Consider the following 72,089-nt stretch of genomic DNA (forward strand, 5'->3'; position numbering starts at 1 on the left):
AGAGAGAAAGCAAAACAGAGGGTGGGGAGAGAGAGCAAAAGAGAGGGGGGAGAGAGAGAGCAAAAGAGAGGGGGGGAGAGAGAGAGCAAAAGAGAGAGGGGGAGAGATAGAGCAAAAGAGAGGGGGAGAGATAGAGCAAAAGAGAGGGGGAGAGATAGAGCAAAAGAGAGGGGGGGAGAGAGAGCAAAAGAGAGGGGGGGAGAGAGAGCAAAAGAGAGGGGGGGAGAGAGAGCAAAAGAGAGGGGGGAGAGAGAGCAAAAGAGAGGGGGGGAGAGAGAGCAAAAGAGAGGGGGGGGAGAGAGAGCAAAAGAGAGGGGGGGGAGAGAGAGCAAAAGAGAGGGGGGGAGAGAGAGCAAAAGAAGGGGGGAGAGAGCGCAAAAGAGAGGGGAGAGAGCACAAAAGAGAGGGGGGAGGGGGGAGAGAGCACAAAAGAGAGGGGGAGAGAGCACAAAAGAGAGGGGGGAGAGAGCGCAAAAGAGAGGGGGGAGAGAGCGCAAAAGAGAGGGGGAGAGAGCGCAAAAGAGAGGGGCAGAGAGCGCAAAAGAGAGGGGGAGAGAGCGCAAAAGAGAGGGGGAGAGAGCGCAAAAGAGAGGAGGAGAGAGCGCAAAAGAGAGGGGGAGAGAGCGCAAAAGAGAGGGGGAGAGAGCACAAAAGAGAGGGGGTAGAGAGTGCAAAAGAAAGGGGGGAGAGAGCACAAAAGAGAGGGGGGAGGGGGGAGAGAGCACAAAAGAGAGGGGGAGAGAGCACAAAAGAGAGGGGGGAGAGAGCGCAAAAGAGAGGGGGGAGAGAGCGCAAAAGAGAGGGGGAGAGAGTGCAAAAGAGAGGGGCAGAGAGTGCAAAAGAGAGGGGCAGAGAGTGCAAAAGAGAGGGGGAGAGAGTGCAAAAGAGAGAGGGAGAGAGCGCAAAAGAGAGGGGGGGAGAGCGCAAAAGAGAGAGGGAGAGAGCGCAAAAGAGAGAGGGAGAGAGCATAAAAGAGAGGGGGTAGAGAGTGCAAAAGAAAGGGGGGAGAGAGCACAAAAGAGAGGGGGAGAGAGCGCAAAAGAGAGGGGGAGAGAGCGCAAAAGAGAGGGGGAGAGAGCACAAAAGAGAGGGGGAGAGAGTGCAAAAGAGTGGGGGAGAGAGCGCAAAAGAGAGGGGGAGAGAGCGCAAAAGGGAGGGGGAGAGAGCGCAAAAGAGAAGGTGAGAGAGCACAAAAGAGAGAAGGAAAGTTTGCAAAAGAGAGGGAGAGAGACAGCAAAAGAGAGGCGAGAGCACAAACGAGAGGAGAGAGAGAGAGGGCAAACGAGAGGAGAGAGAGAGCAAATAAGAGGGGGGAAGAGAGAGAGCAAAAGAGAGGGAGAGAGACAGCAAAAGAGGGGGAGAGAGAGCAAAATAGAGGTGGGAGAGACAGAGTAAAAGAGAGGGGGAGAGAGAGAGCAAAAGAGAGGGGGAGAGAGAGAGAGAGCAAAAGAGAGGGGGAAGAGAGAGAGAGCAAAAGAGAGGGGGAAGAGAGAGAGCAAAAGAGAGGGGGGACAGAGAGAGTAAAAGAGAGGGGAGAAAGAGAGAGCAAAAGAGAGGGGGGAGAGAGAGAGTAAAAGAGAGGAGAGAAAGAGAGAGCAAAAGAGAGGGGGGAGAGAGAGAGTAAAAGAGAGGAGAGAAAGAGAGAGCAAAAGAGAGGGGGGAGAGGGAGAGAGTAAAAGAGAGGGGAGAAAGAGAGGGGGGAGAGATAGTAAAATAGAGGGGAGAAAGAGAGAGCAAAGAGAGGAGAGAAAGAGAGAGCAAAAGAGAGGGGAGAAAGAGAGAGCAAAAGAGAGGGGGGGATAGAGAGAGAGCAAGGGGTGGGACCACTGTACTGCAAAAAATGGCCCGTGTACACGGGATTTAGGACTAGTTACTTGAATAATGCAATTTCAAGTCTCTGTGGTTTTAAATGTACACACATATACACACACATTCAGTGGTTTCATAAAAGTAATTCAACAATAAAAGTTATGTTTTAATGTATAATTCCATTTTTTTATTTTTTTGTTTTCTCCTCAAGAATGATGTCTTTCATTTAAGGGGTGTTAGAAGTGCTATACAAGTGCATTCTTTCTAGTCAAAATCCCTTTGGTTTCTGACTTAACTTTGTAAAACGTCATTGAGGTTGCTGGAGCTTTGCTCGGGAAAACCTTATTTGTGGTTGAAATGTCCTTGAAGAAATATGCCAGTTAACAGGAAATCAGCTGGTTTAGTAACATTGCAGTCCATAAGATTGAACATATTAACTATCAAGAAGGTAATAACAAATACACATAATTTTAAACATATTCTGATATTTCTGCCGAAATGGAGTAAAAGAAAAGTATTTTTATGCTTGTGTTATGACACATCAGACAGCTTAATGGTATTATTTTTTTACATATTATATTGTCTGTGTGATAATGGGGAGAAGGACAGAAAAATTTGAGGGTGAAAGAGAAACAATTATCTCTTTTTTATAGTATGATTCCCAGTAAAAAAATCATGTCATGGAACATGCCCAATTGATCCATCTTGAAGTAATTGAATTTTTCATAAAGAAGGGTAGTATTAACTCTTTCTTTCCAGTCTAGGATGGGTGTGGCATTAGGGCTTTTCCATGATTTAGGGAATAGTTATGTTAGTAAGAGTATTGGTTCTAAATTTCTTTTAATTTTATATGTAAGGCCCAGTGGAACATTGAATAGAAAGAGTGTGAGTACATGTGTGAGATTACTACTTAAAATTATATTTACCTCCTTCACGTTAGCTTTCCAATATTCACTAATTTTAGGACACTCTCACAAAATATGAAACTTATGTCCTTTAGTTAGGCATCCCCGCCAGTATTTATCAGAGGCATTACAAATATTTAATTTTGAATGGAGTATGGTATTAAAATTAGTTTCCAACACTGAGACTGAGTGGGCAGATTTAGCTTGGAATTTACATATAGTTATCCATTGTTCAGTACTGATTAAATCTGGGAAAACATTTGGGGAAGAGCAGATGTTTGTAGCAAAATGTACAACAGGAAAATCAACCCTCATTGGATAAGAGGCCTCCGGAAATATATTCTAATTTTGTGTGCCATGATGTAATGTAGTTATTTTAATGTATCCAGCACAAAACACATCAAAATTATATTTAAACATACAGTTACAATCATATTAGCAATATCTAATAAAAAAATATTTTTTAAAAAATGCATAAATAATTTATATGGGATCAAAGATATGAGGTCTCAGGTGTTAGTAAAAAAAGGACTGCAAAGTGCTTTAAGATAGTGATGCATACATTTATTTATTGCAATCAGCTGAATATTCTGGCCTATAAATTTAACACTGCTAAGTGGAAGCAATGCAGGGTTAGCAATGCGGGTTTAGATAGTAGTATTGAAAGATTAGTGATGTCGCGAACATAAAAATTTGGGTTCGCGAACGGGCGAACCGGGCGAACCGCCATAGACTTCAATAGGCAGGCGAATTTTAAAACCCACAGGGACGCTTTCTGGCCACAATAGTGATGGAAAAGTTGTTTCAAGGGGACTAACACCTGGACTGTGGCACGCCGGAGGGGGATCCATGGCAAAACTCCCATGGAAAATTACATAGTTGATGCAGAGTCTGGTTTTAATCCATAAAGGGCATAAATCACCTAACATTATAAAATATGAGGGAAAAAATTGAAAAAAAACACACTTTTTCTAACTTTGACCCCCAAAATCTGTTACACATCTACAACCACCAAAAAACAACCATGCTAAATAGTTTCTAAATTTTGTCCTGAGTTTAGAAATACCCAATGTTAACATGTTCTTTGCTTTTTTTGCAAGTTATAGGGAAATAAATACAAGAAGCACTTTGCTATTTCAAAACCACTTTTTTCAAAATGAGCGCTAGTTACATTGGAACCCTGATATCTGTCAGGAATACCTGAATATCCCATTGACATGTATATATTTTTGTTTAGAAGACATCCCAAAGTATTGATCTAGGCCCATTTTGGTATATTTCATGCCACCATTTCACTGCCAAATGCGATCAAATAAAAAAAAATTGTTCACTTTTTCACAAACTTTAGGTTTCTCACAGAAATTATTTACAAACAACTTATGCAATTATGGCATAAATGGTTGTAAATGCTTCTCTGGGATCCCCTTTGCTCAGAAATAGCAGACTTATATGACTTTGGCGTTGCTTTCTGGTAATTAGAAGGCCGCTAAATGCTGCTGCGCATCACACGTTTATTATGGCTAGCAGTGAAGGGGTTAATTAGGTAGTTTGTAGGGAGCTTGCAGGGTTAATTTTAGCTTTAGTGTAGAGATCAGCCTCCCACCTGACACATCAGACCCCCTGATCCCTCCCAAACAGCTCCCTTCCCTCCCCCACCCCACAATTGTCCCCGCCATCTTAAGTACTGGCAGAAAGTCTGCCAGTACTAAAATAAAAGGTTTTTATTTATTTTTTTAGCATATTTACATATGCTGTGGTGTAGCATCCCCCCTTAGCCCCCAACATCCCTGATCCCCCCCCAAAACAGCTCTCTAACCCTCCCCATCTGCCTTATTGGTGGCCATCTTGGGTACTGGCAGCTGTCTGCTATTATTTCACAGTCAAAAAAGTGTTGTTGTTTTTTAAATGTACACTACTGTTACACCAGATATGAGTGGTGGCACTGGGCAAGTGGGCACAGTATATGCTGTGAGCCTGACACACACGCTGGCAGGCAGGCAACTGCAATTCGATTACACAGGAAAAAAAAAAAAGCAGACTGATGTTCTAGCCCTAAAAATGGCTTTTGGGGTGCTGTCCTTACAGCAGAGATCAGATGAGTCCTTCAGGACTGTAGTGGACACTGAATACACTAGTCTAGCTATCGATTTCCCTATTAAATCAGCAGCAGCTACACTGTCCCTCCTCTCACTAAGAATGCAGCTTCCGAATTAATCTAAAATGGATGCTGTCCAGGAGGTAGGAGGGTCTGGGAGGGAGGGTCTGCTGCTGATTGGCTGGAATGTGCCTGCTGACTGTGAGGTACAGGGTCAAAGTTTTACTCAATGATGATGAATAGGGGGCGGATCGACCATCGCATATGTTCGCCCGCCACAGCGAACACGAACATGCTATGTTTGCAGGGAACTATTCGCGGGTGAACTATTCGCGACATCACTATGAAAGATCATCTGTTCACATCTCTTAAGTGAACATTTATAAGTGAGGCACAAAGAATTATACAAGAATTGAACTTTGACTTTTTTGGAAAAATTCCCGATATCTTTATATTCATCTTTGCCACCTTTTGTCTCTTTAACAAACTACTTTACTCTATTACTCCTTCCCCCTCCCTACCTGCACTGTTCATTAGCCCATGTCTCTTAACCTCACCTTGCTTTTGTATTCATGAACTTCACACATTCCGAAAGACTCTCTCTCCCCCTTTCACCTCATCACAAAAGCATTACTGCAAATCTGCATCTTATCTCATGTCACTCTCCCTCTTGCTCATACTAGCTGCTGGTGACATCTCCCCTAATCCTGATCCCCCACAACTTCCTTGTCCTTCACACCCATGTGTGCCCTTCAATCGACTTCAAAAACAAAAGTCTGATAATCTTAATCTTATTCCTCTTGCATCTAAAGCCACCACCTCTTCACTTGTGCACTATGGAACTCTCGCTCTGTTTGCAACAAACTTACTTCTATCCATGACCTCTTTATCTCCCACTCTCTCAATCTTCTGGCTCTCACAGAAACATGGCTCTCTCCTTCAGACACAGCTTCCTCTGTTGCACTGTCACATGGGGTTCTCTATTGCAGCCACTCTCCTTGGTCTAATAATAGACAATGCGGTGTTGTTGGTATTTTACTTACTTTTCATTGCACCTTTTAACAAATACAGCCCATTTCTTCCCTCACATTTTCTTCTTATTCTCTCCCCTCTCTATACATGTTGCAGTCATATACCGCCCCCCACCTGGCTCCTCAACTCTATTTCTAGATCACTTTGCCACATAGCTACCTTATTTCCTTTCCTCATATACCCCTGCCCTCATTCTTGGTGACTTCAACCTCCCTGTTGATAATCCCACTGCCTCCTCTGCATAACAGCTTCTGCAACTCACTTCCTCTTTCAGCCTGTCACAGTGGACTGACTCTCCCACTCACAAAGATGGTCACTCCCTTGATCTGATTTTCAGCTATTGATGCACTATCACAAACCTCACAACCTACCATTTTTCTCTTTCTGACCATCACCTCCTCACTTGTAACATCACTTCCATCCCTACAACTATCCCTCCTTCTACCCCTTAACACCAAACTTCACAGAAGAATCAAGTCATTAGATCAGCAACAGCTCGCTAGCTCTCTCAAACCTCTCCTCTCTTCCATCCCCTCCTTTTTCTGCCCTAATGAATCTATCTGCCACTACAACTCCACCCTTACATCGGTCCTTAACAATATGGCCCCACATTCCATAGCTTGGAAATCATACACTCATCCTCAGCCCTGGTATACTCCTCTGACACGGTACCTATGCAGATGTTCCCCTACTTCTGAGCGAAACTGGAGGAAATCTTGGCGTTCAGCTGACTTTCTTCACTATAAGTTCATCTTGAACTCATACTATTCTGCCCTTAATCTAGATAAACAATATTACTTCTCTACTCTTATCTCTACTATTTCTTCAAAACCAAAACGTCTGTTCTCCACATTCAATACTCTTCTCCGCCCACCCCACCTCCCACTACAACTTCTCTCTCAGCTCAAGATTTTGCCAGCTACTTCAACAACAAAATCGACTACATCAGAAATGAAATTGTCTTGCAAAATACAGTTTCCCACCCCCCTTAAAGCTCACAATCATCCAAAACCCACATAGCCAAACATTTAACTCTTTTGCCCCTGTTACAGAGGAAGAAGTTTCTTCCCTTTATACTATCCTCTCACTTCACTACCTGTCCCCTCGATCCCATCCTCTCACAGCTATTCCCCTACCTCTCTTCTACCCTTACCCCTATACTCACACACATCTTCAACCTCTCCATCAGCACTGGTATATTTCCTTCATCTCCTAAACATGCACTGGTCACACCTATCCTCAAAAAACCTTCTCTCGATCCAACCGCCCCATCCAACTACCGCCCTATTTCCCTACTCCCTCTTGCCTCAAAGCTTCTTGAAAAGCTAATATATGCACGTCTATCCCATTTCCTTACATTAAACTCCCTCCTTGACTCACTGCAATCTGGATTTCACCTTCTACACTCCACAGAGACAGCAATTGTTGAGGTTACCAACGCCCTACTTACAGCAAAATCCAAAGGCCACTTCTCTCTGCTTATCCTCCGCGATCTGTCTGCAGCCTTTGATACTGTTGACCACCCTCTTTTGCTCCAAACCCTCCATTCCTTCGGCATCTGTTACACAGCTCTCGTGGTTCTCTTCCTGTCTAACCGTACATTTAGTGTAGCCTTCTCTGGGGCATCCTCTGCCCTGTTACCTCTTTCTGTTGGTGTACCGCAAGTCTCTGTCCTCGGTCTCAACATAGAAGATAATACACATCACTAAAGTTAAAACTACACAAGCTCCTCCTGTAAGCAAGATCTCTCAACCAGATCTTAACAGAAGATAACAGAATAATGCAATATGAGGAGCGCTAAAAAAAAAGCTAAAAGAAGCTGAAGAGTAGAAGATATAAAGGATTTAAAAGATTTATTTTCTTGACAAAAAGCGCCAAAACTGGCTAAAATTATTAAAAGATAATAAGAAAATTATTATAAAATAGCCTTCGTATTACTAATAACAGCTTTCCTATTATTAATAGCAGCTCTATAAAATAAATGCCCAAAAATACACAAAAATACGTTGCTGTTTCTGAAATCTGAAATAAGTCATATAGTGTTAGACAAATGAAATATGTGCAATTACAATATGTAAGTGGAAATAAACATGTATCCTCAAGTGTCCAAAGAGTGTGTGTCCTTCTTATGATAAAGCAATTTGATTCCTAGAAAAGTAACCAAATACAAGTGTCCAAAGGATACATACGTCCAGAAAAAAAATTGTCCAAAAATAAAAATATATATGTCCAAAAAAGTGTTCAAAAATTAGTGAAGCATCGAATAAAGGTGTACACCAAAAATATTTTTACAAGAATCCAAACTTAATGTAAAAAATGTGAGGCGATATATGTGCAAAATAATGTGAATAAAATGTGAGTAAAAAATAAATTTGAGCCAAATTCTTCTAATGGGATAGGTGAAATCTTCAAAGCAATGTATCAGTTATCCTCAATGCAGTGTAAGTCGATCTCCCTATAAGAGATAAAAGTACATGGTGCAATACTGCTAAAAAATCCTGCAAATATAAGTATTATGCTTACCGATCAAAGATGAACCTGAGCCGTTAAACCGTTGGAGTGTCTACGCATTTCGGCCTTTAGCAAGATCTTTTTCAAGACTGAAAACGGCTATTATGTGAGGCTTTCTTAAAAAGGATAGGCTGTCCAATCAATGGGGTGAAATTTTGCACCAAAAAACAAATGTTTTCTAAGGTGTAGCGTCATATCCGGTTGATATAATGAGAACTACAAAATCACTGATTGATTTGTACAAACACTTGTTGAATCCATATGCGGCACTTACCTCATAAGATTGAGGTGAAATCTTGTAAGTAGGACATCTATATGTGAATATCATTTTGTATACACTATTAATTTATTAATTGTTTTCAGGCTCACTTTTTTCCTCTGACTTATGTGGGACTGATTCTGTAGTTCTCATTATATTAAGTGGTTCTAATACCCATTTTATACATTATTATATTAGGATAATATTTAATTAGATACATATGGGATCAATTTACTGCTCATACCCCAGTTTATTGGTTTATTTATATTTATAATTTTACTTTTAATTGTGGACATTCTGCCCTTTGTCTTCTATATATATGAACTGTGATTTTTATGCTTTGCTGGATGTTTATCATTTTATACAATTCTATACATATCTTTTTAACCACATTCAATAGATGATAATTATTTGCTAATGTATTAACTTTTTAATAGATACATTCTATACAGATACATTTTGTGATTATACCCATTGAGTGTTTTTTGGATATAGGAATTTGACTAATTATTATTCTTTTTCATTTTTCTTTTTTTTTGAATAAACAACTTTATTGAAAATTATATATAGGGATACATGTATTAGGAGGCACAGCTCCTTTGTGTTACAATTCCAATAGTTGTCATTTTTAAATAATCACAAGAGTGGTTCGAAAAATTTTAGCTTAACATATTGAGTAAACTCGACTTCCTTGTAAACCTCGTCTGAGATTCACAACTGTATCCAATACTCCTTAGGGAGTTTTTCTAACAATTCTAACAAATCAATTGGAAAGAAAAAACATCTAAAAAGGGAAAAAAAAAAAAACTTAGAAAATGGGGAAGGAAAAGAGGAGGTTAAGAATAGGTTTGTCCTGCCCCGCCTGTTGCCCCCAGCCAGTTTAACTTTCTTTCGTGTGCTTTTCTTTTAACGATTGAATATATGCGTCCCAAGTATGGGATATCACAGCATAAATATCCATTTTCTAATTTTTAAGGTAATAATATTCTTCCAGCATAATTAAATCTGTAACCTTCTGAACCCACATATCTATAGGGGGAGCTCCACTATATCTCCAGTTTTTGGCTATCAATTGTTTTGCCCCATTGGTCATTATCCTAAATAAACGGAGAGAGGATTTGTACTTAATATTAGGGCGTAGAGGGAATACTGTTTCCATTATAAGTTCTGCTTCATTAATTACCTGTCTCCAGAAGTTTTGAATGGCATTACACCACCACCACATGTGTGCGGCATTACTATTCACATGTCCGCATCTCCAACATTTGTTAGATTGTGAGCGGAATAATCAGTGTAATTTCTGTGGGGTAAAATACCACCTATGTAATAATTTAAAATTAGTCTACAAAATGGAGGATGAGATAGAAGATTTTATGGTGTTTTGGAGTATCGAGGTACTCGTCTGAGGAGTTATAACGACCCCTAAATCGGTTTCCCATTTCTCTAAGTATGGAGGTATATATCCTGGCGGTTTCTGGATCAGCAATTTATATATTCTTGATAGTGTATGTCGGAGTGGGGGGGATTGTACACATAGGGATTCAAAGTTAGTCATTGTTCTTGTCATATTGTTGTGATCTCTATGTTTGATATAAAGTTTCTGGCTTGTCTGTATGTAAACCAATTAGTGAAGCATTCATGCCCTTCTGCTATTAGGTCGGTCTGTGTGCTTATTGCCTCATTTGTAACCATCTTTCGTACTGTAAAGTCTCTGTTTGTCGATTCTATAGTTGAGTTGTCTGTAAAAGGAAGCAGAGTAAATTCTCCATTTTCCAAAAGGGATGTCAGTGGGGATGGTATAGAAGAGATAAATAGAGATGTGTTCATAGTCTTTGTCCAGACCTGAAAAGTCTCTCTCGTCACAGGGTTGTCATCGATTCTAAGTCTGGATTTGTTAGAGTCGCACCAACATAGCCGCCCAAGATGAGGCCTCTGTGATATTAAATGTTCTAGGGGAACCCATCTCTTATGGTGAAAGTGAATATTCCAATCTACGATCCTTTGTAAGAAAATGGCCTGCCTGTATAAATCTAAATTTGGTACTCCCATTCCTCCCTGCGATCTGGGGGATTGCATTGTGTGCTGGTTAATTCTTGGTGGTTTTCTGTTCCATATGTAATCTTTAAATGCTTTTTGTAAAGAAGGTAGATATTGTTTAGGGAGTGGGATAGGTAATGTTTGTAGATAGTATAATATTCTTGGGAAAATGTTCATTTTAATTACTTCTATACGTCCTAACCAAGATATTTGCTTGGACCTCCATGAAGAGAGATCATTAATAATTGTACGTTTAAGCGGTATAAAGTTCAGTTTAAACATATTGTCAAATGTAGGGGCAAGCTTAATTCCTAAATATTTTAGTGCTAAGGAACACCAGGTGAATGTGGTAAGTTTTTTGATGGCTTGCAGTTCAGTATCGTTTATATTTATGTTTAAGATTTTGGATTTGGTCTTATTGATTGAGAAGTTGGACAGAGTGTGAAATGTCTCAAATTCTTTAATCAAGTGTGGGATAGACACCTCAGGCTTTGTAAGAGAGAAGAGCATATCATCTGCAAAAAGAGAAACCGTATATTTTTGGGAACTAATATCAATGCCGTGTATCTGAGGGTTGTGTCTAATACTTGTGACTAACGTTTCTATAACGCAAGAAAATAGGAGAGGTGACAGGGGACATCCCTGGCGCGTCCCATTTTTAATAGGGAAAGGATCGGAAAGGGAGCCATTTATCAAAATACGTGCGCTAGGTTGAGAATAAAGAGAGAAGATCCGAGCTAATATTTGAGGGCCTAGGCCTATATGTGACAAGGTGGCTTTCAAGAAATCCCAAGCAACATGGTCAAAAGCCTTTTCGGCATCGGTTGACAAGAATTAAGTAGGTATATTATTTTTCTTCACATAATGTATTACATGAAGGGCTCTGACCGTGTGGTCTTTGGCCTCTCGACCTGGAATGAAGCCAACTTGGTCTTGGTGGATAATACTGGCGAGAATTCTGTTTAATCTATGGGCTAGTATTTTCGCAAAAATTTTGGTGTCTGTGTTTAATAGTGAAATAGGACGACAATTTGCGGGAAGGGTGGGAGATTTATTCGGTTTTGGTAATAGTATAATATGGGCTTCTAATGCCCTTACATAGAAGGCTTGTGAGGAATCAATAGATTGGAAATAGTTTAGAATGTGTGGAGATAGTGTTTCCTGGAAGGTGGTATAATATTTGTGACCAAAACCGTCTGGGCCTGGTGTTTTTCCAGATGGCAAGTTTTTGATGACTAAACTTACCTCTTCTAAAGTTAGAGGGTTCTCTAGTTCCTCTCTTTGTTCGGGTGTAACGTTAGGTATTTTCAGATGACTGAAATAGGTGTCTATCATTTGCGAGCGTATCTGTGTATCCATTGTGCACTTGGTATACTCATCTCTGATATTGTATAGTTTTTGAAAGAATTTTTGGAATGTGTGAACTATATTACGTGTGGAGTATTGTGGTCGTCCTTTTTCATCAGTAATATGTAGTATGTATTTCTTATGTGCTTTATGCTTCAGATATCTCGCTAAGAGGCGTCCAAATATGTTGTGTCCCTCGTAATGTTTCTGTTGGTTATGTAGGGCTTTTCTTTTATGTTCTTTTGATAAATGAGAGGCAAGTTTTTGTCTCTCCAATGTAAGTTCCCCTAAGGTATCTTTATCCGATGGAAAGTTTTTATGTCTAGCTTCGAGTTGTTGTATTCTAAATAGATAGGATTTGACTGTTTCTCTTTTAGTTTTGGTAATGTATGCCTTCATGGCTAACAATTCGCCCCTGACTACACTCTTATGTACCTCCCACAATATTTGTGCGGATGTCTCTGGGTTTGCATTGATCTGAAAATATTCTGTAAGAACCTTTTCGATCTTAATAACATTCATGGGATCTGTTAATAAAGCGTTGTCTAATTTCCATATAAAATCTTTAATTGGTTTAGTTGGCCAAGAAAAGGAACTAACCAGTGAGGAGTGATTGGACCATGTTATCGGACATATCTTTGCTGATTTGTATAAAGCTAAGCCCCCCACGTCCGTAAATATATAGTCAATCCTAGTGTATATTTCATGTGGAAATGAATAAAAGGAGTAATCTCTAAGTTGTGGGTGTAAAATTCTCCACACATCTTGGGCTACAATGCTTTTGAGGTACGCTTTTATCTTATTTAGGTGGGAGGTCGGAACAGAGGAGTGTCCTGATGAACAGTCCATACTAGGATTCAAAGTTATGTTGAAGTGCCCGCACATAATAAGAACTCCTTTCTGATTATCTAATATTAGGTTAAACAATTTTCTAAAAACTGAGTGTTGCCCAGAATTAGGAGCATATAAAGAGACTAAGGTAACCGGTCTGTTATATAACATACCAATTAAAATGATGTAACGACCCTCTTTATCTCTAAGAGTTTGCAGTTCAGTAAAGGGTATACCTTTTTTAATAATAATGCCTACACCGTGTTTTTTAAATTTGTTGTGTGAAGCCCAGAAGCATGTGCCATATAGGCGAGCAAAGGTGGAGGGTTCTCTTCCCTTTCTAAAATGGGTTTCTTGGAGAAACATCAAATCAGCCCCCTGACTGCGACTCTCTCTCAAAACCGCTGATCTTTTGTTAGGTATATACATTATATACATTTTGTGCAACCAAACAACAACTTTCAAAAACTGGTTCCTTCTCTGATTTAGGATATTCAAACCAAAACTTTCGCATCTAATGCCCAACACCCCTTGTATTATCTGTAGCAGATTAAATTTAACCATAGATATAACTTTTCTAATCAGTTTCTAAATTAGTAACCTACTGGGTTAGATAGTGATAACCATATATCTACAGGGCCCTTTGCATATTAATCAAAAATTGAGCAGATGACCGTAACATTTGATATACTTATCAGTTCTTGTAATGTCCGTGTAAATGGTCCTTCTGTAGAGGGTATCTGAAAGAATCACCATCTTTGTTGTTTAATGAATGTTCATGTAGCTTTTGGGGGTTCTTCCACTCTTTTCTTCTTGTGTTGGACAGTCATCCATTGTGCCCTCTGGGGTAGAGATTTTTCTGATCTCTGTGTTGATGAAGCTTGTAAGCTATCTTGTGGAAAGTGAATGTTCAAACTTTTAGAGAATGAGTCCAAGTCTGTTGTGTCTTTATATATGTGTGTTTTCCCTTCTTGCTGAACTATAAGGCTGAAGGAGAATCCCCATCGATATTTCACTTTTCTTTCCTGCAGGCGTTGGGTAATGAAGCGAATTTCCCTTCTTCTTTCAATAGTAGCAGGACTGATGTCTTGGAAAATCTGAATGCTGTAGGTTTGGAATTTGATTTCTCTTTGTAGCCTGACTTGTTTCCAAATAGTTTCTTTGTCTAAATAGCTGGCAAATTTTATAATAATGTCCCTTGGTGGTTTAGGAGGAACTTGGATGGGCTTCAGGGCTCTGTGGGCCCTTTCCATGGATGTTTCTGTGAGTTTGAGACTAGGTATGATATATTCAAACAGTTGCAGGAGATAAGAAGTCAACAACTCTCTAGTAGCCTGTTCTGGTACTCCTCGAATCCTTAAATTACTTCTCCTGTTTCGGTTATCCAGGTCCTCCATTTTTAATTGGAGAGTCTGGACAATAGATTCATGTCTTGTCAGTTGGTGATTGACATCAGACATCATATTGTTTAACGTGTCCTGGCCTTCCTCTAGGTATTCTAGTCTGGCCCCCATTTCACTAATATCTTTCCTGAGGGAGGACATTTCCATTTTTATAAAGGATTTTAAATCTGCTAAATCTGATTTGGAAGGGAGTAGTGAGATGTTAGATTGGATTTGAGACAGTTGCTCCATGTGTGAAATTGGAGTGGTTGGCCTTGCTTCTATCTGTACGTTGTCGTTGTTAGTGAGTGTTGGTGGATGTTCCAGCCCTTCTGTATCTTGTTTGGGGAAGAAAGAGTTCATAGTTGTTGTGTGTATTTGTTTTTTATCTGATTTATTGTTTCTTTTAGAGGCCATTGGTATTTGTACAGTTCCGGTATTTAAAGCCCAATGCAATATACAGGAAGTGCAGAATTATTAGGCAAGTTGTATTTTTGAGGATTAATTTTATTATTGAACAACAACCATGTTCTCAATGAACCCAAAAAACTCATTAATATCAAAGCTGAATAGTTTTGGAAGTAGTTTTTAGTTTGTTTTTAGTTATAGCTATTTTAGGGGGATATCTGTGTGTGCAGGTGACTATTACTGTGCATAATTATTAGGCAACTTAACAAAAAACAAATATATACCCATTTCAATTATTTATTTTTAACAGTGAAACCAATTTAACATCTCAACATTCACAAATATACATTTCTGACATTCAAAAACAAAACAAAAACAAATCAGTGACCAATATAGCCACCTTTCTTTGCAAGGACACTCAAAAGCCTGCCATCCATGGATTCTGTCAGTGTTTTGATCTGTTCACCATCAACATTGCGTGCAGCAGCAACCACAGCCTCCCAGACACTGTTCAGAGAGGTGTACTGTTTTCCCTCCTTGTAAATCTCACATTTGATGATGGACCACAGGTTCTCCATGGGGTTCAGATCAGGTAAACAAGGAGGCCATGTCATTAGATTTTCTTCTTTTATACCCTTTCTTGCCAGCCACGCTGTGGAGTACTTGGACGCATGTGATGGAGCATTGTCCTGCATGAAAATCATGTTTTTCTTGAAGGATACAGACTTCTTCCTGTACCACTGCTTGAAGAAGGTGTCTTCCAGAAACTGGCAGTAGGACTGGGAGTTGAGCTTGACTCCATCCTCAACCCGAAAAGGCCCCACAAGCTCATCTTTGATGATACCAGCCCAAACCAGTACTCCACCTCCACCTTGCTGGCGTCTGAGTCGGACTGGAGCTCTCTGCCCTTTACCAATCCAACCACGGGCCCATCCATCTGGCCCATCAAGACTCACTCTCATTTCATCAGTCCATAAAACCTTAGAAAAATCAGTCTTGAGATATTTCTTGGCCCAGTCTTGACGTTTCAGCTTGTGTGTCTTGTTCAGTGGTGGTCGCCTTTCAGCCTTTCTTACCTTGGCCATGTCTCTGAGTATTGCACACCTTGTGATTTTGGGCACTCCAGTGATGTTGCAGCTCTGAAATATGGCCAAACTGGTGGAAAAGTGGCATCTTGGCAGCTGCACGCTTGACTTTTCTCAGTTCATGGGCAGTTATTTTGCGCCTTGGTTTTTCCACACGCTTCTTGCGACCCTGTTGACTATTTTGAATGAAACGCTTGATTGTTCGATGATCACACTTCAGAAGCTTTGCAATTTTAAGAGTGCTGCATCCCTCTGCAAGATATCTCACTATGTTTGACTTTTCTGAGCCTGTCAAGTCCTTCTTTTGACCCATTTTGCCAAAGGAAAGGAAGTTGCCTAATAATTATGCACAAGTACAAAAAAGGGGTGTGTATGCTGTGATCAAGCTAAACCAGAAATGCCTTTCTCCTAATTGCACTTCTCACAATTAGTGCAATAATATCTGAAAAGAAAAGAAAAGGGGGTTGGAGAAGGCGCCACAGGCTATCTGGTGTTAAACCTAAATTATAAATTTCTCCAAAATTGAAGTGCAATAAGCGTATAATACTAGCAGACTTCTATAGGGGTATATGTAAAATGACTTGAACAAATAATCCAACACTGTTGTGACAATAAGGCAATTCACTGATTACAATTTGAAAAATAACATTTAATGAAAACAAACAAATTATTATAAAACATTTAATACATTTCTCTGATTTAGTAGAACAGTTAATAAGCTTCACTTCAGCATAAAAACTATATGGCAATACTAATCCACACTAAAAAATAGCACTCATTCTAAGTTAACCTAATAATAGCAGGCTTTCTAAGTGTACCTAATATTAACAGTAAATACTAGAATGATACAAAGTTAAAACCAATAAGCAGAGCTAGATATAGGGCTAATCGTTTCTACTAGCTAGTTTAGAACCGGATATTGTAAACCTGAACGCTGTCTGTAAATGTTATTGGTGACTAAATTTTGACAGGCACAGTCTCTCAAGTAACAGTTAATAGGACTCCAGATAGATCGTTTTCTGTTTATGAAGAAGGTAAAATACACAGTAGTTCTTAAAGTGCAATATAACCATAAGACTTCGAATCTTCACCCTCACTTCTAAGGGTCTTTGTAAAAGGAAAGTCAGTAGTAAGCACTTACCCGGTGCTCCGGTGCTATGGGCGGGGCTTTTTCTTCCGCTCACCTGTAACGCACCTTGTATATCTTTTCGTCGGTGATAATCTTACAATTATTCAGTAGGTAGATTGTAACTTCAAAGTGTGCACACTTTCGATCCTCCTTAGATTGATGCTCCTACCGTCTTCGCTCAGTAGGTAAATCCACTTGGTTCTGGCATTACGGTCCTGGGAGCTTCTTGATTACAAGTCTTTTTCAAAAGAGGGTGAAGATTCGAAGTCTTATGGTTATATTGCACTTTAAGAACTACTGTGTATTTTACCTTCTTCATAAACAGAAAACGATCTATCTGGAGTTTACAATATCCGGTTCTAAACTAGCTAGTAGAAACGATTAGCCCTATATCTATCTCTGCTTATTGGTTTTAACTTTGTATCATTCTAGTATTTACTGTTAATATTAGGTACACTTAGAAAGCCTGCTATTATTAGGTTAACTTAGAATGAGTGCTATTTTTTAGTGTGGATTAGTATTGCCATATGGTTTTTATGCTGAAGTGAAGCTTATTAACTGTTCTACTAAATCAGAGAAATGTATTAAATGTTTTATAATAATTTGTTTGTTTTCATTAAATGTTATTTTTCAAATTGTAATCAGTGAATTGCCTTATTGTCACAACAGTGTTGGATTATTTGTTCAAGTCATTTTACATATACCCCTATAGAAGTCTGCTAGTATTATACGCTTATTGCACTTCAATTTTGGAGAAATTTATAATTTAGGTTTAACACCAGATAGCCTGTGGCGCCTTCTCCAACCCCCTTTTCTTTTCTAATAATTATGCACACCTGATATAGGGTGTTGATGTCATTAGACCACACCCCTTCTCATTACAGAGATGCAAATCCCCTAATATGCTTAATTGGTAGTAGGCTTTCAAGCCTATACAGCTTGGAGTAAGACAACATGCATAAAGAGGATGATGTGGTCAAAATACTAATTTGCCTAATAATTCTGCACTCCCTGTAATGTTATTTTAATAAATGGTATTTCAGCTGGTATAGTTAAGGCAAACGTCTTTCATAACTTTTCTTCCTGTATACCCAGTTGAAAATGTATTATTTTTGTTCTGCAGCTTAGAAAATAATGGCTTTTTATTTACTTATTTAATGATGCGCTCAATTTTTCAGGGTACTAGGCTCTGATGACGCACTGCGGCCTTGGGGCAAATACAACTCAATCTGTATGGAGCAAAATCCTAAATGCACCCTTCGTTTTGTAAGGTGTGGATTCAGGGAGATAACACTAACAGGATCTCAGGAGTAAGCATCTACACCTCTCTCTTGTGGCTGCTCGGTTAACTCACCACGTGGGTCAAGGCAATGGCGGCGGTAATCTCGTTGATCGCCCGACAGTGCCGGGACACTTCTGTCAGTCAATCCTCTGTTTCTGCTGCGTGTCTAGGTAAAGTAGAGCTCCCTAGTTGTTAAAGAGTTTGTTATTATGTCTGCCTTTCTTGGTTACTTCTGGTGATTACCTCCGGTGGTGTTTCAGTCGACCAAAAGGTGACCGGGAGTATCCAACTATTCTCAGTAGTCATTCTATAAGTTGTTCCCCCTCAAATGCAGATTTTGGGAAATCTTCCTCTATTCAGTTTTTAACATTTGAGCCGGAGACCTAGGACATGCCACGGAGCTTGTTTAGAATGTGGCCATGTCCCTGCACGGCTACGCCCCGCCTCCCTTTGACTAATTATTATTCTATTTATTTATTCTTTGAGCTTTTAGGCTGATATTTTCTCAGTAGATTTTTTCTACATCTTTTTCCAGCCTTTGTACTTATATATATACAGTGTATATAAAAACACAGGAATGGACCACATTCACAGACTGGACTGGGTACACATCTTAAGCCACAGCAAACTCCACAGCCCTGAACACTGACAGACATCTGCAAAGTTCCCAGCAACCCAGGCAGCTAACCCCAGAGCAACCTGTGTGACAGGCCCGCAGGAAAGCATTACAAACATTTTTAACACAACACACAGAAAACTTGGCACTCGCCACAGATTCACAGTAATGTTTAAAAGCAAAACTGGGGGAAGTCAGTTACATTTGGCACCAAAGGATCAAGCCCAGGACCACAACAAGGTCTCCCCCTTCCTGGGACCCTACACCAGCACCCACACATTGCATACTTCCAAACAAACCAATTGGGAACTTCCCAGGGTGACACAGGCTTTTGTAACCTCCCCTATGTAAATAAAAAACACAGGAATGGACCGCACTCACACACTTGAATGGGTACACATCCTAAGCCACAGCAAACTCCACAGCCCTGAACACTGACAGACAGCTGCAAAGTTCCCAGCAACCCAGGCAGTTAACCCCAGAGCAACCTAGGTGACAGGCCCGAAGGGAAGCATTACAAACATTTTTATGACAACACACAGAAAACCTTGCACTCACCAGCAGATTCACAGTAATGTGTAAAAGAAAAACTGGGTGGGGGGGCGCGCGTCTGGGCAGAAGCCTTATCTGGTCGCAAAAGAGAACCTCCTGCTATATCCCAGACAATTCATTTATTGTCATTACTAAGAATATGGGAGTTTACTCTATAGATTCCACATTATGAAACTTTCTTAAACAGTTTGAAACTAAGCTCGGGACTATTACTTCTTTATTCTCTCTTTGGGGCACTATCCTGGATTGTTAGTCAGGTGAGGCGGCATCACAACATCTACCCCAAACCCCTGGGTCGTTGGGTGCAGGCTGTGCAGCAGATCTCTCCAATTGCCGACATTACCTAAGATGATGGAGGAATTTCAAGAATCTATATGTGCCCTGCTGGTTGAATTTGAGCGGAAGATGATCTCTTGTACGTAGTCAAATATCCCCACGTGGAAGAAGGAGACGGACAACTACTAAACCTTGAGACAGACTCTCCTAAACTAACTGAGGACCAATTTGCAGACTGGACCCTAACACTTTCAGTGAAAGAGCCCAGGGCAATCACAGATTACAGTGTCCCAAAGTACGCTGATACCTACGTAGAGATATACACTTCAGAACCCCTGACCGTTCCCATGACGCCCATCCTGGAACCTAGGAGGATGATCACTATCCCGGTAGCGATTACAGAGTGATTTTCAGACATAGACTACCGGCCACACAGGCAAACACCCACTCTAACCCCATACCTGGCGGAAGATCTGAAAATTAGTTCCTCATCGGAGGCTTCTGGCTGGGGAGATGCAGCCAATTCTCATAGCCAAGACTCTGATCCACCTATAACCATAAGGCATAAGATGGCGGAGTTGATCGTAAATATAAAAGAGAGAGAGATGCACTCAGCTGAGACAGAACAAAAGCTGGAAAAACTTCCGTGCCTGTTCATTTTTGGGTGCCACTCAGGGTGCATACTCTTTTAGCACACTATGCCCCTTCACAGAGAAAAAATATCCTGTAGCATATCAGTCTGACCCTGCCCAATGACAGTCTAGCACCAAAATACCAGGCAATTCTACTCTGAACAAGAGAAACAACAACCCCAGACGATCGTTTCGACCTTCTGTGGGCCTCGTCAGTGGGGTGCAGTCGCATCTCTCTAAGGGCATGTGTGCAAGGAGTCCACGTCTGGTTTCCCCTTTTACTCTTAGGGAGACCCAAGAGCAATTTGCATAAATATAAAAAGAGAGAGAGATGCACTCAGCTGAGACAGAACAAAAGCTGGAAAAACTTCCATGCCTGTTCATTTTTGGGTGCCACTCAAGGCGCATACTCTTTTAGCACACTATTGATCGTAATCACACTATTTACACCAGGAAGCAGTCTTGCTGGCGGAGTCTCGCAAGTTCTATGAGCCTGTTCATTCTTCGGATCAACGTGGACTCTTATTTGTAGTATTTGTAGCATTCTTTTACAGCCTCCACATGACAAAGCTTAAGCCAGAATCTCCCTCTGAGTGTGTTGAATATTGATCCTTAAGACATACCCCAGGTACTTTAAATGGTAATGGAACCTTATACAGAGACATGCTATTGGGGTAACCAGATCATGCCCTTCTTTCAACATATGTAATTCAGTGGATTCATCTGTAATGGTATCCTGTTTATATTCATTTTAATGTTCAGTTCCTTATATGTACTTTAATTTATTTTTCTTATTGTAGCTCATTATTATGACCCCACAGCATCAGCCTAACCTGTCCACTGTAAGGTAACTTTTCTATATTACATCTGCGAAAAGACATAGGCACAATCAGCGAGAGAGTTGAGGCCCTGGAGCAAAAACAAGAGGATCTGGCGGTAGAACAGGCACATCTCTCTAACCATTCCCATGTAGTGGTTGATATGCTAGACACAGTGGAAGCAAAGATGGCTGACATTGAGGATCGCTCCCACCGCAACAACCTTAGAATCTTTCATAGCCGAATTCTGCGGCCATCTCAAAGCACCACAACTACCTAATGAAAATTTGCTTGACAGAGTCCACAGGCTACCTAGAGGGTGAAATATTCCATCTGAAAAGCCCAGAGATGTGATAGCCCGCTTCCATTTTTTCACATATAAAGATCAGATTGCCAAAGTGATGTTTTCCAACCCTGCTTTACCCGAAAAATTCAGGGACATTCAAGTCTTTCCAGACCTCTCTCAGTTTACCATCCAAAAGAGAGCCACATTTAGAGAGGTTACTAAAATCCTTCAACAGCAGGGAATTAAATACAGATGGGGGTATCCAACAAAGCTCTTCATCCACAAAGATAACCACCTTCTGGCTGCTAACACCCCGGATAGAGCTCGTCAATATCTCAAAGACTGGGATTTACTCCACACACCAGGGCCTAGACTGCTCACCTAAAGTCCCAGTCTACACTTATTAGACCTGCTTCTGAGTGGCAACCTCTTCCACATAGATCACCTAACCATAAGACACCATCTTTTGCCTTCAGTTTTCCTTCAGACCCTACTTCATCCTCCACTGCTGGTTTACTCCGGCCGGAGTCTCCTGTTCCAGATTCTGATTGACTGATTAACCCAGGACGATAAGTATCCTAGTTGGTGAAGGGGGGACTGTATCTTCTTGTGCTATGTTTTTGCTTGAGGACTGTATTTTCTTGTGCTATGTTTTTGCTTGGATCCATGTTTTTTTCTCCTGACAGGGTGGCTGGCAACCCCATAGACTGTTTCTCCTTGGCTGTAGAAAACCCCCTGATATTATTATTTGGGACCCTGTCCAGCTTCCCAACAGTCTATAGGCCATAATGACTCTCCAGGACCTGAGGTCCACCAGGTTATGGAGAGAGAGGGGTGGAGGGAACGATGGAGGGGAAGAGAAATGTATCGAGAAATGTAAAAGTTCCCTTTTTTTGTTGTTGTGAAGTGACGTATTTCATTCTCTGACTTAAATACCGAGGTTTGAATTTCACTCAATGATTTTTTTTTTCTTCCTCCCCTCTCTCTCCTCCTCCCCCCCAATATTGAATTATTGACCACACCTTTAAGCCTCCTCACAATTTGATGCATATATAGGATAAGCTAATACCCCACAATTGACAAAGATTCTAATATCATAAATGATACTCCCAGAGAATAGCCCTTCCACACCCCTTCCCCCCTCCCCCCCACTTTTTTTTTTTTTCTTCTAGGTTGTAATGCATTGATTTGTATATGTTTTTACTCCTATGCGGGTTCCAAAGTTATATGTTTTATCTGTTTATCTTCTTGGACACCATTTTGTAAGTGTTTAGGCTGGTATTATGACTTTTTGGTCCATTTAGATATAGATCACGACCTTCTCACTCCCCCCTAAAGCCTCTACAAATGGTGATTACCTACCCCAATAAATCTCCACATACATCAAGTTAGGTCCCACAGGTTGAGTCCCGCCATAACCATGGGTCCAAGCATATTATTACATATGGACTGTCACCCCATATACCCCTAATTTAACTAGTTAATTGTTTCTAGTTTCTTAGTAATGTTTTTGTCAGGAAGTTTTAGAATTCATCTATGTTAAGTACCCCGTAGCTGTTGGCTACCACGACTATCTACTTAAAAACTTAAGTAACCCTACCCAACGGGTTCTCGCCCCCCCCACAGAATTGTAGTTTACATTGTAAACACGTGAACACAGATTCTAAATTTATCCCTTATTTCCCTACATTATTAGCTAGAATCCAGACCTGATTTCATACTTGATTAGTACTCCATTGGCTGGCCCCTAACTCCTTGCAGGTGTCTAGCTCTTGGATAACACATCTTCCTCTGTATTTCAGTATCTTATCTCTCTACCCCTATTCTTCCTTCTTACCCCTTTCTCTTCCCACCCCCCCTTTTTTTTTCTCTCTCTCTCTTCCTCCCCTTCTCCCCCTTCCCTTCCTGAACAGTGCAAAACAGAAATGAGCCTACTATGGCACTAACCTTCCTCACTTTGAATGTGAAGGGTCTGAACTCCCCTAACAAACGTAGTCTGCTGAGGAACTTTCTTAAATCTCGTAACCCGGATGTAGTTTATTTGCAAGAGACCCATTGGTCGACTGCCAGTATGCCTACACTCAAGTTCTCAGATTACTCTGAAATATTCCATTCCACCTATAAAGACAAAACGAGAGGCGTTTCTATCCTGATTAACAAAAGGATTGCATTCCATTTGGTTCATGTGGAAAGAGACGTAGAGGGGCGTTTCCTTATCTTGATAGGGAAACTTAATGAACAATTGGTCACTCTAGCCAATGTATACAGCCCTAACCAAAGACAGGTTTCCTTCTTGAAAAGGACTCTTCTCTTAGTTGATAAATTGAAGCAAGGCACCCTGGTCCTAGGGGGAGATTTCAACCTGTTTTGGGATCCTCTCCTCGATAAGAAGGTCCCCTCCAACAAACGGATTGACCCCTAAACCATATCGGTGGCCCCGAAATTTCAACATTTGATTGCACTACATTCTCTTTTCGATGTATGGCGGGCACACCATCCTGAAGTGAAAGATTTCACATACTTCTCAGCCTCCCATAGATCCTACTCCAGGCTCGATTATTTTTTTGTTGATTCATGGACACTGAACTCTATCAATGAGGCGCGTATACACTATTGTACCTGGTCAGATCATGACGCCATCACATTCCAGGTGTTTGGCCCGAGAGCGTCTATAGATAGGCCTTACTGGAGGTTCCCTCGGTTCCTGTGGAAGGATACTTCCTTCCTACTGGGGCTTGAGGAGGAAATAACTAAGTTCCTGCAAGACAATCGAGAGGGGCAAACGTCCCATCAGATTAGATTTGCGGCCTTGAAAGCCTACCTGCGAGGTTTTTGTATTACTAAGGTGGCAGAATTACATCGTACGAAGGGAGCTCCCTTTGGTAAGCTCCATTGTGACCTCCGGGTGGCCGAAACACTTAACAGACAAAACCCCACCCAGGCACTCTCTACTAAGGTACAGGGTCTGAGAAGTCAGATTAAGGAACTGGAATTACAGAGAATTCAAAAGGCTCTCTCAGTTTTCAAACAACTTCTATACCACAAAAGTAATAGGGCGGATACGCTTTTGGCTAGTAAATTGAGAAAGCGAACAGCTACAGCAAGAATACCTTACATCACACAAGATGGAAAAAGAGTCTATGCCCCAGCTGACATTGGATCAGCTTTTGCTTTGTTCTATGACAAACTATATAACATTTCCAAAAGCGAGCTCCCTCGATCGGCCACGACTACGGAAATCAGCGACTTCCTTAAGGAGCTCGGTCTCCCGACACTTTCAGACGAAGATGGTGAATCTCTTCTAACACCGTTCACTGACAGAGAAATTTCCTTACTCCTTAAGAACTTGAAAAACAACAAAGCCCCGGGGCCGGATGGTTTCCCTGGAGCCTTCTATAAGAAATTTTCGAGATTATTGACCCCGGTGCTAGGTCAACTCTTTAACGAAATTAAGTCAGAGGGCCAAATATTAAGAGAAAACCTTGAAGCGTCAATAGTCGCTGTTCCTAAACCGAATAAAGATGTGACGCTATGCAGTAGTTATCGCCCGATCTCGTTAATAAACGTTGACACGAAACTCTATTCGAAACTCCTGGCAGATAGGCTAGTTAACCTATTACCTTCCCTAATACAGTCGGACCAGGTCTGCTTTACTAAAGGCTGCCAGGGGCCGGATAATACGAGACGCCTAATTACGATCTTTTCAGATGCCCTAAGGAATGGTACCCCACTGGTTGCCCTGTCCTTAGACGCCGAAAAGGCCTTCGACAGGGTACGGTGGGAGTACCTATGGGAAGTCCTCAAAGTGTTCAACTTTCCTCCCCAAATCGTTGTAGCCATCAAGGCCTTCTACACTTCAACCCATGCTCGTATCAGGGGCCCAGGTTTCTGCTCACCGGTAATAAACATCTCCAATGGCACCAGACAGGGGTGTCCCCTTTCCCCTTTAATTTTCTCCTTAGTGATGGAGCCCTTTGCTCAAGCAATACGTCTATCAGAAGGTATTACTTGTGTTACATATCCGTCACGTGAAGAAAAGATTGCCCTCTTTGCGGATGACGTGACTCTTCTTTTGACAAACCCGGAGTCTTCGATCTCGAGGGTCTTTGACCTAATTGATAAATTTGGCCGATATAGCTATTACAAGCTAATGTAGCTAAGACTGAAGCATACGCCATGAATATCCCCCCAGAACGACTAAATGCACTGCGGGACAAATTTGACTTCCAGTGGTCTACAAATTACCTAACTCACTTAGGTGTAATGCTTAGTGACAACACAGATACCATGACCAAACTTAACTTTGATAAGTTGACGGCCAAAATCAAATCCTTGGCATTATCATGGGACCATAGTGAGATTTCATGGCTAGGCCGTATCGCCACGCTTAAGATGTCACTCCTCCCGAAGGCTTTATACATATTCTGCTGCCTCCCCTTTAATGTGCCTCATTGGATTCTTCAACAGATCCATAGAGTCTTCCTCAGATATGTGTGGGGACGCGGGATTCCTCGAATAGCATATAAAATCCTCCAGAGACCCTTTTCCAAGGGAGGTGTTGCGTTTCCAAACATATATCTCTATTATGAAGCAACAAGACTTACACATATCACCGCATGGGGAGTAGAGACGGATAGACCAGGCTGGTATTACTTGGAACAACTAGCTCTGCCGGTAGATCTAGACCTCCGAGATGCCATCTGGGTTCCCAAGCATGTGAACCTCTTAGCTAAGATCCATAATCCTATTGTCAGTCAATCTTTATGCATCTGGTACGAGCTTCGCCACAGACAGGGTGTATCACCCTACCCTTCTCCTATTCAGAGCTTGAGGGGTTTACTCTGGAACTCACCGGAGATTCATTTTGATTTCTGGAAAAGTAAAGACATCACGAAGGTTTCTGATCTGTATCACTCGGGTACCCTTACGACGGCTTCACAACTAGCGGAGCCCGGGGGGGACAACCCCCTATGGTTCCGCTTCGAGAGCTTCAGAGTGCTCAGTGTGGTCAAGGCTAGGAGATTCCCCATGACTGCTCTCAGAGGGAAGACAGGATGGGAGTCTAGGTGGTGTACGGGAGCGCTGAGATCCCGTCCCATATCGTTTCACTATACCACACTTCTAAACGACTGTACACCAGGTGTGCCATGGCAGATACGTGCTTGGTGTCATGAGCTCAACATCTCTATTCCTGAAGAAGACCTTGCCTATGCAATTACTCTCACTAAAAAGACGCTTCACTGCGTCACAGTCTTTGAGACATATATAAAAGGGGTGTTGAAGTGGTATAGAGTCCCAACTCGACTGGCGGTGATGTTCCCGTCCTCTACCAGAGAGTGCTGGAGACAGTGCAATGGTGAGGGCTCTGACATCCATGTCTGGTGGAGCTGTCTGAAGATCACCTCCCTATGGAATGAGGTTGAATTATTGCTCAGCTCCATGAATCTCGATGTCCACCTGACGACTGGGATGGCCTTGCTCCATATTCTTCCAAGGTCTTTCTCTTTGAATACCAAGAAGTTCCTAATTTACGTCCTGGCAGCGACTAAACTGTGCATAGCTCGGGCTTGGAAACAAACAGAGCCTCCAAATCTAAATGAGATCTGTGATGTGATAAATCATTTCGCTACGATGGAGAGATATGTCGCCGGCGAAAATGGTACCTTGGACTCTTACTGGGAGACGTGGTCTGATTGGTTTGAACTCCGATGAGTGAGAGCCTTCAGTAGCGCGATCTACCCCTGAAATAGGAGGAGAGAGTTCATGCTGTCTCCTCCCCTGCTCCGTTCCCTTTCCTTCTTCCCCTCCCCCCCTGCCCCACCCCTTTTTTTTTTTTTTTTTTCTCCTCTTCTCTCTCTATCTCTCTTTCTCTTCCTCTGCCTCCTTCTTTCTTCTTTGTATCTCTTCCTTTACTCCCTATCTGGGGGAGATGTGTATAATCCCTATTCATTCAGTTGTCTGATAAATTTGTACGTGGGCTCAGTTGGCTCACTTTCTATTCACCCCTTTTCTAGGGCCAAATAATGCCCGATACCTGGTTTTATTTCTTTATTTTAATATTGACTACTATGAGACTGTACACTTATGACACACCTATTTTACTATTTCTGATTATTCTAATATGTGCAATGTATACTTCTGTAAACCAAACATACTGTTATACTATGTTATATGTTATGCTCTGATGTAATGCTACTCTAATATTACTGTACGGTGCATTTCTATTCAATAAAGAAATACATTTAAAAAAAAAAAAAAAATGTTTTCTTCTCAGTGTGACATTTTTATAAAAACAGAAAACTGCAAAACAACCGCAAAATGGCAAGATAGTGCAACTTGAATTTGTATTTTTCTACATAGAACAACATTCCAAAGGGTTTGTCAGTGGTATCAAATAATTACATGGAAAACATAAACTGAAATGAAAAAGAAAAGAGATAAAATAAGAAATGGTTAAAGGAAGGTCATATAGGAGTTTTGAGTCCATGACAGAGCAGCTGAATGGTACAAATCATTTTTTAGAAAAAATACAGATAAAACCAGATAGAAAGAAAACACAAATGGCTAGATTACGAGTTTTGCGGTAAGATGAAAAAGCAGCGTTAACAGGTCCTAAAGCTGCTTTTTCACTACCGCTGGTATTACGAGTCTTGCAGGTTTAGGGGCACTGCACACTTTTTTGGCCTTACCGCAAACCGACTTACGTAAAGTTCGTAAACCCTTTTTTCTATGGGACTTCCATAGCGCCGGTATTACGAGTTTGTTGGGAGGCCAAAAAGTGAGCAGTACAGCCTATACCGACTCAGTAGTTATGAGTTTTACACTACAACGCTGTAGCATAAAACTCATAACTAAAGTGCTAAAAAGTACACTAACACCCATAAACTACCTATTAATCCCTAAACCGAGGCCCTCCCGCATAGCAAACACTAAAATACATTTTTTAACCCCTAATCTTCCGCTCCGGACATCTCCACAACCTACATTATATTTATTAACCCCTAATCTGCTGCCCCCAACATCGCTGCCATCTACCTTATATTGTAGCTATCTTAGGGTTTATTTTATAGGTAAGTATTTAGTTTTAAATAGGAATAATTTAGTTAATAATAGGAATTTTATTTAGATTTATTTAAATTATATTTAAGTTAGGGGGTGTTAGGGTTAGGTTTAGGGGTTAATAACTTTAGAATAGTGGCGGCGATGTTGGCGGTGGCAGATTAGGTGTTAATAAATGTAGGTAGGTTGCGGCGACATTGGGGGAGGGAGATTAGGGGTTAATAAATATAATGTAGGTGGTGGCGATGTCCAGAGCGGCAGATTAGGGGTTAATAAGTGTAAGATTAGGGGTGTTTAGACTCTGGGTTCATGTTAGGTTGTTAGGTGTAAACATAACTTTAGTTTCCCCATAGGAATCAATGGGGCTGCGTTACTGAGATTTACGCTGCGCTTTTGCAGGTGTTAGACTTTTTATCAGCCGGCTCTCCCCATTAATGACTATGGGGAAATTGTGCACGATCACGTACGACCAACTCACCGCTGATTTAAGCAGCGCTGGTATTGGAGTGCGGGATGGAGCACAATTTTGCTCAATGCTCACTTCTTGTCTTTTAACGCCGGGTTTGTAAAAACCTGTAATACCAGCGCTGTAGGTTAGTGAGCGGTGAGAAAAAACTGCTCATTAGCACCGCACAGCTCATAACGCAAAACTTGTAATCTGGCCGGAAGTTTTTTTAGAATACTGCATTACTAAAATAATGTTTTTTAGGTTATGAGTGGAGGGTGAACTAAGTCCTAGAAATTTTGCATGATTAGAGCACAGACTGAACTACAAGTGACAATAAGGGGGAAAAAAGTGTAGACTAACAAAGCTACTCAACAATAAGACATATTTGATACATTCTATAAAAATATTTACATTACAAAAGCAACTGAACATCATTTTCAATATGATCCCATTAAGGGCTGGATTACAAGTGGTGCACTAACCTTTGTGGGAAAGCAATATCAGGGTTTTTTTCAGCTTTTTGCTAGAGACAGAAAGTCGTATTACTAGTGGTCGTATTACTAGTGGTCGTATTACTAGTTGACAGTAAGTCCTTTGTTGTTTTAGCAAAAATTTAATGACCATCCATAATTATTTTTTGGTCTCTTTAGATACAAAAAGAAAATACAGGAAACATGTTCACAAAATATTAAAAAAAAACACAATTTTCAGAGCAAAATGGCTTCTTCAGGCAAATGTCAGTATTTAGTGTGACCTCCCTTGGCACCAAGTACATCTTGAACTCTTTTGGGGAGACTGTCCTAACATTTTCTGAAGTAATATTCTAGTATATTATACCAGGCTTCTTTCAACACTTCCCAGAGTTCTTCTTTAGATTTATGTTGTCTTTTATTTATTTCTCTGTCCATGTGATCCCATACTACCCCTATAATATTCAGGTCTGTACTCTGTGGAGGCCAATCCATAACTGTCAGTGTTTATCAGCTGTTTTTCTCTCCAAAACATGATTTCACCGCATTAGCAGTGTGCTTGGGATCGTTATCATGCTGAAAAATAAAACCATTCCCAATCAGGAGCTTTCCAGAAGGAATGTCATGATGAATTAAAACCTGTCGGTACTTTTTAGCATTCATGATCCCATAAATTTGGACAATATCACCAACACCATAAGCAAAATTGCAGCCCCAAACCAGGACAAACCCTCCACCATGTTTTACTGTAAGCCGCAAAACTCTTCTTCTCACATATTGTCAACTATTAGACCCAACAATTTCAAACTTTAATTTGTCACTTCATAATGCTCTTGAGAAACGTCCCATCAGATTTTAAAAGTTATCTTGGCCATCCAGTCATTTCTTTTATTCACCTCTCCTGATTCTTCAAATGTCTTTATAATAGCTTGAATACCACATCTTGAGTATCCAGTTTGTTTGCTGATTCCATTTTGAGAGTGGCTTTGCTGAGGCAAAAGTATGATTTTATGTTTGCCAAATTGTGTGGTCTTTTGCATTTGGAATGGAATGATGTGATTGAAAGTTGGTCTTATTAGCAAGCTGTGTTGCCGTTGCAATAGCCGCATAAAATCATAGGCAGATAAACATTAGAAGGCTGTATTTCCTTATGAATCATGCGCTTTAATGTATTTATTCTTAGGATAGCCAGACTTTCTTGAAATGCATTAAAGTATTTATTCTTACTATTGTTCAACTTTATGTATATTTAGCTATAGGTATATAAGAGGGTTTTTTGGTGCTGTATGTCTTAACAGCCTCCATTTTAGAAAGGCTCCTGTGAGAGCCGAAACATTATGAGTTAAGGCCCTATTTGTTTGCAAACTTGCATATAAAGGCTTATTCAAAGAATCCTGTGTTGCCTGCCTTTTTGGTATTCCCCGTTCACTCAGACCCAGTGGGGGTTTACTAGGAAAAGTTTGTGAGGAATATAAAAATATTTTGAAAACATAGAAGCATTTAAAACAAAAGTCAATGCATTTCTTTTGCCAACTTTTAATTAGTAAGAAAGTATTTTTTTAATACTTTTGGAAATAATTGGAATGTTCTCTGTGGTGCAGAAAATAAGGAAAATACCCAAAAACATTTAAAACTGCAGTGCCTCTTAGGAATCTAATCCAATATCAAATGTAATTGTTCACTTTGCAATTAATTAAATAATATCAAATAGAATGTTGCTTTTAGGTGGAGAATTGAAACAGCATTAGATATTCTGCAATAGTAAATTATACAGTAAAAATACAATTGTTTTAGATTGCAGCTGTGTAAGTGCGTGCTCTTTTGAGACTGTGCACTTGTGCTTGTCTATTTATATTCTACGGGAAATTCTACACTGAAACAAATGGTATGCACATCCTGCTGTGAGGAATTAAAGAAATCAATTTTTTAAACCTTGCTAATTACCATTTTCTTAGTATTTTGCAATACTTACAGAAGTAGGATCTGGCAGGTTATTATATTGTGCTGCAAGATCTGAAAATAAAAAAGATTTCAGCAATATAAATTACCTGTCCTTGAAATTTTCCTTACTCTTGTCTTTGATATATTGCACTGAAATACCAGATATTCTCAGATAATATTGTAAGGTTTACTCTTTAAAAGATTCAATGCAGAGTTCATTATTATTAGGAATGCATGCACATCAAGGTTACTTGTATAAAATATTTAAATTATTATTATTGTTGTAAAAGTAAAGTACTATGCCAGAATTAGTAACAGCTAAAAAGTAGTAATGTGTTCAGAAATTTAAAGAGTAGACTATAATTATAGATTGATAAATCCATTCACATTTAAATATTTGGGAACAAAAATGCATGTATAATATTTATCAATTAAAACAAATAGAAACCATTAATTCTATTAAGCATTAAGTGTTTTTTTTTGTCAAATATCCTTAGACATGATTCATACAAAGCGGACAATTTTAAACAACTATCCAATTGATATCTATTGTCTAATATGCTTTGTTCTCTTGGTATCATTTGTTGAAAAACATACATAGTTAGGCTCAGGAGCAGCAATGTAATAATGAAAGTTAGCTGCTGTTTGGTGGCTGTATATATATATATATATATATATATATATATATATACATATAATGTATGTGTCATGGTCTCACCCTGTAGTGTATTGCTACTCTTTCAACAAAGGAGATACCATGAGAATGAAGCAAATATGATAATAGAAGAAAATTAAGTTTTTGTTTTCTAATAATACACTGTGGCCTAGATTACAAGTGCATTGCAAAATTGCAATTTCACGAGTGCAATATTTGCCATCCACTCAGTAATACCAGTGAACGCAAATGTAGGCTGGTATTACAAGTTAAGCGCAATGCGAACACAACACAACCTCACATTCGCATTGCCTGGAAGCCTTGCACTCATGAGAGCGTGCTTCCATAGCCTTCAATGGGAGCCTTGTTCTCATGCTGTGAAAGAACTTAGTGCAGCACAGCAAATGTAAAATATATATGTATATATATGTGTTAATATGGTTATATACGCATTAACACATAAATATATATATATGTGTGTGTGTATATGAATATATACATTTATATTTACGTGTTAATATGTTTATATACACATTAACACATAAATATATACATGTGTGTATATAAATTAACCTTTTACCGCCGCTATGCCGCTGTATTACGCCGTTAGGACAAAATACAATGTCATAGCCGTTGGATGACCTGAAGCCAACTACGCTTCCTGGATTTGATCGCGGTCTGGAGGGCATTCCTAGCATCATAGGGACACCCCCCAGACCCAATCCCATAATTGAAATCTAGGGATCGCATGCACAATCGCGGGATTTCAATTTGTCTACATCAGAACGTTGTTCCGATGTAGACATTATGGCCCTGTCATGAAAGGGTTAATACATATATGTATGCGTTAATATGTGTATATATACATATTAACACATAAATATATATGCAAAAAAGCATATACAGTAACATAAAAGAAAAAACAGTCCCCATAGATGTCAATGCAAAGGCACTTTTCAGTGCTGTTTTTTTTTTCTAATCCCCACATCCCCTAACTTTAACCCCTTATAACTGCTTGCGGGAGCATTAACCAACCACTTATAATGGCTGGTTATTTAATGTGTGCCCGTTTATGGGCACACGTTAAAATAGCACTCCTCTTGTAATCTAGCCCTGTATCTGAATCCTAAAATAAAAATGTTGGGTTTCATGTCCCTTTAAGATGTTGTATGCAAACATAAAGGATACCATATTACCTTTCATCATTTATACATGGGGGGTAGGGGGGAAACTTTTGGTGTTTAAATCTGAAAATGGAATGCACATAGAAGGGTAATTTATTATTGAAACTGCACAAAAGTTAAAATATATTGGTATCTGCCTTGTCCTAGAAAAAGTCTAGACACTGTAAAATATTATTTAGTAACTGGCAGTTTTCACCTATAGAAAAAGATCAAATGTGTAATCATGTGCTTAGTCTATGCACACACTTGGTACACAAAAGGTAGATACACTGCAGATAGCTGTGATGTAGATGTATTGTAGGCCAAAATGTAAACATGGACGCCTCCACCATTCTCCAACTTCATGCACCTTACATATACAAAGACAATATTTATATGTATATCTATATCTATTTTGAATAGCCAGTTATATGACCTGCAGCTGTGAGCAAGCAGTGACTGCATAACTAGAACCCCCATATAGTTGTGTCTATAGGAGATATGAATATACAATTAATAATAGGCCACTGCAAATAGAAAACAGGATGCTACAGTTTTTATTCTAACTTTGAGAGATGTAATTAAGGCCATGTAATTAAGGCCATGTAGCAGCTAAGAACTGCGATCGGTTGAAACAAATAAAGGAGCTTTCTACATGAAGTATCCTATACTTAATGAATATGTCATAAATGAAAGTCCCCTTTATTTGTTTCAATAGTCAATCCTAGCGTTTGTACAATGCAAGGGTTGACTTTCACTTTAAGAACTTCTACCTATGCGAGAGGGGGGCGGATTTTTTTTAATGAAGAATATAAAATAAATATCCCACTCTCTCTTACCGCTCACCAAACCCCCAGCAGAACTATCTCTGAATTCTGAAAAGGGAAAATCAAATAATCAATTTCCCTTGAAGGTAGAATTTTAATAAAGGGTGCCCACAGGTTATGTTTTGTTCGTTTTTCAAGTATACACTGTTTTTAAAAAAAAATAAAAATCCGGGATGTTAGGAATATTGCCTACTTTCCATTTTTTTAAAAATTAGATATCTTGTTGCCAAGATTAACATATAAATAATTGTATTGTCTTGTGGGTTATGAGCGGTGTCCAATAGAAATACTACTAATCTTAGGGATAAAGTTCTTAAGGGGAGTTTCAAACCTTAACGATCCAATATTTTATTTTCTGCCATAGTTGTTTTATTTTGGGGCAATACAAAGAAAAGGGATAAAAAACAAGAACCCCTCTAGTAGTCACTTACAACCCTACTCTGGAAAAAGTGCGCAAAATTATTAAAGAGCTACAACCACTAATTTCAGAGGACCTCACACTCAAAAAAATATTTCCTGAACCCCCCATACTAGCATTCAAACAAGCGCCTAACCTGAGACAGAGATTGGTCCGCAGCAAATTAACCACAGAACAGAAGCTTACACAGAATGGCACTGAACGATGCAACAAATCACTCTGCAAACTGTGTCAACATATATGTGACAAGAACACAGCCAGACACAATAATAAAGGATCCTATTCGTGCTCATCTGCTAATGTGGTGTACATGATACAGTGTCCAGCGTGTGACAGAGGTTCCTACATTTGAGAAACTGGCCTAAAGCTGCATCTCAGAATGAATCTACACAGACACTCGATCAAAAACCACAAGGAAAATGAATATTGTACCCCTGTTGGTCATCACTTCACCCAGACTGGTCACTCCATCCTTAACCTCAGGATTAAAATTCTTAAAGGGAATTTCAAAGACTCTCATGAACGAAAGACATTAGAGATGAAAATGATCACACATTTCAATACCAGAAATGAAGGACTTAATGTAGACTCTGGCTTTCTCACACACTACCATAACTTTCTATAATCTCTCATCTTATTGTCCTATATTGGTTTCTTTTTACTTTTGTTTTTCCTCTCATCTGGCCTATTTACTCTCCTCTGTTTATTTATTATTTCTGGCTATTCTCAGCTATTTACTCCTTCAGACACATTCTCTGCTTTTATGACCCCCCTCTCACCCCCTCCCTCCCTTCCATTTGTTGTATGTGATGTGTATCAGAATGATCAGTATTGCTTTAGACCTGAGGAAGAGAGGAAAACTCTCGAAAACTTGTCTTTTAAATATTATGTTAGTCCAATAAAAAAAAGTATCACTGCATACTGCAATACTTTGTTTTTTGAGCATCTATCTACTGGACTGACACGGCTACTCCAATCTTCACTATATATATATATATATATATATATATATATATATATATATATATATATATATATATATATATACCTTATATATAACCATGTATATATAAAGGTGTAAATACATATTTGTGCAATTATATATATATATATATATATATATATATATATACTGTATATATTTATAAAAAAATATAACATATTCTTCTATGTAAAGAACATTGGAATGTGAAATTTTAATATTTTCATGTTGGGTTAGCGCACTTGAGAATATGTTATAGGGTTTGCGCACGAGTTGGATGTTTTTTCCACCTATTCTGTTCTATTGACTTATATGGTGGAATAGGTTACGTCGTGCACAATACTGTAAATTTAGCTTTTTAACAGTTTACTTCCAACTTGAAATATGAGTACAACCTGAAGTGCCAAAAAAGCTTACTTCTAACAGTTAACGCTCGAGTAGGCGTGTTAAATAGCCCACTGCTTGTAATATGACCCTATATTCTTTATGTCAATGTATATATTTTATAACCAAAGGTTAGGGGCGTTGACTGTGCATTTGAGAACTAGCATCTGCAGGCTGTGTTTGAGTAAGAACACACATGTTGAGTTAAAGCAAAGCCTTTAGGATACATATATTTCAGTCCTACAACACTCAAGCCTCACAACATGCCCACTCAACCATATCACTTCACAAATCACCTCCCTTGTTTTGTATTATTTTTATCTTCAAGCTTTAACTTGTTTTCATGATCTTATCAAAAGCAGACAATGTTTTCACCAACACTAAAGACGCATTCTTGTTATCAAACCGACTCTCTAACTACTTCAATATTTCTCTGCCTTTCTCAAAAATATTAAAAAATATTACAGTTTGTCTTTCAGACTCATTGTACCATGTTTTATAAGAAGGTGGAAATATTCTATCAAAAACTCAAAACAGCAGTAACTAAAGCTAAAGTTATTTTACACAAAAATAATACAATATTTTTTCCTTAAACTTCAACCACCACCAACTGCTTCCAATTTATCTGTAAACACAAAAATTACACCAGGGACACATGAACTTAAATTAAGGAGAGAACAAAATAATAGTACATTATTGTAAATACAAGAAATGTATCTTGTTATTCAATCATGTGGTTCAGATTGAATGAAAAAAATCATCATCAAATCATTTTCATTCTCTTCATTCTTGCTTCATCATGAGTTCCCATGTTCCCCAAAAGTATAGATATAAGATTTTAGAAGAGGTTGACAATGCCATCAAGAAATGTTCTTTATGATATTAACAATATTTTCCAAAATCTACTCTACATCTGGAACCAGATACAGGTTTTACTTGCTATACCAATAAACCTCTGCTTAACCGTAGATGGCATTTTGTCCCTCTAATGTTTCTTGCCTCATTATTTTGACACTTCTTAGCTACAAGTAGGTGTTTGGGTATACTATGGTCCAGATTTCTGTAAATGACCAGCTTTTTCCAGATTTAATACTATGGGCTAGATTACAAGTGGAGAGCTTGATTATCATGCTTCTGCAAACAAGTGGCTGGCTACTGCTACCATGAGCTTGCGGTAGCAATTAATGCTCAGAAAAGTAACCAGAGATAAGATCTGTACCCCAAATGCCCTCAAAATAGAGGGGATCATAGTTTTTTTTAATAAATATGCACTAGGCAGTTTTGGGGCTTTAAAGTTTGTGGGAGTGGGAACTATGTGTCCAAAGTAGATTTTTATATGCTTATATACATATATATTTATAAATGCTGCCAATCGCTGCGTGACACACTTTCGCTGTGCGAGGTTCTGATGCTGTCCCTGCCAGCATCAGAACGAAGCTCCCATTGGAGCCTATGGAAGCACACTCTCATGAGCACAATGCTTCCGTGCAATGTAAATGTGAGGTTGTGTTCGCATTGCACCAAACTTGTAATACCAGCTCACATTAGTGTGTGCTGATATTACAAAGTGGAGGGCAAATATCGCTTTCTAGAAAGCAATATTTAGAGCTCCACTTGTAATCTGGCCTAATAGAAGCTAAACTTTTTTTAATCCATGAACATTAGATATATGCCATACAATTAAAAGCAATGGCAGATTGTATTCTTATTTACATACCCTGCCTAAAATACAGAAGACACTTCAACTTTAAGACTACATTACTATTTTAAAATAAACTTTAAATGGATGAATTGTTTTATTTTGAAGACATAATTAGCAGAAGAATGTATCCCTTTTATAAAATTATATTTATATATTTTTTATATATATTTTCAGTTTTATCAACATCATGGAGAAATCACCTTATCCTACTGATCCTAATATCTATACAAAGATTAATATGTATTTTTAAATTTAAAAATGGCACATCTGTATCTTTTTAAGAATTAACATATACTATTGATTAAAAAAAATACATAACACATGAATTCCTCTGTCCATGTAATCTCAATCATTCTTTTCTAGTTTTATAGCTTTCAGAACATTCATGATTTAATTATCATTCTGTTATACTACAACATGAAGAAGTTCCGTAGGTCAATTGTATTCGAAACAGAAATTACAACACAGAGAGGTCCATTCCCATCTATTGGCTGGAAAAGGGTATACAATCACAATAACGAGTTTTCAGCTGTTTTCAGCTGAAGGCATTTTCAGCTTGCTGAAAAAAGTCCTATTTTTAACATGGACACAAACATTTTTGGTGATCACAATCCAAGGCTTAAAGGCACTTGATAAAGTCCCACACTGGCCTTTTTCACATATTTGAAAGCATTATAAAATAATATGGAATCATTTTATTATGTTGCACATGTGGTCACAGACAACATTTTAGAGGTGTATTTGCATACAAGGACTAGATTCATTAAAGCTCCAATCATTGCTTTTGTATAGTTTATCTGCAGTGGGCATTACACACATTACATATGTATATGTAAATGTGCCTATGTATTAAATATGTGATATTCCTTACAGCTAAGATCTACAGGAAAAGTGAGAACATTGTGAAATTGTGTAGCAATCACTTTCTGTCTATTTATTTATAATTCACACTTTCATTGTTGTAATTGTCATTTTCGATACAGGTCTCTACATTTTAGGGCTTTACATCTGGATTGCACTTTTGTGCCTGAACTTTCAAACAGGATTATATCTTTGTGACTTGGATATCTATTGGGATTGTGACAATGGGGCCTATTTATCAAAGTTCTTGTGGACCTGATCCGACAGTACGGATCAGGTCCGCAAGACCTAGCTGAATGTGGAGAGTAATACGCTGTCGGTATTCAGCATTGCACCAGCAGCTCACAAGAGCTGCTGGTGCAACGCTGCCCCCTGCAGACTCGCAGCCAGTCGGCCGCCAGCAGGGAGGTGTCAATCAACCCGATCATACTTGATCGGGTTGAATTCCGGCGATTCCTGTCCACCTGCTCAGAGCAGGCGGACAGGGTTATGAAACAGCGATCTTTAGACCACTGCTTCATAACTGCTGTTTCTGGTGAGTCTGAAGACTCACCAGAAACACGGGGCCCTCAAGCTCCATTCAGAGCTTGATAAATGGGCCCCTTTGTGAAGACAAAACCCATTCACAACTGTGCAGTTTACAGTTTTTTAGGCTACATTACAGTTTGCACAATGCAGTTTAAAAGCCTTGTCATGCGGTCATGTTTCCTCTTCAAATCCCAGTAACAAAGGTAAAATTCCATTTGCACAACATTTTTGTGTCTTCATTATTGCAGTTGAGCAATTCACAGTTCACTTTATGCAAACTACTAAAATTCTATTTTAGAAGATAAGTTGTGGCCAATTCCTTTGAAAAGAAACTAGCAGTGTTCCTCATGATTTTTGAGACGTATATCTCTAAAAAAACAGAAAATGTTTTTTTTTCAATCAATAATTGGAAATACTGAAAAAAATTGTTTAAAAATATTAGTGTCAATATAATCATTGAGCAAACATATCCTTTATACCCATCATGCCTATATGCAAAAGTCATTCAGATTGTTTATCAGTGATCAGGATGGATCCAAATTACAATAAATGAATCTCACACATATAAATAAGTATTTTCTTTGCACACTGTACTACGGACTTAATTTAAAGAACTGTAAGGTTAGGAGGTGTGAAAGGACTGTTTTATAAATGTCAGTTTCAGTTGGATTCCCAGTTTCAAACCCAATAACAAGTACTTAACCAAAAACACTTTTTCAGGATTTGTTTTTTTATTGAAAACGTAAGATAATTTACCTTACACACTGTACAAAGTACGCACTATTATTATACAAGTGATAATATCACTGGAACCACAATAGAATAAAGAAATATTAAAAATAAAAATGTTTTAGTATGTTAGGGATTTAGATACACTTGTGGGATTTAGATACTTTAATGAAATACTTGAAGAAGAAATTAATCCCATGGGGTCCAAGAATATTCAAGGTTGATACAAATGTATTATTAAAATTGGAAGAAACACTGAATCATTGTTCCTTCCAACTAAACATCATAAACAAATACAATAAAAATTAGTAATAGACCAGTACAAGTAAACAAAAAACAATTCTGACAACGAACAAACACCTTATGACTTAATATCATAACTATCAAGAGAGGATAAGAGGCCTATTTATCAAAGGTCTGTCGGACCTGATCCAACAGTGTGGATCAGGTCCAAAAGACACCGCTGAATATGGAGAGCAATACACTCTCCGTATTCAGCATTGCACCAGCAGCATTAAGTCATCCAAGATGGCGTCTCTTGAATTCTTATTGGCTGATAGTATTCTATCAGCCAATTGGAATTAAAGGTGAAAAAATCCAATCAGCCAAAAGAATGCAAGCTCAATCACATTGGCTGATTGGATCAGCCAATAGGATTGAAGCTCAATCCTATTGGCTGATTGCATCAGCCAATAGGATTTTTTCACCTTTAATTTCAATTGGGTTATAGAATTCTATCAGCCAATTGGAATTCAAGGGATGCCATCTTGAATGACGTCATTTAAAGGAGAAGTCATTGTTCAAGAAGACATCTATTGAAGAGGATGCTTCGCGCCGGATGTCTTGAAGATGGACCTGCTCCGCGCCGGATGGATGAAGAAAGAAGATGCCGTCTAGATGAAGACTTCTGCCTGGTTGGATGAAGACTTCTGCATGGTTGGATGAAGACTTCTGCCGCTTCGTTGAGGATGGATGTCGTGTCTTCAAAAACTGTAAGTGGATCTTTGGGAGTTAGTGTTAGGCTTTTTTTAAGGGTTTATTGGGTGGATTTTATTTTTAGATTAGGGTTTTAGGCAGAAAAGAGCTAAATACCCTTTTAAGGGCAATGCCCATCCAAATGCCCTTTCCATGGCAATGGGGAGCTTAGGTTTTTTAGTTAGGATTTGATTTGGGGGGTTGGTTGTGTGGGTGGTGGGTTTTACTGTTGGGGGGTTGTTTGTATTTTTTTTTTTTTACATGTAAAAGAGCTGATTTCTTTGGGGCAATGCCATGCAAAAGGCCCTTTTAAGGACTATTGGTAGTTTAGTTTAGGCTAGGATTTGTTTTTATTTTGGGGGGGCTTTTTTATTTTGATATTGCTAATAGATTAGCAATAATATAATACTAGTCTAATACACAGCACATCCCACCTAACACATACTAAAAAATACAGAAATTCCGAATTTCCGAATCGAACCAAACCCAGCTGAATTTATTCAAATCCGAAACGAATCCGAAACAAATTAATTTGAATTTTTCCGAATTCGAATCTATCCAAACCAAAATTCGAAAACATCCGAATCGATCCGAACCGAACCAAATTTTTCAACCATGCACAAGTCTAGGTGTAATTAGTTTAAATATCTGATAATTTCTTTTTTTATTTTGTGTAATTTAGTGGGGTTTTTTTGTAATTTAGTTAATTGTATTTAATTTATGTAATTTATTTAATTGTAGTGTAAGGTTAAGTGTTAGTGTAAGACAGGTTAGGTTTTATTTTACAGGTAAATTTACATTTATTTTAGCTAGGTAGTTAGTAAGTAGTTAATAACTATTTAGTAGAATAGAAAAAATACGGCAGGCTCTCTATCCCAAATTATGAATAAAAAGTAAAAATTTATTAGGCAACGTTAAAAGGTAATTACAGACATGGCAGTAAAAGCTTGGCAGGTAATCTTACATGTTTCACGCCCCCTACGGGCGCTTAATCATAGATGAGGGACTCTGTGAGAAACCTCAACTATTTATGCTGTGAGAGTCATAGATTTAACTATTTCCTTGCCTCACAGTCATAAAGGTTGCTAATCATTTTAATAATTTTCATCTAACTCATATAGCCAGTCTCTCAGTACAAGTTATAGATATGGCCGTAGTGCCAATCAGAGGAGGAAATAGGGCTAAAATTTTAGAGAAAAAGGAACTTTATTGGATCCTTAAATTAAAGACCCTTGTTCCCCAGGGCATGAATAGAGAATGTGATATAGATTATTTTAATGATAATTAATGTTTTGTTTTTTTAAAAAAGAAAACGTTTTCTTTTCTTTTTTTTTTTCTCTATTCATGTCTTGAGAGATATATATATATGTACAACATAGATTCTTCCGGTCATTTAGATTCTATTACCATTAATCCAGTATTATATAGGAATACATAATATATCGGGTTTCCTTTAATTTAGTACAGTTTGTGTTTGTTTGTGCTTTTGTATTTTTTCCTGTATTTTTCTCTGAATTAATAATTTTTCCTGGATGAAAAATCACTCTGAATTTTTTCTGATTTTTTTCTAAATTTTATGAGCTTGTTTAATATTGAATCAACAACAACAAAAAAATCCCTCAAAGTTCCCAATTTACTATCTATCTATTTGCTCTTTATTAAAAACATCTATTATAATGCATAAAAATGTCTGTAATTTTGTGTGCTGCTTGTTCTCATCTATTTGATTATTTACCTTGCCTATTGGGATTCTACCCTTGTACCTAATCACCTTAGCAGTCTGTTTTTAACCTTTTTACTCTTTTATGACTGTGAGGTAAGGAAATAGTTAAATCTATGACTCTCACAGCATAAATAGTTGAGGTTTCTCACAGAGTCCCTCATCTATGATTAAGCGCCCGTAGGGGGCGTGAAACATGTAAGATTACCTGCCAAGCTTTTACTGCCATGTCTGTAATTACCTTTTAACGTTGTCTAATACATTTTTACTTTTTATTCATAATTTGGGATAGAGAGCCTGCCGTATTTTTTCTATTCTCCTATACTTGGCATCCTGATCCTCTGCTCTCTGGCTACGGCTCTCCGTGCATAAGGTTACTTTGTATATGGGACTTTTTTCCATCCCGCTTTGCACAGCAGTTTGGTTTCTGAATTGACTTCCGGTTTCTTGGTGTCTGGCTGGCTGCGTTCACCGCTTGTTTCTCCTTAATAACTATTTAGTAACTATTCTACCTAGTTAAAATAAATACAAACTTGCCTGTGAAATAAAAATAAAACCTAAGATAGATACAATGTAACTATTGGTTATATTGTAGCTAGCTTAGGGTTTATTTTACACGTAAGTATTTAGTTTTAAATAGGAGTTATTTAGGTATTAATAGTAGGTTTTATTTAGATCTATTTTAGGGTTAGACTTAGGGTTAGGTTTAGGGGTTAATAAATTTAGTATAGTGGCGGCGAAGTTGGGGGTGGCAGATTAGGGGTTAATAAATGTAGGTAGGTTGCGGCGATGTTAGGGGCGGCAGATTAGGGCTTAATAATATTTAACTAGTGTTTACGATGCGGGAGACGGCGGTTTAGGGGTTATTATGTTTATTATAGTGGCGGCGATGTCCGGAGCGGCAGATTAGGGGTTAATAATTTTATTTTAGTGTTTGCAATGTGGGAGGGCCTCAGTTTAGGGGTTAATAGGTAGTTTATGGGTGTTTGTGTACTTTTTAGCACTTTGGTTATGAGTTTTATGTTACGGCGTTGTAACATAAAAGTCATTACTACTGACTTTCAGTTTACAGTATGGATCTTGACGGTATATGGTGTACCGCTCACTTTTTGGCCTCCCAGGCAGACTCGTAATACCGGCGCAAAAGAAGTCCCATTGAAAAAGGACTTTTTGAAAGCTGTGGTAGTTACGTTGCATTACGGACAAAAAAGTGTGCGGTGCCCCTAAACCTGCAAGACTCGCAATACCAGCGGTAGTGAAAAAGAGCCTTAACGCTGCTTTTTCAATCATACCGCAGAACTCGTAATCTAGCCGTTTGTTATTATCTTCAAAGTATATTTGTCCTAATCGCACTGCATACTGTTTGCATTCCTTGTCTATGATGTTTTGTATTGTGGCTCTACAGTCCTCTATTGCTTTTAGTAGTGATTTATCTCTAGTGTTATATTTATGTTGTTTTTCAAGGTTAGAGAGGTTGGTCAGGGTATTATGTAAATAAATTCTTTATTCTTTTATGTTGTGCGCTTTCCTACTTATTAGTTCCCCCCTAACCACAGCCTTGTGCACTTCCCATAGTAACCTGTGGTCTAGGATTGAACTGGTTCAATGTAAAATATTCCGATATAACTTTTTCTATTTTAAATGAATTTACTGGGTCTCTTAAAAGGTTTTCATCTAATCTCCAGGTATGTGTAACTAAATTAATTTGAGGCCAGTGCATGGTACAGCCCACCATCGAATGATCAGACCACGTTCTAGGGAAAACAGTAAGATATTTGGCCCTGAATAAGCTAGCTACATCCAGCATGATATAGTCTATTCGAGAGTAATGGGCATGAGGGTATGAGGAAAAGGTGTAGTTTCTCACCCCCAGGTATTTCACTCTCCAAGCGTCGTGAATAGTAAGGTCTTTTAGGCATTGTCTCACAATGTTGATAGTTTTGTTTGGTACTGATGAGGTGTAATTGGAGTTGTCCAGATGCGGATCTAGTGTGAGGTTAAAGTTTCCGCCTATTATTAATGTGCCCTTGGACAATTCTAGTAATATGTTAGATAACTGTTTGAAAAATACATCCTGTCGAACATTGGGGTCATAATCACAGACCAGAGTTACTTTGGTATTATATAATTTTCCTATGACAATCAGGTATCTCCTTGCCCTGTCCTTATGTGTCGTTATCACTTGGAAGGGAATGTTTCTTTTAATTAATATTTCCACCCCATTCATCTTAATTGAATTAGATGCGTAGAAAGATTCACCAAATTTATATTTAACTGATTTAGGTTCTCTGCCTTTTACGAAGTGTGTTTCTTGGAGGAAGATAAGATCACCATTTTTATCTGTTAAATATTTTAAAACTACACTTCTCTTTTGTGGACTATTAAGACCTTTAGCATTCACCGTTAAAAAAGTAAGACTGAGGGGGCGGAGCCTACACTCAAAGCGGCTAGACGCGTCTCTGTGAAGCTCTGTGAGTTCTTATAGTTTTATTGCATATTACCTACAGCAAACTGATGCTACCTTAAACTCATAAGAAGGATTAAGTTCTAGAGGTTTGAAAGACTCTAAGAGCTGAGAATTGGACTGTGTTTTGCCTATGCTCTTTGAGTCAGCTACCCTGCAGACTTTCTCACAGGCCTAGAAGCCATTCTACAACTACGCAGCACTGAATAAGGAAAGTGAGCCCTGTGTGGATAATGAAGTGTGGGTCTGGGGCTGCCGCACATTAACCCCCCCCCCCCGTACACCGGGGTTACAATATCCAGTATTTGGATAATATTCTCTACATTTGCAAGAGCTGCACTAAGTTTCTATTGCTGAAAAGGAAATACCAATAATTATTGCCAAGATGGCCCTGGCAGCGATTGACAAATGGGAATTGGGGATGCAGAACTTGCTACGGCACCATTTTGAGGACTTGAGGAGGCAGTTGTGCCAGATCCTGGTGACAGGAGGATTTATGCCTTTGGAGCATGGCGATAGTGCTACGGAGCAGGTGGGGGGGGGGGGGCGATCGCTATAGTGCGACATCCCTCCTTAGTAGATCAGGCCTTACCCAGGGATGATGTGTGCAGTTCCGGATTGCTTGGTGGCGACACAGCACCCTCCCAAGAAACTTCTATAGAGGCAGCCGGGAGATCAGTCGATGGTGCTCAACTAGCAGACTGCTATACCTACCCTATAGAGCCCCCGGTTCCCAGCCAAGTCTCAGTTTGCCGGTCAGTGGGGGAGAGGAGCAGCGCACCGGAGGTGACCCAGGAGCCCTTGGAGATTACTAACAGAGGTGCTGCACATTCTTCCAGGGCTCTCACACATGCACAGCAGTCGCCCTCAGTGAGCATAGCGATATCACCCGAAAAGTGCTGCCAGGTGGCTGGAAGAGAGGAGCCTGTATATAGGAGCTGTGATGCGATATATCGATTGAAGGTACGATCCAGACCTTATCATTTTTTGTTGGAACTGGCGAACTCACCTTCATTTACCCTGTGGATCACTTTGATTCCCCACATTGTCCAGCCATCAAGACCGGGAGCGGGCTCCCTGCACTTGCTACAAATGACGGATCAGTTGATCTGGGAACACTCTGGAGTTTACTCCAGGATAGCCAGTCAGTTTCTCAGCAAGGAGGTTTGCACCCCGCATTGGAGCACTAACTCAGGTTCTTTTAAACATTTGAAAACCGGAGCGGGGTGACTATATCAATTATTGTGAAACTATTCAATGTGCAGCATTATCCTCCGTATCCCCACAACAGTCAGCTCACCCTTTACTACCTGGCTTTTGTTTTTGCTTCTTATTATTACAATCTCCCACAACAGTACGTATCTGTTTTCATCAGGAGGCTGCTTATGTTCACATAATATACACTTTGACCCTATACTGCCATATTTCTGTTAACATAGTTTGATTTTAGCTGCTCAGGTTTCCAGGGCATATATTAACCCTGGGGAATTAAATTGTTAAATATTGCCTGTATATTACCATAACCCTGTTACATGACCTGATTCTATGCTTAAGTAGGTAGGTTAGTCTTAGGGCTGCACACCTCATCACTTATAGGCTCTCTTGATTTTAAATCTGTTCTCCAAGTGTTATTAAACTTATAGTAGTCAGGCAGGTACCTGTATTTTCCCATCTTTAGCCCAAATCACCGCCTGCACCTAAATGTAGGGTATAAGTAGATCTATAACTCCTGAATACTTTCACATAATGCATATACACATTAGTCTACCTAATGCCATATAGAGTTTCCATGCCCTATCAGGTAAGATAATCTATTAACATAGTTAGGAGTTGGCTGGAGCATGCTATTCATTCTCCTGTTGTGGTGCATAGGGCCCATGCGCATATGACGGGATCAACCTTTACTTATCACCAATGCTCTGTTGAGATATGATGCCATACACAGCTACCAAACTGAAAATATATAAGTATTGTATGAATGGTGTCCTCTGACAAATGTTAATATAACTCCTATTACTACCTATATTATATTTAAAACAACTTGCTGTCCTCATACACAAATGGCCAATGATGTATTCCCCTTTACATGTATTACAAACTGGTACTTGAATGTTTGTGTTCCTAGTAAAAAATTTTTTTGGAAATGGCTCAATATTCGCTGTTCTCCAATTTATACCCAACTCCCTTAATTGTGCCTGGTCTCAACTGCCTAGTTTCCTATTCTTTATGTAATGTATTTCTTATGTTTGATTTTTTTTTTTATTATTATATTTTATTATAATTATTTAGATTTTCCTTACCTCAGTATGCTCTTACAGTTATATGATTCACATAAATATGTACGCACAGTTAGTAGCGCATCATTATATATACTTGTCAGGGGTCCAGGAGTGGCCCTGCATACTCATAGTTCACCAGTGACCCCTACTATTCCCCTCAATTAATATTCGCTATTGTTAAAGGTCCAAGAGAGGCCATTAGTTTCTTTAAGGGGATTTTATGTTTATGAGCCTTGTCACTCTCAAGTAGGGGTTATCTATCTATCATTGTTTATCCTTGTTTACCTTTGCTTGCTGTTCTTACTTTATTATATTACAGAGTTGAATACAAAAAAATAAGAAAAAATGGGATTTACCATTTGAGATCCAAAAGTGGTCTCATATTGTTCATGGCTGCCCTCTGTACCATCACGTTTCCATTAGAACTAAGAGGTCCAAGAGTGGCCTCAGCTGCTAATTAGAGGGTATATTGTTTTAGTCGCAAGCTCTTTGTCTATTAACAATGCTAAATATGGCCATATACATGTATTTTGTTGATTGTGTTTTGATTATTCAAGTTATGTATCTGGAAACTGTTTATTTTTACAGACATTATGGCTATGTAATGTTTGCCTGCTCTCTTTTGAATCCCAATAAAAATATTTAAAAAAAAAAAAAAAAAAGTAAGACTATTCTTTTGCCTTGCTGTCATCTTTTCTAATTAAGTGACTTGATAGTCCTGTACTGGGACTGGATATCTGGATAGTATCTGTTTTTGTGTAGAGCTTTTAAGTGTATACAACTATGCATTTCCTGATCTGTAGCATCACAATAATCCTCACATATAACTTTGTAAACATTACAACTTTGAACTGCATTCACCATGAACACAAACATTTCAAATTTGGCACAAGCCATCTTGTGCGGCAAGTTTATCAAGAGCAGGGGGGAATTGCTGGTGGAATCTTCTCACCATAATGAACTTAACATAAAGGCGGGTATAGGAGCAATTTGCAAAGGGGTAAAACTAGGTTTGTATACATAACATTATCAGAGCAAAGGTTGCAACAACATTGTTAACGTTAATTTTAACTTTAAACTTTCTAAGTCTATAGACGACCTGGGCATCTGGAAGATACTTCCAAAACCTTAACTGTCTTCACATCGGAGAAGTCATTACAGTTAGTAGGGTAAGGTGCCAAGAGGGAGTGTCTCTCCTCATAGGCTCATCACCAATGCATGGTAAAGTCCTGAAAAAACAATAAGAACCATCTCACCCTCTGTTGCGATGACCTGGGACTCACTGTTGTCAGCAGTTGTAGATTTCAGGAGCTTGTCCTTTCTCTTCTTAGCAGTAACTTTTGACCATGCTGATCTTTGACTTGCTGGCTTGTGGAGGGCTGTAGCATTTGTAAATGGTCTTGTAACATCTTCAGATGTAGATTGAATATTAAAGGATATGTTGAGCAGTTGGAATAAGGCATCCAGATCAGATGGAGATCTATATGACACTGATCTTCCCTCATGTTGAATGTGCAGGCAGAATGGGAAGCCCCATTTGTATTTTATGTTCTTCTTCTAGAGGGTCTTGGTTATAAAGCGAACCTCCTTTCTTTTCTGCACTGTTATTGGGCTGAGGTCAAGGAATATTTGTAATTGGTGATCCAAGTATAATATTTGTCTCAGTTGTCTCCCCTGTAGCCAAATCTGCTCCTTGTCAGTGAACCTTAGAAAGCGTGGTATAATGTCTCTGGGGGGTGCATTCGATGGTGGAGGTGGCGTGGTTCCATATCAGGTGGTTGAGGATTGTTCTGTAGGCGTTTGAACAACCATTGAAGATATTCAGGTATATCTGAGGGTAACTCGGGCACTCCTCTTATCCTCATGTTGTTTCTGCGGTCCCTATTGTCTAAGTCTTCTAATTTGTCATCCAGTGCTTCCATATATGCATCTTGTTCAGTGGCATGGGATGATATGGAGTCCATTATTTTATTTGTGTTGTCTTGAGATTCTTCTATGGACTCTATTCTGTGCCCTATTTCTTTTATGTACTGCTTCATAGTAGTTAGCTCTGTTTGTATCAAGGACTTCAGACCATCGAAATCTGCCTTGGTGGGGAGGTTAGCAATATCTAGCTTTAATTAATCAGCGTACTCCTTGGAGATTGCCACAGCAGAAGAGCTAGCAGGTTTCCCCATCACAACAGAATGCATTACTGGGAAAGGATTTTTATAAAGACAGCAGCTGCTTGCTAGCGTTATGTGTCCCCAGTCACTTTTCCAATGGATAATGAAAGCTGCTTATGCAAGGAGCATTATGAATATTAGGGCTTAGAAACCCACATGGAGTTGATATTCCAGGAGTTCACCCTGCTCCCCTTCCCCTGGGTGGTTATTTTCGGTTATATTTGTGCAATGTTATTTAGAGCTAGTTGTGGGCTAAGTCTCTGTAATTTTAACATGCATTTATTTCTTTTTTACCCTCCTCCTGCACCTTAGCTCTATAGAGCAAACCGTTTACTTCTGCTTCCTTCTTTTATCTATCTTTCCGTTTGGCTTGGCCTCCGATGTCCTCGCACGATGTTTCCAGCCTAATTTACAGTTTGTCAGGGCTTGGGCCTACACCGCATTACTAATGTGACTATGGAGTTGCTTTGCACTCCGCTCCCTTCCCGCTTGTCATCGGAGTTTAAGGTCCCTGCTACTCCTGCAGGTGTTAGCTGTTGAGAGAGCTACTCAGAGCCCATTAGATCTTCATCCGATTTCTTCATCCAGTTTTCATCAGACCCGCTCAGAGCCTCAGAAACGTGCGGCCATTTCCAGCTTGGCCTCACTCCACCCATGCCATTATAACTTTTTTAATGCAATTTTTAAAAATAATTTATATTAGTGTTATTATGATTGTAAATGTACTTTAATAAGTATTTTTTTATGTGTTTTGTGGTACTTTTTTGTCTTGTTTAACAGAGCTCTTAAAGTGAAGGTCAATTTTCATGTAAAAGTGCCCCTGTTTTTAATAGTATTTTTAAAAATCTGGCACTCATTCTTGAAAATTTACCTTCACTTTAAATTCAATTGCGCTCAAGACAACACATTTAATTTCAGCACCTCATACCGCAATATTTCCGACACCTGCAGGGAGCAGCGATAAACCCCTTATTGCTCTCCATCAATAGTTAGCGCGCCACTCGTAATCTAGCCCATAGTGTTTTTGAGAGTGTGTAAAAGAAATAAAAGTTATCAATCTTAATAATAACATTTATAACAGTCAAAATCTAATGTGTGCATATGCAGTCAGTTGTTATTTTTATGTATTGTTTTGTATAAACTGTAAAGAAAAAAGAAAAATATCATCTAACAACAGTTGCATGCCCACACAGTTGTCATTGCTGTATTTTAAAAAAAAACATGATCTGTAACTATCTTTTTTTTTAACTGAGTATAATAAAATTATTTTTGTATAGCTTTAAGCTACCTGATAATTGGATGTAGTGTTTTTAAGAGGTTGGGGAGTTAATTAGAAATGTAGGGAATATGTGTCCAAAATATCATTTTCTAAATTTTTAACCATTTGAAATGTCAATCAGCAAAACATCAACAGACTTCTCTGACAAAGAGGCCCATTTATCAAGCTCTGTATGGAGCTCGTGGGACCGTGTTTCTGGCGAGTCTTTGAGCTCGCCAGAAACAGCAGTTATGAAGCAACAGTCTAAAGAACACTGTTCCATAACCCTGTTTTCCTGCTCTGAGCAGGCGGACAGGAATCGCCACAATACAACCCGATCGAGTACGATCGGGTTGATTGACACATCCTTGCTGGCGGCTGAATGGCCACGAGTCTGCAGGGGGCGGCATTGCACCAGCAGCTCTTGTGAGATGCTGGTGCAATGCTGAATACGGAGAGCGTATTGCTCTCCTCATTCAGCGAGGTCTTGCGGACCTGATCCGCACTGTTGGATCAGGTCCGCAAGACCTTTGATAAATAGGACTCCATATGTAAATTTTATGTAAAATCAATAGGTAAAAAAGAAGAGCATTGTAACATCCAGGACACAATGTGGTTCAACTGCTTCGCTATTCTAGCATAATTAGTTAATATTTAAACATTGTTTCCCATAATTAGCCCCTGCAGCAGAATTATATTATCTAATATGTCAGATATAAGAAGACTAAAATGTGTGATACATATTAAATAACATTAGTTTGCTAACATTTTTTTAAAACGTATAAGAAAAGGAGGAAGTTCTTTAAGAGAACCTATAGAATGGAATGACTTCAATTGCATAAGAAAAAATATAGTGAGTGAATTACAATTCTCTTTATCCAATGTGTGTGTGATGTAAACAAATCCTAAAACTTTACGGTTAACCCACCAGGGTAAACTGTGCTGGCTGCCATTCCACCTTACTATAGAGTTCATTTTCAGTAATCACATGATTCTCTATAACTACCAGACAACAAAACTAATCAAATTTTGCTCTTCTTCCCAAGTGTTTTTTTGTCAAGAACATGTAAAAGGGATTTCTTTATTGCATTCTTTCATATCTTTCACCTTATTGTTTCACATTGTTAAATTATTTTATTCTCCTTTTTATTATTTTAATGTTATTTGATTTTTTTTAAATTTATTTTAGCCTTTGCACATACAGGTAATTGTTCATCTGTTTATTGCATTAAAGGTTAATTTTTTCTTTATATAAATAGAAGTTAAAATGGATCTCAAAGCAATGCTGTTACAATATAGTTTTTGATACATTTTAGTAGGGTGCAATAGAAACCCAATCAGCAATTTAATAATATATTTAAGCTTGTTTAAAATATGGAAATGATATGTAGCTGCTCATAGATGTAATAGTTATTTTGAATTATTAAACTAGAGGTTTGTAAGATAGTAGTTTAAGTACCATCGATACAATAAATATATTTGACAGTAGAGACTAATTAGATTATATTTATGTGTTTGTCCTTATTGTCAGAATAAATATTAATGATAAAAGTGACCTCAAGAAGGACATAATAAGTGATAAATTATAAATACATTGAGAGATTATCTATCTGTAATGATATTAATGTTTTATGAACTAGAGATACACAGACATTCAGGGCTTTTCCATTTACATTTCCCCCGCTATTTTATGCAGTTTCTGTTTGTGCATAAAAGTTACATTCTAGTACTTTGGCTAATGTCCTTGAATCTTCAGACTTGAGTGTTCTAGGTGTATTGCATTGTGGAAGTTTCTTTTTCTTCCTTCATGTAAATGGACTTTTGATACCTAGCGTCAATCTCTGTCTTATATAATAAAGCATATGTGTGTATGCCAATATTTATATAGTCAGTGCAGTGACATTGGTAATTGTGTTTTTACATTATGTGATAGTCTTAAAAATAATTTGCAAACCATATAAAAATATGAAAACCATATTAAGAACTTTCAATAATACATTTCAAAACAATACCCAGTATCAAATGGTCATATCAGATAAGAGAAATATAACATGCTGATTTAATCTTCCCTCAATATATTCCAGAATTATGAACATTAATGAACAATTATTGTAATGGTTTCCACACTACCCATACTGGTTTTGCCCTTTAGCAAAGAAAAACAAAACTTAAAAGTTTTAGTAAATTTATTTGTTTGGTCATATTTATTCAAATCAAACATTTCACCTTTCAAAATATGTGATAAATAATCTTCAGTTTCTCTCCAGGACTACATTTGTATGCAAAAATACTGTATGTGATAAGTAATTTCTGTACCTACTTTTTGCACGCAAAAGTTATACTCAGCATTACTGACTTTGTAGAAAATCTTTTGAGTTCTAAACTTTTCCCGTTTAATCATTTTTTTCCCATTTCAACTAAATTGATTTTCCCTTTGTGAACATTTTAACCTTATACCAATTTTCTTTTTATTGCTAAGAGTGTGACTTCTATCTTGTTTAGCGCATTCAGTTATTTTCAGACTGACAGAACCTCTTTGAAAGCTCCTGAAACAGACAAAATGCTGATATGAAATGCCACCTACTGTTTTGATCATTCTTGAGACTGCTTTGGACATGTCTGGAATAAAACAACAGTCCTAAAGCTTTAAAGACTATTAACATTTTCAACATAAATATTCTCAAGCTATGCTTTCTTTTCAGAAACACTAGTAAACTCTGTGGTCAACAACATATTCGGATAATTCAATTATAAACTAAAATACATGCAGTACTGATAGAAACAAAACAATATTACCATAAACACATAGAAAATACTATTATATATTTTTTATTTATTTAAAAAAACACAACAAAAATTGTAACTTAATAACATATGTTGTGATCTTTTTGAATTATATGTTGACCTCTTGACCCCTCAAAATATACTTAATCCTTTGGTCCATGTGTTTGACAATTAATATGTATATGTTAATATAAAATTTTCATAGTTTAGGGGGAACTATTTTTAAAGTTTAGGGCACAAGTAATGTTTATGTTTACTTTTAGTGGAGGGAAAAACGATGTATAAATCATTGTTATTTGGAGAGTTGCCCATAAACCATCTCTATTATAATCGCATTTGTAATGCGTCCGTCACCGTCTTCAGTTGTGCACGCATCCAAGAGAATGTTGGCTATGCGCGCAGCCAAAATAATCCACCTGTATGCAGTGTAGCCAAACAAAGCATTAAGAAAAAAATACCTAACCGCCCGCACGAAGTATTAACAAAAAAAAACTAACCGTCCATACGAAGTATTAACAAAAAAACACCTAAGCGCCCGTACATAGTATTAACAAAAAAACACCAAAGCGCCCACAAGAAATATTAACAAACACCTAAACCGCCAACCCCCACGTTGCAAAATAATAAAGTAACTAACCCCTAATCTGCATATTAACCCTTTGGCTGCTAAGCCATTTCCCTCCTGGGTGCTAATATTTTATTTTTTTACCTTTTAAACAATGGGTCTTGGTTGTCTGTAGCTGCTTAGATGCCTGAGATACAGGCTTCTAAGCAGCATGCCCCCTCCTCCTATAAATAACATTGTTAAGTATAAATAAAGTTGCGTGGTGATGTCATCACGTAATTGCGTGTGACGTCACTGTGCATCACGTGAAGCCCCGGCGATGCCTGTCACTCTACAGGTACGATCGCCAGGGTAGGAGCAGTAAGGAGCCCCCAGATCTCCCTCAAGGTGGGAGAGTGCTCTTGACGGCTCTGAGCCGTCATTAGCACCAGAGTGAGAAACTCTGTGATGGCTCAGAGCCGTCATTAGCACTCAAAGGGTTAAACAACGCAGATAACATAATTAAAATATTAACCCCTAAAATGCCAACCCCCCACATCGCAATCAACCTAATTAACCAATTAACCCCTAAACCGCCAACCCCCCACATTGCAATAAACCTAATTAACCTATTAAATACTAAACTGCCAACCCCCCACAATGCAAATAACAAATGTATTTACTAAGCCCCCTAACCTAACACACCCTAAATTAACCCCAATTACATAAAATAAAAAAATCCTAAATTACAATAAAAAAAGCAACCTAAGATTTATTTTATTAAAATTAAATAAATCTAAAATTACAAAAAAAAAATAAACAAAATTATCACAAATAAAAATATTAAACCTAATCTAATACTCCTATGAAAATAAAAAGGCCCCCCTAAAATAAAAACAACCCCTAATCTAAACTAAACTACCAATAGCCCTTAAAAGGGCCTTTCAGTTAAACAGCTCTTTTACATAAAAAAATACCAATTACCCCCTAACAGTAAAAACCCCCAACCAACCAAATAAAAAAAACTAAGTCTAAAAAAAACCTTAGCTACCCATTGCCCCTAAAAGAGTATTTGTATGGGCATTGCCCTTAAAAGGGCAATCAACTCTTTTACAAACAGCTATTTTGTGCCCATAAAAAATAAAAAATCCCTAATCTAAAAAAAAAAAAAAAAAAAAAATTAAAGATAAGTCTAAGACTGAAATAGGTAGTTACTGTTCCTGAAGTCCGGTGGGGAAGGTCTTCTTTCAGGCGTTGAAGGTCTTCATCCAGCACGGGGACATCTTCTATCTTCATCTGGAGCGAAGGCGCTGCGGAGCGGAGGTGATCGCAGAGTGGAGGTGACTGTGGAGCAGGACCGACGATCGGGGAGCAGCACTGGCGTGGAGGTTCCTCTTCATGCGGTTGCCGCCGCACATTGAAGATTGAATGCAAGGTACCCCATTTATATTGGGGTAAACTGCATTCCTATTCGCTGAAATTTTTAAATCAGCCAATAGGATGAGAGCTACTTAAATCCTATTTGAACAGCCAATAGGATTTTAGTAGCTCTCATCCTTTTGGCTGATTTCAAAACTTCAGCCAATAGGAATGCAAGGTACCTAAATGGGGTACCCATCATTCTATATTAATTATGCTGCGGTCCTGCTGGTCCTGCTCTGCAATGGCCGGTCCTGCTCAGCGATTGCTGGTCCTGCTCCACGGTCATCTTTGCTCCGCAATCACCTCCCCTCCGTGCCGCCTTCACTCTGGACGAAGATAGAAGATGTCCCCACGCTGGATGAAGACCTTCACCGCCTGGAAGAAGATCTTTGCCGCCGGACTTAAGGAACTGTAGGTACCTATTTCGGGGTTAGACTTAAGTTTTTTTTATTTTTTGGGGTGTTAATTTTTAGATTAGGGATTTTTTTTATGGGCGCAAAAGAGCTTTTATTATGGGTGCAAAAATGCCCCAAAAATGGGTAGCTTAGGTTTTTTTAGACTTAGGTTTTTTTTTTATTTTGGGGAGTTGGTTGGGTGGGGGTTTTACTGTTAGGTGTAATTGGTATTTTTTTTTTTAGATAAAAGAGCTGTTTAACTTAGGGCAATGCCCTACAAAAGGCCCTTTTAAGGGCTATTGGTAGTTTAGTTTAGATTAGGGGTTGTTTTTTAGGGGGAGAGGGGTTTATTTTTAAAGGGGTATTAGATTAGGTTATATGTTCTTTATTTTTGATAATTTTGTTTTCAGTCATTTTCAATAGACTGCCCTCTGGGCAGGCTTATCACCTAGTTTGTCATAAATTAATTCTTCCCATTTTTTAATTAATTTCCACAAGATTGATAGACTTAAAGGGTTAGAAAATGAATAGTGATTCACCTTTGCATCTGGGATTTAAAAAAAAAAAAGACAGAGATAACTCCCTTGTGTGTTAAAACAATTTCTCTTTTTTTTTTTTTTACCAACTTTATTGATTGTCTAAAATGGTCAAAATACAATGCCATTAATTTTGAGACAAAGCTCAATAAATATAACAGATCTCACACGTTGGTTATTTTTCACAAACAATAATACCTAATTTATGGTTACATATCTGGATGTGTAAACATAAAAAAAATAAAAAAATATTAATGATCAACCTCTTCTCCTGGGAGCTCATTTGGGACCATATATGGGTATTCATAAAGGAGAATTAAGCCTCATTCAGCCACTGTTGGGGAAGCACCTCTGAAATAATCAATAGCCTAAATGGTACTAAATGCTGAAAAGGCTTTATGAATTTAATCTGGGTTATAGTTGGCCAAGCTAATATTAATTTTAACCACTTAGAGAAAAACTTTCTAAGGTGTCTTTCGGTAAGAAGTTTATTATTTTGTCTCTCAACCATCATCTGTAGTCTCCTACTCTGCGTAAACTTAGATATAGTGGGAGGATAAGGTGACTTCCAAATTTCTATTTGAAAATTTCTTCCACATCCTCTTTTAAGATAACACACTCAGTAGTAATTGGTGGCATTGTCCAGAACATATGGCTTATAAATAATGTTTCATATCTAACTCAGAATTATGAGTGAAAAATTATATTATAAAATGTGTCAGATATAAGAAGGCTGATTCCTATTCAGTAAAACTATTTTGTGAATGTAAGTATAATAGGATGAAGTTTATTAAGAGATGCTAATATTGGAGCGGCTTTGTACAATCCCCATAACTGAGGAATCAGATGAGAAAAATAGTGAGTATATGACAATTTTCTTTATTAAACCCTTAAGAGATTAGTTTGTATACATTTTTGAAAAATTCATCTATGTTGACGCTTGCAATGTAAACAAATCATAAAAATGTAAAATGACTCCAATAAATTCAATAGGAACAGTTTTGGCTGCACACTACAAAATTATGCATTTAGGAAAGAAAAATCCAGTGAGTCTGCAACAAAAAGGCCCTGAAGCTACTTAAGCAGCTTCATAAATGCGGGATATAGAGCTATTTCCTAATATAATTATTCATTTAAGTTATGGTGGATATAAAAGTGTGAGATTAAAATCCTCCATTTTATAAAAGTAAGAGCCATATAATTATTGTATAAGCAAATAGCACATCTAGCCAAGTATCCCCACTTGCTTTTCCCTTTGGCAGCAAAGTAGAAAATAGAGCAAAAAGCACTAGACAAGTATCCCTGCTTGAAATCGTCCCCAGAAGTACTCTGTATACATTGTTACCAATTTGTTTGTATATCTAATTTGAATATCGTACCCAGAATCCTCTATGGGGGCATTGATAACAATGTATACAGAGTTCTTCTGGGGAAAGGCAAGTGGGTACACTTGCCTAGATGTGCTAATTGCTTATACAATAATTCTGATTAGTTGCATTAGTTTAATTTTTTTTGTTAGTTTTGGTGCTTAAAAAAGGGTCAGAGAACAGAGGAAAGGGGGATGGAGCTGCAGTGATTTATAGGGAGTCTGACCATTCATGTGTATAACTTCCATTGTACAATCCTGAGTATTACTAAATGATTGATGTGAGGGACAGCAAGTCGTGCATTCAATGCCCTACAGGCTTGACCAATCCACGTTTAACCTACATAGGGAAGTAGGAGACCAAGCAAAACTCTTTAATCGCTTTCACTTCTGCTTTTGGACAGTACAGTGTGTGCCTATGTCAGCTATTTCTCATTGTGTGTACTATTTTTTTGTTGGGTAAAAAAATCTTTGTGTGAAGAATCAGTTTTGTTCTTGCATTGAGTGCATCACAGTGCAACTGCACAGTATTGCATTTTTATTATTTTTTACTCTAGGGAGCAATTATTTGTATCTAATTGTTTACTGTTAAAGAGTTGTAGTAATTAATTTATATATTACAGTGGAGGAATGAATGGACTCCGGCCTGAACCCTACCTTTAACTTTGTTCTACAGGCTAGATGTAGTAGTATAGCAGTATATATTGGCATTCATTTTTTAAAAAAATAATAAAAAAATAAAAAAAATAGTTTTTTATTGAGGTTTTGCGATATAAACAACATACAATGATCGCCTTGTAACATCAAGGACATATATAGCATTGTTTAAGATACATTGACATTTGTAGGGAAAAAGAACACCACAACAATGCATAACAAAAAATAGGCTTCTCAAAACTCTATTTTTTAATAATAATAATAATATAGCGTGGCTGACTGACTAATTGGGTGGCCACTTTTTGGCCAAATGGTCGCGAAACCTAAGAGACCTATGGTAGTCAGGTGAGCAGCCACTTTTGGGCTTTATAATTATATTACATAGAAGATAGTCCCCACATCCACAGGGGGAGTATTCTATGAACTCCTAATTCAAAGGTAATAAGATGTGGAGAGTTGGCTCATGTGATGGCCATACTTAGGCCATAGTATAAAGAGGGGGGGAAATAAGTCAGCGGGCGAGAGCTGCTCAGAATATAGGTTATGATGGGGGGTGCGGAGCCTTCTATAATAGAACAAAAAAGAAGCCAGGGGAGTGGGAAAAGATCAATGGTATGCATAGAGGGGTAGTTATATTTAGTGGAAGGCATCCATGACAGGGTATAAAGACTATTTGGTGTTTAACTTAGTGTTGCACAATATACAACCTAGTCTAGGTACTCAATCAGGGCAAAAGCTAGTATAGGACAGTAAGGAAAAATATATCACTTAATGCCAATCCTTGAGCATAATATACAGTCACAACAATAGTAATAAAGCATTGAAATAAAACTGGACTGTATCCTAGTAATTATAGGAGATGTAGGCTAAGCATTATAAACATTCAGAATCTTGTGTGTGTAAGTTCGGTCCTCTCAGGCCTGGCTCCATACTAAAGGCTAAATATAAGTACAATAATTATGCGGTTATAATAATGGAACCTTTTAACACAAGATATAAATGCATATGTTATGAGCTTGTCGCCAGGTTACTTAAACTAGCTTAAATCTGTACCATTAAAGCTTAAGTATTGCAAATGTTCATTAAAATATATGTGGAACCATGTAAGAACATTAATAAAATCCACTGGGGCTACACATATGCTAAGAAATATGTACATTTCGTGGATTGCTCCGAATTGTGATATGTCTGCGTCTTGTTGGGAGGAGACCCATCGCCATGAAGCTTATTTAAGGTGACATGTATTACACAGGGACCAGTTTGGGACATAAAATTCCAGAAGGCAACCACCCTTTGTATTTCATAGGATTGTGTTATATGCATCATAATCATAGTAATGCAAACCCAGGATATAATATCAAGTTGTAAAAAACCTGAGCTTTGGTATTCAAAGTGCACCCCTCTCCTTACATATGTACTGTCCTGGGAAATATAGTATGTGAAAAGAGTGTAACGTTAAGTAAGATCAGTAACATAAACAAATATAGTACTGCTGTTAGAGGGCAACCTCTTAGATTGGAGGGAGATAGTGATAGAAGTGTGCCGGGTGCTAATGTTATTAGTAGACTTTTTAGAGGGGTTAAGATATGAGAGGCTCCGATTAGTCTCACAAATCTAGTGGGCTCCCTAAAGTATTGGTTTCATTTTCATAAAAAATAGCTCATGTAACTCAAAATTATCTAGTATGGAGGCGATAAGGTATAATTGTGAGATAAGTTATAGAGAAATGGCTAAACGTGCCACAATTGTGTAAAAATGGTAATACACCAACATAAACATTCAATAGGTAACAGTGCATAACAGCTATCAAACAATAAGAAATAATAAACAATAGTAGTGGTCGTTTTCAAAGTATGTTTGTGTCCAAAGATAAACAGTGGGCTAACAAAATTCTAGTAAGTTCACGCTAGAGAACCTTAGGATTATAGAGGGTATATGGAGCTGTTATCTATTATCTATAGTATGAGGTATATAACCACAGTTTGAGGTAATCTGAATTTTTGCCTCAGTTATAAATGGCTAGTTGTTGGCATGTGCAGGAGCATGTGAGTTATTATGTAACAAACAGATAGGCTAAGAATTTTCATACAGCCCTAAAGTATTTTGTGACCTGTGGACTCAGTTCAATATTTTGGCTATACGAGTATGAGATCATAAGAAAATAGATTTCTATACTGTAAAGTACCCTCAGTGCTCCCTTGTGATATAGATACCAGGTGTTAGCAGATTATCTGTCTCATATGCAAAATAAAAATTAAACACATCTAAATTGAGAGGTATTAGACACTGAGTGTTAAATACAATACTAACTATAGCCTATCAATGCATGCAATTATAAAGCACATATCCCTATCTTTATCAGCTAGATATTTCAGACTCTCGAGTCCTCATTAATGCTAAGTCTATGAAAGAAACTGTGAAAGAACTATAACATATATGATACACTATTTAAATAGGTTATGCAGAGATTATATGCCATGAAATAAGTGAGGCCCTAGAATCTGAGTAATGTTGCTTCAGGCTATTATTTAGAATCCCTCCCGCCCTCACCGGCTGAGGGAAGGGAATTAGGACTTTCTATAATCTATTGAGGTATGTAAAATGTGAGTACATTTATTAACAAAAAAACCCCTTCAGCCAAGGCAATAGTGACATATCGTGTGTCACATGAGCTTAACATATACAGGGAGTGCAGAATTATTAGGCAAATGAGTATTTTGACCACATCATCCTCTTTATGCATGTTGTCTTACTCCAAGCTGTATAGGCTCGAAAGCCTACTACCAATTAAGCATATTAGGTGATGTGCATCTCTGTAATGAGAAGGGGTGTGGTCTAATGACATCAACACCCTATATCAGGTGTGCATAATTATTAGGCAACTTCCTTTCCTTTGGCAAAATGGGTCAAAAGAAGGACTTGACAGGCTCAGAAAAGTAAAAAATAGTGAGATATCTTGCAGAGGGATGCAGCACTCTTAAAATTGCAAAGCTTCTGAAGCGTGATCATCAAACAATCAAGCGTTTTTTTTTTTTAGTTTTTTTTTATTAGTATTTTTATTAGTATTATTATTATTATTATAGTCTAAATGGTTAATTTAAAGCTAGTATCCTGGAATATTGGAGGAATCTCATCCCCAAGTAAAAGAAAGTCGGTTATTAGACACTTAGGACTACAGAACCCTGATATAGCTTTTATTCAGGAGACCCATCTTAAACCAAAAGAGGCTATTAAACTTAAAACTAAATGGGTTGGGGAAGTCCTGTATACACTATATGACAAATCTAATAGAGGCCTTGCTATCTTAATACATAAGAAATTAGAGTATCAAATCAAAAACATAGTAAATGACCCAAATGGCCGATACCAAATTGTAGAGATAGAAGTAAGAGGCTCCAATTTTATTTTCTGTAACGTATATGGCCCCAATGTTGTAGATAAAAATTTTTGGGAAGATTTGAGATTAAAATTGTTTCTATATTCTGGGAAAAATTTAATAGTTATCGGGGACTTTAATATGGCCTTTTCCCAGGTTCTGGATAGATCGAAAACTAGGATGGTGATAAGGAAAGCCAGAGGAACAGATATTCTCCACGGGTTCACTAAAAGCTTGGTCTTACAAGATATTTGGAGGGTTCAGAACCCAGACTGTCGAGAGTACACCTGCGCCTCTTGGGCACATGCTTCACTTTCAAGGATAGACTATTTTCTAGTTTCAAAGCATATGTCTAAAATGAAGATGCGGGCAGAAATTCAAGATATCGTGATATCTGATCACGCTATTATCACCCTAGAGATAGGATTAGCCGGAAAAGTATTGACAGGAAATAAAAAAATTTTCCCCCAATATCTTTATAATAACCCACACTTTAAAAAGTGGATTCAAAAGAGGTGCTACCAATTCATGATTGACAACCAAGAATACTTGGATAGGCCAGAAATCTTCTGGGAAACTGCGAAAGCAGTTTTTAGAGGAGAGATCAAGGCATATACAATAAGAATGAGGGCGATTTGGGGGAAAAGGAAGGAGCAATTAGCAAAAACCTTAAGTAACAATTATAGGAGATACCTGATGGTTCCCTCGCCTGAGTATTGGCAAAAATATAAAGATAGCAAAACTAGTTATGATCTCTTTTTGAAACAACATTCCGCATCAGAGGATTTGAAGTTGAAGGCATTATATTCTGGGGTTCATGGAGTTTCAGCCAAATATCTTGCAAGGATTGTTAATATTAGACAACAGAAAAATTATATAGTAGCAGTTAAACATAGGAATAGTAGATTGACGGATCCCTCTAAAATAAGAGAAGCTTTCTTCCAGACTTATCAAGAATTATATGCACAGAAACAGATTAACCCTATTGCTAAACAACAACTTTTGCAAAGAATATCATTGCCTCAAATTAAGAAAGAGGACCTCCAAGAGCTTAATAAACCCTTTACTGCTGAGGAAATTGTAAAAGCTATTCAGAACTTAAAATTAGGGAAAACTCCAGGTCCTGATTCCCTACCGGCAGAATTCTATAAATTACTCTCAGATCAGATTCCGACGGTCCTTGGTAACCTATTTAACTATTACTTTACTGAGAATAAACCTCAGTCTGGGATCTTTGCAGCTTCCAATATTGTTCTAATTCCTAAAAAAGGTAAGGATTTGGAGCTAACTACATCATATAGGCCTATCTCGCTGTTGAACCAGGACTACAAGCTTATGACATATATCCTGGCTAGTAGATTGAAATCCCCTCTAGATGCGCTGGTCCACTCAGATCAGACGGGCTTCATGACGGGTAGGAATCCCGTTAAAAACCTCAGGAAAGTTCAACTAGTCCTAGATTATTTTTGGAATAAAATAGAAAGACAAAGGCCCTCGCCTAAACTAGACCTTGCTATACTTACAATCGACGCCGAAAAGGCATTTGACTCGATTATATGGGATCATATGTTAACGGCATTAGGGAAATTTGGTATAATTGGCCCCTTTCAACATTTTATTACACAACTTTATAAGGGACCAATTTCTTCGCTTATAGTGAATGGAGAAGCGACTGAGGAAATTACGCTGGGGCGGGGCACTCGTCAGGGGTGCCCTTTGTCCCCATTTCTCTTTAACTTATCTCTTGAACCTTTTGCAATTCTTTTGAGAAGAGAAATGGAGGGTATTCAGTTAGGAGGACAGAAGTTAGTTCTGTCTTTGTTCGCAGATGATCTTCTGCTCTTCCTTAGCAATTCAAATACAACTATCCCCCGATTGCTGGATCTATGTAACTTTTTTAGCTCTTTTTCAGGCTACAAGATCAACTATGAAAAATCAGAAATTATGTGGATACGTAAACCTACAACCCCCTGTAAACATCCGTTTTTAGAAACTTCTCAGATAACGTACTTAGGAATTACATTGAGTAGGGACCCCAATAGGTGGTACGATTTGAATCTTAAACAGTGCATTAAGGGCTTGGCTCTGAAACTACAGAGCTGGGGTAATCTCCCCCTATCACTCAGTGCTCGTATTATGTTAATCAAAGTGGTGCTTTTTCCCAAGCTTTTATACTTTCTGCAGAATTTACCGCTTCTGCTATATAAGAAAGACCTAGCTACTCTAAACAGGATATTTAATCAGTTTATATGGCAGGGCAAGAAGCCACGAATTTCACTTCATAAATTAACACTTCCTAAAGCCCTAGGAGGTATGGCGTGTCCCAACATAAAAATATACAATTACTCTGCATTAGCAAAATTCGCTTTAGATTGGATTACTGAAAAGGATCTAAGTTCATTTTATGTCATTGAATCTGCACTGATAAAACCGTATACTCTAAAGTCGATTCTCCATCATGTGGCAAATAGACTTCCGGATCAAATATATCAAATGATTACCTTTAAATATATTGTCCACGCATGGCAGAGAATTTGTAAGGAATTAGGAGTAGACTTTAGGAAATCTGAATTTTTACCTTTAGTTGGGAATCCGAGTTTTCCAATAGCTTGTGAGCCCTCGGTTTTTGATCTCTGGGCCAGAAAGGGAGTGAAGTACTTAATACAGATCTGTGAAAGCAATAATCTGAGACTTCGTTCATTCGAGAACATAGTCCATCAATTCCATCTCCCAAGGTCCAGTTTTTTCGCATATTTACAAATCAGGCACTGGGTGGAGAAACTGAGAGTAGATACAGGGCCGGGGATAGACAGTAAAAACTTGAAGAGTATAATCTCTCAATACAATGCGGGGGTCAACACGATCTCCCTAATATATCAAGCAGTCCTAAAAGAGGGCGGTCTGAATAATCTTGTAGAAATTTCAACAAAATGGGCAAAAGAAAAACTTATAATAGAACCGGAGGATATAGCACAAAGCATTTCATTGGTAGCTAGGGCAACTTTTATGCATGCATGGAAAGAGTCCCATATAAAATTAGTAAGTAGGGCATATCTTACTCCAGCTAGGCTGGCTAAATGGAGCTGGGAAAAGAGGAAATGCCCTAAATGTAGTAAAGAGTTTACAGATTACACACATTCCTTTTGGGATTGTCCCAAAGTAGCCCAATTTTGGCAGAAATTGAACTTTTGGGCCTCTAAGATAATGAGGACCAGGGTTAAACTGACGTTACATCAGGTATTGTTTCTATGTAAACATACCACCAACCTACCTAATAATAAACTTATTAACCTATTCATCTTGACGGCCCGAAACTTAATTCTAAGAAACTGGAGGAGCTCCAAACCATTTAAATTTACTGAGTTCTTGAAAGAAGTCCAGCACCAACTGGTGTTGGAGCAATACAATACAAGATCTATTAATCCAAAACAAGTCTCTAGATTTTTTAGTAAATGGAAAATATTTATCACCTCACTTCCTATAGACATACAAAATCATGTAGTGCGATACTTTAATTCTTCCCCTTGGTTTCAACAGCAAATAGATCGATAGATTTTTTTTTTTTTTTTTTTTTTTCTTTCCCCCTCCTTTCCTTCCCCCCTCTTCCCTCCCACTTAAAATTGATAACTTTTATCCCCCAGTACAGGTCTGGATCAATTAAATAAAAGGAAGCCATAATAAGGATCTGATATCGCCTGAGAATCAGATTGTAGTGAGGGAGATATATCCAATAGATATAAGTCCGGATATAGTTAGCTTAAGGAATGAGTACCTTAAGAACGATTCAAGTCAAGGTCTAGCTAGAAGATACAAATGACACTTATTGAAGATCTTTAAAAGCAGAGGTTCCTAGACAGCAACATAACAATTCTTCAGAATTAGGTTAGTCATGGAATAAAGCTTCTTAGTTTTTTAATTAGGAGAGGAGAATACTCTCCTATTTATACTCAGGAAACTAAAGATAAGGATTTTATGTTTTGCCAATTTCCTTTTTTCTTAGCTTATCTTGTTTGTTGGTTTTTTATTTAGTATGTTCATGAAATTTTGTATGCTTTAATGCTTCATTATCTATGTAAAATTGGTAATAAGATTAAGTTACTATGTAATAGAACTGTAAGCAATGGGCGCTGCGTCTCCCAAAGATGTTCTTTCTTTGTACATTGAGCAATAAAATCTTTAAAACTAAAAAAACAAACAAACAAAAAAAAAAACAATCAAGCGTTTCATTCAAAATAGTCAACAGGGTCGCCAGAAGCGTGTGGAAAAACCAAGGCGCAAAATAACTGCCCATGAACTGAGAAAAGTCAAGCGTGCAGCTGCCAAGATGCCACTTGCCACCAGTTTGGCCATATTTCAGAACTGCAACATCACTGGAGTGCCCAAAAGCACAAGGTGTGCAATACTCAGAGACATGGCCAAGGTAAGAAAGGCTGAAAGACAACCACCACTGAACAAGACACACAAGCTGAAATGTCAAGACTGGGCCAAGAAATATCTCAAGACTGATTTTTCTAAGGTTTTATGGACTGATGAAATGAGAGTGAGTCTTGATGGGCCAGATGGATGGGCCCGTGGCTGGATTGGTAAAGGGCAGAGAGCTCCAGTCTGACTCAGACGCCAGCAAGGTGGAGGTGGAGTACTGGTTTGGGCTGGTATCATCAAAGATGAGCTTGTGGGGCCTTTTCGGGTTGAGGATGGAGTCAAGCTCAACTCCCAGTCCTACTGCTAGTTTCTGGAAGACACCTTCTTCAAGCAGTGGTACAGGAAGAAGTCTGCATCCTTCAAGAAAAACATGATTTTCATGCAGGACAATGCTCCATCACACACGTCCAAGTACTCCACAGCGTGGCTGGCAAGAAAGGGTATAAAAGAAGAAAATCTAATGACATGGCCTCCTTGTTCACCTGATCTGAACCCCATTGAAAACCTGTGGTCCATCATCAAATGTGAGATTTACAAGGAGGGAAAACAGTACACCTCTCTGAACAGTGTCTGGGAGGCTGTGGTTGCTGCTGCACGCAATGTTGATGGTGAACAGATCAAAACACTGACAGAATCCATGGATGGCAGACTTTTGAGTGTCCTTGCAAAGAAGGTGGCTATATTGGTCACTGATTTGTTTTTGTTTTGTTTTTGAATGTCAGAAATGTATATTTGTGAATGTTGAGATGTTATATTGGTTTCACTGGTAAAAATAAATAATTGAAATGGGTATATATTTGTTTTTTGTTAAGTTGCCTAATAATTATGCACAGTAATAGTCACCTGCACACACAGATATCCCCCTAAAATAGCTAAAACTAAAAACAAACTAAAAACTACTTCCAAAAATATTCAGCTTTGATATTAATGAGTTTTTTGGGTTCATTGAGAACATGGTTGTTGTTCAATAATAAAATTAATCCTCAAAAATACAACTTGCCTAATAATTCTGCACTCCCTGTAGCTAGCATATGACATCAATATATAATAGGCTAATAGTGTAACCTAGATAACAAACAGAGAGCATTCTCATGTCTCAAAACATGGAGGCTACTGACACTAAAGCATTGTATAAGGTATAACTAACTCCTAAACTACAGCCAAATAGCAAGATAGACAGGCAGGCATATTAAATGAACCTCAATGTGAAATGGAGAAAGAGTTCTCTGTGTGTAACTTAATTGAGAGCCTCTTGTGTTCTTCATCTCATTCGCAAGAGTCACTGAGTCAATTACGGGAGCAGAGTAAACAGTCCCCTACTCGTGACTGGGTATCACACCGGGCCTCACCCAATGCCTTTTCGGGAGGCTTCATCAAGTGAAATAAGCCCGAACCTTGTGGAAGTGCAGCTCTGTGAGACAATCACCCTTGTCTTCAATGACACCGTCATGAAATGGCCCTCCAGTGAGTCGGGAGAAAGCAGGAACTGTATACCTCGACCAGAAAAGCTGGCCGCTCTTCCCCGGTCAGTATTCAAAGTGGGGATGCAACTAGAAGGATAGCATGCATGTTCCTCAATCTGCTGTGTAGTTGGACACTTAGGTGATATGATCTCGCCGATCCGATGGGCCATTGGGAAGTAAGGAGGCATGAAGGCATCAATCGTAGCCTTACCTGATCCACAATGCAAATGCTGCATCTCAACTTGTGCCTGCAGAGCATTCTCTGTGGTAGGGTTCCCTGTCGACTTTAGTGCTGGAATTGACCTCAGGGTTGGAGAACTGATGCTTCCCTCCTGAATCATGGTTTGAATGGTAGTGAGGAGATCATAGAAGCTATCAGTCAGTTGGTGGTCCAATGCTTTTAGAAAGGCGTGCAGGGTCTCATGGAACTCGGAAGTAGAGTGATGACGCCACTCAAACCAGGGGGTGTGCGGTTACTGCTATCCAATCCAGGCCAAAGTTCCAGACAAGCCCATAAAAGAGATCAGCATTGGCTTGGTGCCAACCAAAAAGAAAGGAGCCGAGCCTGCTCCAAATATACTCAAAAATAGAGATGAAGGTAGCACTCCAACAAAAATACTTGTGTAAAAGAAAAATCTTTATTGTACAAATTTAAAACCAGCACAAAAATTGGCAAATAGCCAGAGGGAGGAGGAGGTAAAATCCTGACATGTTTCATGCCAGATGGCACTTAATCATCGGATAACTCGATGTTAGCAGAACACACCCTTATAAGAGGGCCTGTAGCCAATAGGAATCCCAGAGGATTATCTCCTAGGAAACAACACATAACAACAGTGTGTTAAGCATTGTTCGCCGGCAAATAGTTCCCAGCGAACATAGCTTGTTCGCGTTTGCAACGGCGGGCGAACATATGCGATGTTCGATCCGCCCCATATTCATCATCATTGAGTAAACTTTGACCCTGTATCTCACAGTCTGCAGACACATTCCAGCCAATCAGCAGCAGACCCTCCCTCTCAGACCCTCCCAGCTCCTGGACAGCAGCCATTTTAGATTCATTCGGAAGCTGCATTCTTAGTGAGAGGAGGGACAGTGTAGCTGCTGCTGATTTAATAGGGAAATTGATAGCTAAGTTAGTGTATTCAGTGTCCACTACAGTCCTGAAGGACTCATCTGATCTCTGCTGTAAGGACAGCACCCCAAAAAGCCCTTTTTAGGGCTAGAACATCAGTCTGTTTTTTGTTTTGTTTTTCCTGTGTAATCTAATTGCAGTTGCCTGCCTGCCAAGCCACTTGCCCAGTGCCACCACTCATATCTGGTTTAACAGTAGTGTAAATTTAAAAAAAAAAACTTTTTTGACTGTCAAACATCAGTCTGCTAAGCTAATCTAATTGCAGTTGCCTGCCTGCCAGCGTGTGTGCCAGGCTCACAGCGCATACTGTGCCCACTTGCCCAGTGCCACCACTCATATCTGGTGTAACAGTAGTGTAAATTTAAAAAAAAAAAAAAACTTTTTTGACTGTGAAACATCAGTCTGCTAGTGTAATCTAATTGCAGATGCCTGCCAGCGTGTGTGCCAGGCCCACTTGCCCAGTGCCACCTCTCATATCTGGTTTAACAGTAGTGTAAATTTAAAAAAAAAAAAACTTTTTTGACTGTGAAACATCAGTCTGTTAGTGTAATCTAATTGCAGGTGCCTGCCTGCGTGTGTGCCAGGCTCACAGCGTATACTGTGCCCACTTGCACAGTGCCACCACTCATATCTGGTGTAACAGTAGTGTAAATTTAAAAAAAAAAACTTTATTGACTGTGAAACATCAGTCTGCTAGTGTAATCTAATTGCAGTTGCCTGCCAGCGTGTGTGCCAGGCCCACTTGCCTAGTGCCACCTCTCATATCTGGTTTAACAGTAGTGTAAATTTAAAAAAAAAAAACTTTTTTGACTGTGAAACATCAGTCTGTTAGTGTAATCTAATTGAAGTTGCCTGCCTGCCAGTGTGTGTGCCAGGCTCACAGCGTATACTGTGCCCACTTGCCCAGTGCCACCACTCATATCTGGTGTAACAGTAGTGTAAATTAAAAAAAAAAACTTTTTTGACTGTGAAACATCAGTCTGCTAGTGTAATCTAATTGCAGTTGCCTGCCTGCCAGCATGTGTGCCAGGCCCACTTGCCCAGTGCCACCACTCATATCTGGTGTAACAGTAGTGTAAATTTAAAAAAAAAAAAAACTTTGACAGTGAAACATCAGTCTGCTTGTGTAATCTAATTGCAGTTGCCTGCCTGCCAGCGTGTGTGCCAGGCTCACAGCGTATACTGTGCCCCCTTGCCCAGTGGCACCACTCATATCTTGTTTAATAGTAGTGTAAGTGTACATTTAAAAAAAAAAACTTTTTGGACTGTGAAACATCAGTCTGCTTTTTTGTGTCAGGCTCACAGCGTATACTGTGCCCACTTGCCCAGTGGCACCACTCATATCTTGTTTAATAGTAGTGTAAGTGTACATTTAAAAAAAACAACAACTTTTGGACTGTGAAACATCAGTCTGCTTTCTTGTGTCAGGCTCACAGCGTATACTGTGCCCACTTGCCAAGTGCCACCACTCATATCTGGTGTAACAGTAGTGTAAATTTAAAAAAAAAACTTTTTTGACTGTGAAACATCAGTCTGCTAGTGTAATCTAATTGCAGTTGCCTGCCTGCCAGCGTGTGTGCCAGGCCCACTTGCCCAGTGCCACCACTCATATCTGGTGTAACAGTAGTGTAAATTTAAAAAAAAAAACTTTTTTGACTGTGAAACATCAGTCTGCTTGTGTAATCTCATTGCTCATTGCAGTTGCCTGCCTGCCAGCGTGTGTGCCAGGCTCACAGCGTATACTGTGCCCACTTGCCCAGTGCCACCACTCATATCTGGTGTAACAGTGGTATAAATTTAAAAAAAAAAAACTTTTTTGACTGTGAAACATCAGTCTGCTAGTGTAATCTAATTGCAGTTGCCTGCCTGCCAGCGTGTGTGCCAGGCCCACTTGCCCAGTGCCACCACTCATATCTGGTGTAAGAGTAGTGTAAATTTAAAAAAAAAACGTTTTTGACTGTGAAACATCAGTCTGCTAGTGTAATCTAATTGCAGTTGCCTGCCTGCCTGCGAGCGTGTGTGCCAGGCCCACTTGCCCAGTGCCACCACTCATATCTGGTGTAACAGTAGTGTAAATTTAAAAAAAAAAAACTTTTTTGACTGTGAAACATCAGTCTGCTACTGTAATCTAATTGCAGTTGCCTGCCTGCCAGCGTGTGTGCCAGGCCCACTTGCCCAGTGCCACCACTCATATCTGGTGTAACAGTAGTGTAAATTTAAAAAAAAAAAAAACTTTTTTGACTGTGAAACATCAGTCTGCTAGTGTAATCTAATTGCAGTTGCCTGCCTGCCAGCGTGTGTGCCAGGCTCACAGCGTATACTGTGCCCACTTGCCCAGTGGCACCACTCATATCTGGTGTAACAGTGTAAATTTAAAAAAAAATCTTTTTTGACTGTGAAACATCAGTCTGCTTGTGTAATCTAATCGCAGTTGCCTGCCTGCCAACATGTGTGCCAGGCCCACTTGACCAGTGCCACCACTCATATCTGATGTAACAGTAGTGTAAATTTAAAAAAAAAACTTTTTTGACTGTGAAACATCAGTCTGCATGTGTAATCTAATTGCAGTTGCCTGCCTACCAGCGTGTGTGCCAGGCTCACAGCGTATACTGTGCCCACTTGCCCAGTGCCACCACTCATATCTTGTTTAATAGTAGTGTAAGTGTACATTTAAAAAATAAAAACTTTTTGGACTGTGAAACATCAGTCTGCTTTTTTGTGTCAGGCTCACAGCGTATACTGTGCCCACTTGCCCAGTGGCACCACTCATATCTTGTTTAATAGTAGTGTAAGTGTACATTTAAAAAAAAAAAAAAAACTTTTTGGACTGTGAAACATCAGTCTGCTTTTTTGTGTCAGGCTCACAGCGTATACTGTGCCCACTTGTCCAGTGCCACCACTCATATCTTGTTTAATAGTAGTGTAAGTGTACATTTAAAAAAAAATGACAGGCAGAGGCAGGCCACCCCGCAGGTGCCGTCGTGGTCCTGTGATTCCATTTGGCCCTAGATAATGCCCAGTGTTCAGAGGGACCGTACCATGAACTCGAAAAGATCTGAGGACATAGTTGACTTTTTAACACAGGACACCCAATCTTCTATAGCTTCCACTCCGAACCTTGACGCACCATCCTCCTCCAGCTTATCTTCGGGCACCTCTCAAGTTACCACTCGCCCGCCTGCAGCCACCACCAACACTAGCACCACAGCTGCTTCACTTGATCTGTCAGAGGAGTTATTTACACATCAGTTGGAAGAAATGAGTGATGCACAACCATCATTGACAGAGGATGTAGATAACAGTGATATGTCTCAGTCAGACAGCATTACAGACATGGACATACGGTGTGATGATGATGATGTTGTACCCACTGCTGCTTCCTTTGTTGATTTGTCAGATACAAGTGAAGCGGTTGATGATGACGATGCGTCCATGGTTGTCACGTGGGTGCCTGCTAGAAGAGAAGAAGAACAAGGGGAAAGTTCAGATGGAGAGACAGAGAGGAGGAGAAGGAGACGAGTTGGAAGCAGGGGGAGGTCATCGCAAGGAGCTAGTGGCACAGTCAGACAGCATTCATTGGCGGGGTCAGCCAGACAGCACGCCAATCAATGCATGCTTTTGCCACCACCAGAATTCCGTCATCGCAGAGCTCAGCAGTGTGGCATTTTT

The sequence above is a fragment of the Bombina bombina genome, chromosome 2, assembly GCF_027579735.1.
Source record: "Bombina bombina isolate aBomBom1 chromosome 2, aBomBom1.pri, whole genome shotgun sequence".
In the NCBI taxonomy this organism is placed as follows: Eukaryota; Metazoa; Chordata; class Amphibia; order Anura; family Bombinatoridae; genus Bombina; species Bombina bombina.